The 71,702-nt window shown below is 33.6% G+C and overlaps 6 protein-coding genes across 7 annotated transcripts; 3 read left to right on the top strand and 3 right to left on the bottom strand.

The window, feature by feature from the left end:
* The first annotated feature begins 6,875 nt into the window (after positions 1-6,875).
* On the top strand, positions 6,876-9,475 carry LOC145640804 (thioredoxin-like 4, chloroplastic). Its single transcript, XM_081692038.1, has 4 exons — positions 6,876-7,033; positions 7,508-8,146; positions 8,298-8,351; positions 8,964-9,475. The coding sequence occupies exons 2-4, from the start codon at positions 7,673-7,675 to the stop codon at positions 9,093-9,095; spliced, it is 660 nt and encodes a 219-aa protein (XP_081548164.1). The 5' UTR covers positions 6,876-7,033; positions 7,508-7,672; the 3' UTR covers positions 9,096-9,475.
* A 5,958-nt stretch (positions 9,476-15,433) lies between these two features.
* Positions 15,434-20,686, top strand: LOC145640803 (uncharacterized). Its single transcript, XM_081692037.1, has 12 exons — positions 15,434-15,619; positions 16,928-17,147; positions 17,261-17,461; positions 17,743-17,813; positions 17,916-18,075; positions 18,280-18,873; positions 19,024-19,404; positions 19,515-19,590; positions 19,682-19,745; positions 19,897-20,032; positions 20,275-20,388; positions 20,502-20,686. Exons 1-12 carry the CDS (start codon positions 15,510-15,512, stop codon positions 20,565-20,567), a joined length of 2,193 nt encoding a protein of 730 aa, XP_081548163.1. The 5' UTR covers positions 15,434-15,509; the 3' UTR covers positions 20,568-20,686.
* Positions 20,687-21,532: 846 nt separating this feature from the next.
* On the top strand, positions 21,533-32,450 carry LOC145638830 (uncharacterized). Its single transcript, XM_081689872.1, has 12 exons — positions 21,533-21,900; positions 22,079-22,298; positions 23,354-23,554; positions 23,659-23,729; positions 28,337-28,499; positions 28,690-29,283; positions 30,297-30,677; positions 30,840-30,915; positions 31,000-31,063; positions 31,579-31,714; positions 31,884-31,997; positions 32,081-32,450. The coding sequence occupies exons 1-12, from the start codon at positions 21,554-21,556 to the stop codon at positions 32,144-32,146; spliced, it is 2,433 nt and encodes an 810-aa protein (XP_081545998.1). The 5' UTR covers positions 21,533-21,553; the 3' UTR covers positions 32,147-32,450.
* A 1,957-nt stretch (positions 32,451-34,407) lies between these two features.
* On the bottom strand, positions 34,408-44,809 carry LOC145638828 (uncharacterized). 2 transcript variants are annotated; one of them, XM_081689871.1, is made up of 15 exons: positions 44,530-44,809; positions 43,502-43,845; positions 43,244-43,364; positions 42,932-43,053; positions 42,510-42,594; positions 41,810-41,878; positions 38,982-39,050; positions 38,802-38,879; positions 38,607-38,726; positions 38,419-38,493; positions 37,965-38,045; positions 36,209-36,282; positions 36,059-36,119; positions 35,742-35,797; positions 34,408-34,873 (listed from the first exon to the last, which is right to left on the bottom strand). In XM_081689871.1, exons 1-15 carry the CDS (start codon positions 44,623-44,625, stop codon positions 34,789-34,791), a joined length of 1,536 nt encoding a protein of 511 aa, XP_081545997.1. In that variant the 5' UTR covers positions 44,626-44,809; the 3' UTR covers positions 34,408-34,788. The 2 variants fall into 2 exon arrangements, with proteins under 2 accessions (XP_081545997.1, XP_081545996.1); XM_081689870.1 differs by having other exon boundaries at positions 38,802-38,882; positions 44,530-44,808.
* A 7,512-nt stretch (positions 44,810-52,321) lies between these two features.
* Positions 52,322-53,362, bottom strand: LOC145638827 (calmodulin-like protein 30). Its single transcript, XM_081689869.1, has one exon. The coding sequence runs from the start codon at positions 53,013-53,015 to the stop codon at positions 52,461-52,463; it is 555 nt and encodes a 184-aa protein (XP_081545995.1). The 5' UTR covers positions 53,016-53,362; the 3' UTR covers positions 52,322-52,460.
* A 152-nt stretch (positions 53,363-53,514) lies between these two features.
* On the bottom strand, positions 53,515-70,002 carry LOC145638826 (enoyl-CoA hydratase 2, peroxisomal-like). The gene is made up of 12 exons (XM_081689868.1): positions 69,893-70,002; positions 69,733-69,803; positions 67,047-67,069; positions 61,837-61,942; positions 60,736-60,806; positions 58,874-58,946; positions 57,797-57,836; positions 56,788-56,860; positions 56,253-56,403; positions 55,955-56,025; positions 53,935-54,108; positions 53,515-53,853 (listed from the first exon to the last, which is right to left on the bottom strand). The coding sequence occupies exons 2-12, from the start codon at positions 69,772-69,774 to the stop codon at positions 53,766-53,768; spliced, it is 912 nt and encodes a 303-aa protein (XP_081545994.1). The 5' UTR covers positions 69,775-69,803; positions 69,893-70,002; the 3' UTR covers positions 53,515-53,765.
* Between the last annotated feature and the right edge of the window lie 1,700 nt (positions 70,003-71,702).

The following is a 71,702-nucleotide window of genomic DNA, read 5'->3' as shown; positions in this document are numbered from 1 at the left end:
GATAACCTACACAATATAAACTCTATCATATAAACTTCCATAAATCTATCTTAGAATATCACTAAGATATATTATTATCCTAAATATAACATCATAAGATCTATATGGAAAATATATCACAATAATATATTTTCCTATTCCTAACATAAACTATAGAGAGTACCATTATACAACTTTATTGTTGCACAATTATGAGGTATATAAGCAATTAAAGAAAACGTAGTAATTAAGAATATAAACATCAAAATATACAAACAATTAGTACAAGCACAGTTAAATTGACAATGCGAAATGACAAATAGATTTTTTTTTTCTTATTGTTTTAGTTTTAAATTAACTTTATTTTAACTTTTGTTATATGACATTTATAAGACGCGCACCAAAAACTCTCAAATTCTCTATCCCACACCATCTTCTTAAATACCCACCCAAACTGACCCTACTTTCTTCTTCCCCGTCTCCCTCTCTTCCCTCTTTCTCTTTCTCTATCTTAAATCTTTCTTTCTCCCTCATCCATGGAAGCAACTCTTAATCATCATTCCTCGCTTTTTCACGGGGGTTTCGCAAAGGACGACTTTACAGAGAAATCTTTGGCATTCTGTCCACCTCCTATAGAAAAGGGGGACTCTTGTATAACTTAGGAGGTGGGCATCCTGCCAATAGAGCTCTGTTTGGCTTTCCTTTGTAAAACCTTCTTGATCTTTCTTCCTTATTTTGCTGCTTTGATTTCTCTCAACTAGGTATCTTTTTTCTTAATTTTTATTTTTAATTATAAATTTGATGTCAAAAGTAAAACTGTTGGACTTTTATTTACTGTTGTGTTAATCCAACTCCACTAATTTAGTGGTTGACTTTTTATTGCAAGTTTGGTTTCTTGTGAAATATCAGATTCCCTTCAGTTTTTTTTTTCTTCATAGTTTTGATTATCGTTGCAGACTTGCAGTGTAATTACTAACTCATACTTTGAAACCCTAATTATTTCTTTGTATTTTATAAACAAAAATATATTTTAGGGTTATGAAGTAATCCATGTTTTTGTATTTTTTACATTTATCTTTAACTACTAATATGTAGAGGAAATTTGTATTACTACACCTTCACATTTTTTTGATTGATGATTCACCTAACGAGTTCTTAAGAGTTCAAGTGAGCTAATTAAAAATTAGTAACCAATATTAATTAAGTTATGGTTAAACAAAAATCCCTTCATCTTCCTTCAAAAAAAAAAAAAAAATCCCTTCATCTGTTCTCCTGTCTTGATTTATATGTTCTCCGGTTGTCTTGATTTAGTTGTCACGTTACTAGCTAGGCCGGTTTACGGTTTCGACACGACAATAAATTTAGGACAGATCTAGGGAGGGGGAGAGTAGTACTATGTTTCATAAAGTCAGCTATATTTATTTTTATGAGCTGTGAATTATACAAGTAATTATTTGGAGGGTATCCTCTTGAATGAGAAAATGATAAGTATGGTAATGGTATTAAAAGCTGTATTTGCCTGCCTCTTGAATATTCATGGTCCTGCTAATCCATTTATCTGCAGTTTGGTAATAAGAGTTTTGGAATGAGGGTCCCAAACCTGAATTATAGTTTTTTCATACCAAAAAAATTAAAATAAAAGGTGGTTTGATTTTATATACACAATACTTGGGATTGTATGTTAAATTATTTGTTACTGGTATTATCGACATTTCTAGCTATATATTGGTATATGGTTCATAAGAAATGCTTCATAATTTTAAACATTCAATTTAACATTAATATTATGATCAACTATTTATTGTTATAGTTATATACTCGTACTTTGAATTCTAACATAATGTTGGTATTACAAGTTACGGAGTAATTTTTGGTCTCATTTTTATTTTGTATCGATTCATTTTCGACCATTTATCTTTGGATAAAAGTTGTGTAAATTAAACAAGATTTGATCTAGGTCAATTTGAATTTTACTTGGGAAATTAGACTATCAGCCAAAGTGGTTGGACATCTTTGGTCTACCTTAAAATCATCATGAAATTAAACATAATTTGATGAAGGTATGAATATGACTTTTATACATATGTTTGAGGTGACAATATATACTCTTTTTTTTTTTTGGAAGGCGAGTAGACAATTTATACTCTCTAATGTCAAAATTTTATTGTCTTCTCGTTAGCACTTTTACAACATCGACATAGAATATGATGAAAGGTGAATACATTTTTCACTCACCTTTTTTGATGAGAGATGATGAACTGTTTCAAAAAGTTATTGCTAGAATTTGAGTGTTCAAATAGTAATCTTGTAACTTTAATTCTATTTTTTTTTCCTCTTTAATTAATTTATTTTTGCGTTAAACTCTTAATCACTTATAGAGTTGTAGACATACAGAGTATGTTCACATTTATTGAACTGAGCTGAAATGAATATTTATGAAAGAATTAAGGGAATTAGGAGCTGAAGTAGAATAGTCCCATACTCCATTCATTGCAATTATGATATGGGCTTTAATTTCACTTCGTATTACTTTTCAATTTGTTGTACTAGTATATGATTCAATACTAGTACGAAGTATAATATGTACTCGTACTTGTATGTATGTTTTTAAATACGTTGTTTTATACGGAGTATTACGGAGTACATACAATCTATGACACTGCGCAACTGCTTTTTAGCTGGTGGTACGATATAGCTGTAATACTTCACTTGATAGACCTTGTTTGGTTGACATCATAAAATAGGCCTTATTTGATTGACATCATAACATAAAATGAGGAAATTAAAATTTTATAGAAATTAATTGACAAAATAAATAGTTGTTTGGTTGAAAAAAAAAAAAAAATAGAAATTAGAAGTATTTAGCGAGTACTGTACTGAAGTTTAATTTGTTTTTATTTATGAAGAGGGTGGGCTTTACAATGTCCTAGAAATTTCATGAAGTGTAATTAAATTAAAGTTGAACCCACAATAAGAATGAAAAATTCGTATGAGTTTTATGATGATGTTTGTTGATAACAAGAAAAATATTTGGATGTGATTTGAAGTTTGTAAGAGAAAGATAGTGAAAGAGAGAGAATATGAAGGGACCCTGCAATTGCATGCTGCTGCCAATTAAATAGGGTTTGAAAGCGCTGCAAATATGTTTGTCTACGCACTCTCCATCCCTTAATTTTTTTTTTTATTATTTATTTACTCCGTATTTTTTTTAATAGAGTAGAGAGTGGTGATTTCATTGAATAATAATAGTCATTCAATACTTACAATCATTGCTTAAGAGATTTAAATTATCAATACAAGAATTTAACACCCCTAAACTAATGACATCGCTTCTGAATTACTCCTGGATAATTTTAGACGTCTCTGCATCATTCTTGACGGAGCTCAGTGATAAATTTTGATTGGTCATCAAGATCTGCAAATTTGCAAAACGAATCTTCTAATTTGCAATCCTATACCAACAGACCCGCAATTCTATAAATTTGCAAGACGAATCTTCAAAATTTGTATCCCTGCACACACACTAAAAACACATAAACAAACAATACTAAATCCTACCTAGAGGCACTGACTGAATCGTATGTGGAGGGACTGATTATAATCAACATACTGTTCTTGATCTTTATTGACTTAAAATATTAAATCAAAAAAGAATTTGGGGATTACCATCGATAAAAATCGATAGCAACCCCTAAGATTTCTTATGGTGGCTAGATTTGAAGGAAGAGAATAGGTAGAATTTTAAGGTTTTTGACCTCTTGTATTTTATACTACCTCCGTTACAGGTTATGTGCAACGATTAGACATTTTTCCTCTCTGCTTTATGTCAAATCGTTGCACATAACCTGTAATGGAGGTAGTATTTGTTATTTCATTACTTGACATTACTAATTAATAGAAATACATAATCATATGTAGGGCTTACTTAAATTTGTTTAAATGTTTGTTATTACTGTATCATACTCGGTAATTTTTTTATTATGAATTTACGCGCATAGGCCTTTCACATAAATATAAATAAGTACGATTTAAGGTGTGAAATGAAGATTAAAAAGTCGAATCATGTAAGGGTTGTAAGTATATTATTAAGATCTTGCTGACAAGCATCTAAAGAGCGTTAAGTACGAAGTATATATTATTAAGATCTTGCTGACAAGCATCTAGAGGGCGTTAAATTTGAAATGTATATCAATATCACGTATCAATTGGTGTAATTAATGGAGTATTTGTTAATATTTACGCTTTTAGTTACGTTTAATAGCTTTTGCCATATTAGTGTATTACTATCATCTACCGAGTAGTAACAAAAAATAAATTACCACTCCAACTTAGATATAAGGTGGGGTTCATGATTGAATCACGGGTTTTGAGGTATTTTGGTCAATATTTATTGCTTCCACCTTTCCTTCCTTTTAATTTCCTTTTCTCTATTTTCTTCATAAAGTTTATGTTTATACTCGCTCATTATTACCTTCTCTTTGTTTCGAAAGTTATTGCCCATATTTTTACTACTTAGGTCAATGAGTTTATATGCTTTTTGTTATTTTTGTTTAGCTCTTTCTGCTACCTTTTTCCTTCTAAAGTTAAACCCTGGCTTAAAGTGGCCTATGTAATGTTGAATGCAGTATGAATGTATGATTTCAAAGGACTTGTTGTAGAGTTTATTTTATTTATTAGGATCAATAATGCGCACCCCCTCCTTTTACAAGTGATTTTTTTAAGACTGAGGTTGTGAATGGATTGTTTCAATTGGATTCAGATTTGATGGATATTTGATGGATTATTAAATGTTGTGTATAATTAGGGACTTTTGGGTTTTGGTCAAAGTATTGAGTACGGTTCTAGGTCTTGTAATTACGGAATATTATATTTTTAAACAGTTATAGGTATTGCATAACTTGCTACAATTAAGATTCTTAATTCATGTAACATTTTTTTTTCAAGCATTTCTTAAACAAAAACAACGAATTATGACTATATTGGCTCATTTAATAAGTGACATAAATGTGGTAATACCTTAATAATTTAATGTGAATAATTTTGTACGTGAATTTGTAACAAACAATATCCATTCACATGGTAATGAATTAATAAGGATATATAGGTCAATATTATCTATTTGGAAGTTGAAGTTTGGGGTTAAGATAGTATCACTATGAACTTGACTGTGTTACTTATTTTTTAGGATGTCCATTTGGTTCACTAGAGCTTATGGCCTGTTTTGATTTACTGACCTGAGTTGAACTGAAATGAATTGAATTGATTGGAGTTGAACTGATTGGAGCTGAACTGAATTGTTTATGAGAGAAGAAAATTAGGAATTGAACTGAACTGATTGGATCTGAACTTAATAGAACTGAAATTAAGCTGAAGAGAACAAACCCTTAGTTCCAACTACATCAGGATCCGACCAGGTCGCACACCTGACTTATGGTGGGTGAGTCTCCCAACAAGAATTTCTGCATATGGTGAGACTCGAATTTGAGACCTCCCTTAAACTATATCAAGTTACTTATCACTTGAACCAACTTTTGTTGAATTAACGGTGTAACTTTGCTAGTGAAATAAAACTTCAATTCTTTCTGCTATTGTTACTTATAATCGGTTATCAAATGGTCTATGCCTAGACGAGTATGAGGTGAAGCATTTAATGCATTAGCATCTTTCAAATTTCTGATAGAGTTCAATCAATGGGGGATGTATGAAAAACCTTTCTGATATTCTACAAAGTGTCAGTGTGTAGAAGTCTGTGTGTATTACATGTCAAGTTTGGGCACCTTTTTGGTGTGAAAGTAAATGCAAATCATACACTTTGGTTAGGTCGAGGATATGCTCAACAATGAGCACTTTGTGCAACTTTCATTTTGTGAACGAAGGGCCCTTGATTGGGCATGCTAACTCATTCTATTACGTTACATTCTTACAACCCAATTTATTTGAATATGGTATCTTGGCCCAATTCCCATCCACCAAGTGAACTACTAAGATGGGTTGGGTTCAATCGAGATCTTGTTGGCTTGGGATTTGTTAACTTCGCCTTACAAAAATAAGATATAAATTTCGAGTTTTTTTTTTACATGATCTACTTTGACTTTATATATTTACGTTCTCTTCTTAACCGTCTTTCATGATTTATATGCATTGAAAAATTGGCATGTGAGATCTTAGTCTGATTTAGTCAATTTGACGCTAGTTTTTAGTAGCTTGTAATGGTTTGGTCAGATTAAACCATTGCATAATACATAGTAAAATAATTGAGTGTTTGACAATATAATGGCTGGGTGCTTGGGTAGTTTTTAGTAGTGGTGATATATTTTTCAGCATCAAAGCCAAAATTTCTAATTTATCGAATACTCATATACAATAATACGAGTATATAATAATTAGTCAACAACTATTTTATTGAATAATCATATTTAATCATGTATTTTCACAACTAACAGTACAGTTTGTTGATGACTATGGAGTAACAACTACTTGCACAACTATTATATACTATCACGACTATATTTTGTTGAATATTGTCTATATGTTTGTGTTTTTTTTTTTTTTAAAAACAAAAGGGGCAAGATTAATGGGACTAGGATTGTTAATGAGCCGAGCCGAGCCTGAATACTAATAGGCTTGGCTCGAGCCTTGAAAATTGAGCTCGGCTCGAGCTCAAGTGCTAAAAGATGGAGCTCGGCTTGTGGCTTGAAATCAGGCTCGTTATAAGATCGATTTTGAAACTAAGCTCATTTAGGCCCATAAATACATAACTTATGTCGCATAACATACCCAACTACCCAAGTATAAAAATAATTCGAGCCGCTTGCGAACTTTTCAAGCCACATACGAACTCGAATTGAGCCCTGCCGAGCCGAGCTAACAACCCTAGATGGGACATTGGACCAAAGTGAAAATGAAGAAAAAGAAAGTCAATAAGAGAGAAATGGATAAGGCGATATCTATATACCCTTTGAACTTTGATTTGTTGCTGATCACTCGTTACAAACTCTATCTCGTGCGCGGGAACCACCATTCTAATCCAACCATTACACTGCCCTGCTTTAAGGTATTTTCCTTTATTTTTTTATAATAATTTTTTAAAAATTTTAATTTTAATGATGTATGTAATGTTACTTGTATAAGTGATCGCAAATTGTATTGAATGAATTACTTGTACAGGATTTAAAGTGTTTTATTTTATGAGAAAATCCAAATCTAATACGAAGTATACAAATGAAACAAAATCAGAATATCTATCTTGAATTACTTGATTTATTCTCATTTTGAATAGAAATAAAACATACCCATTTGAAAATAATCTGAATTTCTGCTAAGAATTTTCAATTTCACCTATTAAGTTGCTTTTTATTTTAGTGATGAATACTGTATATGTTTTTCAATTGTATGTAGCTTTTTAATTTCTAGTTTACGGATTATAGAAGATAAATTTTTGGTTCATTTAGCTGACCCCATTAGTGGGTTTTGTTATGTTTAAGGTTACTCACATCTGATGCACAGAATGAATGGCATCATTTTGCAGATCATTAGTTGAAGGTCGTCTTTTGAAAGAATGCATCGGGTTGTTCTGATTGTAGCTCGGTTACATGCATCATAATTGTATCGATTTGAGGAACTTATTATTTGAAATGTTATTGTAAACACATCATTAGTATTAGCAACTTATAATTGCCAATATTCTTAGACAATGCCAACAGTAGGATCCATATTGGGTCTGTGTAACAATTCTTGTACATATAGATCACCAATTCATTTGAGGAACTACTGTAACGAGCAATTCGATTTCAGAACTTCCTCAATATTTGTGTCTAGGCCTAGAAACCCAGCTATTTTTAATGGGTTTGTAGGTGTGGTTTCCGTGATCAATGGCTCGAGTATTAAGCAGCAATCATTGAAGTCTGTCACTGATGAAAATCAAGATGTTATACCCGATGAAGAAGAAGACGAAGAAGATCTGTGCCCTGTTGAGTGTGTCAGAGAATTCTATACTGATGAAGAGTTCTTGAGAATTTTAGAGAAGGCCAAGAAGAAGAGTACTTTGGTTGTGGTGGACTTTTATCGTACTTCTTGTGGCAGCTGCAAGTACATCGAGCAAGGCTTTTCTAAACTCTGCAAAGCTTCTGGTGATGATGATGTTCCTGTCATATTCTTAAAGCATAATGTGAGCACTCAGTTCACTATTTTGTTTTGATATTTCAATATTTCATTATTTAGTTGTCCTTATTTAGTCTTCTGCTATCACTTTCTATCAAAGGAGATTTTAGTGGCTGATTACTTGATTTGAGTCTGTATCTATGCTGCCATGTATTCAGGTGTTAGACGAATATGATGAGCAATCAGAAGTTGCTGAACGACTTAGAATCAAGGTGAATAACTGGCTCCCTTTACTCTCTGCTTGCATCTTTCAGCTTGATCATGCATATATCTCATTCTGATCTCAATAAGTTTTTAATAAGGATTAGGTTCAGTACAAAGTAAAGTCACTTTTTACACACGATGCATTTGTTACAGTCTGCTCATAGAGTTGTACTACTGTTGTCGCTATCTCTGTCTATAGGGCGAGACTGCCTGCATCTGAAGTTCTTGAATTAAAGACGGCATGATTGCATAATTGATAAACCTTTTTACAGATGTAGACAACAAATCCTCTAGTCCCTCATAAGTTCAACCAATCAGCAGTCTATTTTATCAGACAAACTCTCTAGTTTGCCACATGCTTAACAATCAATATGGTGGGATTTTCCCTGTATAAGCCTTATTGTTTTCACTGATACAAGTTTCATTAGTCCTTGTTCGAACTTCTTTGAACTAAAGTCATGAGTTGAACTCTAGTTGCCCCATTGGAACTTATTGCTTCTTACTGAGATTTATCGTTCCTGAAACTTAACTCTATATGGTGAAGAGAACAAATCCTTACACGTACACCTAGCCAGTTACCCCAGACAATTTAATGATAGAATGGTTCTTTTCAAATGCAGACAGTGCCACTATTCCACTTCTACAAAAACGGGGTTCTGCTGGAAGCGTTTCCTACCAGAGACAAAGAGAGGATCACAGAGGCAATTTATAAGTATTCATCATCTCCTGCACCTCAAGAGAGTACAAACTAGTCCCTTCAAATGCTGTATTTCTGTCTATACACATTATTGGTGATACAGATTGGCTAGCTGATGTTTGGAGTGAATGTATAAATTACCGATTTAGAAATCTTTGATTGGCAATATAGAGAGACATATGCTCATAGCCTGGGACATTGAATTACAGGGAAGCTGTCTTGACCCTTCCCCTTCTTTTTCCTTTCCAAATTAGTTATTCATACACTCATACTTAGGAGACTATGTTGTGATAATTTGTTTGAATAATGTTGTTACCAGTGTTAGTTTTTTAAAAATTTTTGTCCAAAGAAGTTTCTAGAAAACTTTTGAAGCATGTACTGTTAAGGGAATTCTTTAACGAACGGAACTCTGCTTGAAATGCAGCTGTTACCAAACCTAGCTTGCTTGTTTAGCACTTGGCCCTGTTTATATTGGCGTAGACAGGCTGACTGCCTCAGTATACAAAGTATTGTTTTATTCGATGAATATAAGCTCGGCACCTTTGAGCCAACCTAGATTTCAACTCGACCTTGGAGGCTTGTGTCTTTACACCTTTATATAAGAGACCTTGAAAGGTAAGATACTATCTACATTCTGAAGGGTGAAAAAGGTTTGGATCCCATAAAAGGGTTAAAAATTGCAGGGTTTGGAGAGTAATTGACATTCTACACCTTGGTATGTAAATTAACGTTGTTATGCTTAGAATAAGGTGGAAATGAGTACTGCATATAACGTTGCCTTACTGTTATTAGCTTTTCGCGAAACATTGAAACAATACACTTGTTTGGAATGCAGGGAGGTTATATAGTTACTGATTAGGGAGATACAAAATGCCAGAGCATAAGTTACCGAAGTCATGTTATATAGACAAGTAAGGTAAAATTCATCCGTTCTTCGTAGGCATAGAACTTCATTTGATAGGCTGCAAGGCCGAAGTAATAGAAAGACAAGAAGCCGGTCAATGTGACATCCTTCAGAGCTCTGTATCTAACATAAAATCTGCAATTGTACATCTTATCAAAATGGAGATTACAACTCTGAATCTCTGATGATGCTCGTTCTCGTTCAGGGCAACAGCTTCTTGTTTTCCAGATTCAGACCTTTACTGAAAAAAAGTGTTGCTTTTTTGTAACATAATAATCTGCTGATCCGAGGCCCTAACATTATCGCGATTTTCCAATGTCCCAAGCTCTCTTTTTCTGTTAACGAGTAACATGGAATCAGTTGAATCCTCTGAGTAGAAATAGTTTGTTAGGAAGATTAACCAAGTATTATGAACATATATATATATACACTACACTGTTCGTCAAAGTAAAACAAAAAAAAAAAAAAATGTACCTTTTCTATTATCAAAGTTATTTAATTGCATATAATTTGTGTGTAAAAACACTTAAATATATATACACTCGGATGCATAATAGACTTACCTAGTCATGCCTTTTGCCGTGGAGAAGGACATGAACATGAAGCTAAAATAGAAAAATGTCGTCGCCTTTGATGCATCTATTTTAAGTTCCTTGTTCATATACTTCTCCACAGCAACTTAAGCCGTGACTTCAGTAAAGGATCCTCTCCAATGCATAGGAAGGTTAGATTACAAGAGGGAGGAGGAAAATATAGATTGGGTCGACCTCCCCTTATAATTTCCTCCTACCTCTTATAATCAAGTATGCAATACCATCCCATATACTGGACAAGAACCAAAACCGATTTCTTTTTATCGACCAATCACCTTTTTTATAAAGACAAAAATTAAAAAGAAAGAGATAAATTGTCGAAACTAAATACTATTTTCCACTTCTCACAATGCACAACATAGTGCCCTTGATGAAAAAAAAAAAAAAAATTGCCAAAAAAATTTAGGAAATTTTTGAAACTTTATAAAGTAAAATATTCCAAAACTTGGAATTATGCTTCTTGGAATGAATATTGAATTAATTAGAAGAATACGTTGAGGTTGAGCAATATATACGGATATACCTCATAAAGAGGAAATATAAAGGATTAAAGGGTACCTACCAAAAAAAACAAATGGCAACATACTTTTCATAAAATGACCACATATTTACACCATTTTTTATGTAGCTAATAATTTACCAAAAATAACAGTCATCAAAGTAATAAGAACTAGTAGCATAATTATAATATGCGTAGATTCCTAGTACAAACTCTTGACATTTTCATATCATCGTTACAACATCTTACGGAGTACTCTAATATTTTTCTAAAAAAAGTTGCTAAGGAGTTATATGCAGACAACCTTTGAACTTTTGAAGTGAAGTAGAAATTAGTTCATGTTGATAACTTGATAAGCTATCATCTAGTTAATTACACTTTTGACTTATTTAATGAAGATAAAATGCCAAAGTGATATTTAAAAAAAAAAAAAAGGGAAAACTTCATAAACCTTTAGGCTTATTCCTTATTCATATAATTCTCTATAGCAACTTAAGTAGGTCCTTTTGGTCAAGGATCCTCATTGGAAGGTTGGATTACAAAAGAGATGAGAGAATTATATAGATGTGGATCATCGATCCACCCTTACAATTTCCTTCTACATGTCATATTCAAGTACGCAAGACAACAACATCGTCCTATGCATATGTTAGTTGAACAATTATTTCATAAATCTGGGAGTACCTACTATTCAAGTGAAGATTTTCTTACTTTTAGATATGAGTTCTGACCATGACTTATCCAACTTGTCTAGATACATTGATTGTATCTAACGCTAATTGCTAATAAATTCATTTTGACATATGCAGAAGAAATGTTTTTGTTTCTTTAACTGTTGTTATGTTATCACCCAAACTGTCGTCTATGATGCTACGATTACATTTTAAAAGAGTTGACTTGACTTGACTTTATCATCCTACTAATAACTAATTGAAGTACTCATATTTGTTTGTCGAGACTTATAAAATTGACATGTTCCCTTTAGTGCTAACCTCCCATGTTGTCATTGATCTATACTTACACATGATGTTACTACTACAAACATTATTGTAATATAGTTGTGGACTTGTGGTAAATTTACCCCAAAAAATTGACCCTATCGAACCAACACCTCACATTGGTTAAGCCTGTCCAACTTTATAGATCAACGTCTAAGATTAGAGAGGAGGTGAAGGAGTCACTCCAATCCCAAACAAATGTAGTTAATAGGATTTAAGTTTATAAAATGAGTTCTCCGCCAAACAAGCTGGGTTAGTAACACAATAAATTACATGCCCAAACAAAGCCCAAAAGCTAATACTCCAAGGCCCTATATACTAATATACAGTCAATGAATATCCCAATACATTGTCACATGCTCAACTACTACGTATTATAAAAGACTTTGCTATGATCGGGTCAATGACTGAAGCATCTACTAATGTCAACTGATGGATCCAATCTTAAATTTTTGGATCTATTATTGATTAAATTAGCAAGGGTTATCAACTTATAATTATTAAATTACGTTGGATATTGACTTTGAACGTTATAAAAAGGTTGATAGAAGCAACAAATCCAAAATAATACGGTTAAGTAGTACTAAACTATAGAATAATAGAATAGATAGTAACAAAAATGAAGTCCAAAAAATATGTAGAGGTTCTCTTGCTTACAATTGGTAGCCTTGTGATAGTTTTCACTGCATCAACAACCGGTGAAAATGCTAATGATTTTCCAATTTCGAATATCATGCTTGAATCAGACACAACCCTAGTAGGAGAGGCACTCGACGACGGGTGTAAAGTTGTCCACGAGTTTTGCAACAAGGATGAAGATTGTTGCCCAAATTCTGAATGTGTTTGGAGTTTGCTCTATAGCACTTGTTCGTGGTGCCCTGGAGCTGGAAAGAGTTGTGGATTTTTCACGGGCTACTTCCCGTGTTGCCGCGGCTTCACGTGTGATAGCTGGTGGTGGGGTACATGTCATTAGTGTTGGATTAGTGCTTCAATTTTTTTTTGATTTTAGAGAGCCACAAATCCAGAGGTGAGAATCGATCCCAAGATTTCAATTGGGAAGAAAGCTCTAATCACTTGAGCTATCTCTCACTCTCTAGTACTTTAAATTACGGTTTTTAATGAAAGACAGTATTCTGTACTTCCTTTTAGGTACTAGTTTTGCATTTATTAAGTGTGGTAATGAAGTAATTGGAGAATGAATAATGCCATTACTTTTTTTTTTTGAAAGAACATGCTCCCTCCGTCTTTAAATTACATTCTTGGTTTCTATTTGGGGTATTTCAAAATTACATTCATCCTTTTTATTTTTAGTATTTTTTTTTCCAAATATCCCAAATCAACTCTCTTTTTCTATTGTATATTTAATGCTTTCTCACTCTATCATTTTTCTCAAGTTTGTACTTCCCATAACTAACCTAATGAATATGATTGAATCTTAATTTTCAATTAAAAGCATGTTATTGGTCCTTTTTTTTTTTTTTTTATTTTTTTTTATGCAAAGGATTGATGACATGATCTACATCATTAATCATTCATCTATCTTTGTTTTATTCAAAAACATCATTTAATGTTTTGTATTTACCATTGAAATATTTCATATATTATTGTTATTTGTCTTATTCTTTCCACCTTAATTCCCGTTTAATTTTACAAACAAGAATGTAATTTAGGGACGGAGGGAGTAATTCATGTTGTTAGTGGTTGCTTATTTGTAGAAAGATTTAGTTGATTTCCTATTAGTCTCATAAGTACTTAGGGCCTGTTCTCTTACGTTGAAATTCAGTTCAGTTCAGTTCAGTTCAGCTCCTAATTTCCTTCTCTTATAAAATATTCATTTCAGTTCAGTTCAGTTCAGCTCAGCTCAGTTCAGTTCAGTTCAGCTGAGTTCAGTCAATGAGAACAGACCCTTATTATGGTATAGAAGCTAGAAGGTAATTGGTTCAAATTCTAAGATTAGCAAATCAAATGAAGTGTACACCAATGAAAATTCAAATAATTAAGGAATTAAGGTTGTGGAATTGTAGAAATGGGGAAAACCCTTCTTTCAAAAAAAAAAAAAGAAAGAAAAAGGGGGGGGGGGGGGGGGAGGGGACAACCGAAGCAGTAGTTAAAGGGGATGACATTAATGTTCCGTTAATTAATTTAATCAAACAAATTAATCAAAGCCAAAAAAAAAAAAAAGTTAATCAAGCAATCATGATTGATGTGTCTTTGACTCTTTTCTATCAATAATACAAATTAAGAAAGTTAATTATGTACATTAAAAGAATTATCATCGGAGTATGAAGTACGAAGTATTAACTATGTAACTAAGGCTAGCTATGTTTAGTTCGCGAACATAAAAAGAAAAATCATAGTGAGTGTTATTTAAATACCTTATTTTAGATCGGAACTTTTTTTTTTTGCGCTAAAGGTGTTTTTACTTTTGAGTAGAAATTCTAATCATGACTTCTCCAACTTGTCCAGATGCATTGAATGTAGCTAGATGCTATTTGTCGTTAGATTCATTTTAACATGTGTTGTTAATGTGTCATATGTGTTGTCCTAAGTTTGTTTGTTTGACAATATGGGAAATTGAAATTCTAATGACTTTTGGTTTTCCAATGGTAATTTACTTCTGATGTTTTATTGGACGTGACTACGTGAGAATCCAGGAGTGAAAATTCATTTGAAGTCTCACTTCCTCCATATTTGCTCATTTTTCCCCCTCCTCCAAACAACATTACAACATCCACCTTATCAATTATCGTAAATTACCAATTCACCTTCACCTATTTTATGTTGTTAACCAAACAATACCTTAAAATTAACATGTTCCCTTCAATGCTAATCTGTCACTAATCTACTTTTACATGATTTTACCACCATAAACATTATAAATAGTTGTGGATAAATTTATGCACAAAAAGTTCCCTTCAAATAATCAAAGGGGAAGAAAAAATAATTCATACTTGTATTTGATAAATCAAATCATTCGATTTTTTTCGATTTCGTTTAAAGAGAAATTAACACGTTGAGTTTTGACTATTGAGTAATACATACTCCATAATTCATAAATGGAAAACCAAAGTAGTTAATTTGTTTACCAATAAAAATGGCAACAGTATACAATAAAATGACAACATCCTTACACCATTATTTAATGCTCCCAATGACTTAAACCACTAAAACTTCTAATTTTGCCTCTTTAAAATGCCAGGAACTAGGAATCCTGAGAAGATACCTAAAATAAAATCAAACATTTTCATAACATTGTTACAACATCATATTCTAAAGTTTAATTATTTTAAATAAAGTTGCCTAACTAATACTCCAAGTTTCCAACTGTTCCACCTTTTATTTCTTTCAAGTCATTCTGGCGACATCCTATATTCTATTTCCTCCTTTTAATCTATTTTTAAGGGCTGCAAAATTGCACTAAATTTCATTTCTTCTAAGACAATATAATTTCTGGGTTATAACATTGCAACAAGAAATGGGATCGTTATCTACTATAGATGCACCATTGAAGTATCCCAAAGCACGACGTGATGAGTCTCTTATAGATTACTACCATGGTACTCCTATTTCCGATCCCTATAGATGGTACGTAATACTTTATTCAATACGTATATATAGCCCTTACATGAAAGACTAGCTTTTTGTTTTGTCATGTGACATATTATAAGTAGTTGTACTAGCCCTACTAGTCTACTAGATAATACACCACATCAATCCGATTTGGTTTTTTAAAATTTTTTTATAGTATATGATTTGAAAAAAGTTGGATATTAATATTAATTTTCAATAATGTTAATTTATGTTTAAAAATTCAATATTTCCGCGTTTATATTTCTTAAATATTCATTTGTTAGTTTATTTTGTGTTTTGGTTGAATGGTATACGTTTGTTTAATAAATTGTTCGTTAGATTATGAAGTTGTAAAAGATGATGTCGTGGTCAACCAACTAGGGTGTGGACTTGTGGTTCCGTAATTGAAAAAATAAGTTATCCTTAAGGTGAGAATACTTTAGCAAACTCAATCAAGACTCTATCTTAGGGTCATATTCAACTAGTCTATACTTCATATATAATTATTATTATGTACTTCTTAATTTCGTATAAGATATGGTAGGTCCCTGGCCTTCTCCTTAATGTATAAGATGGATGGTATGGATACATGGTGTAACCGGGTAGGTATAAATAAAACAATTTTAAATTATCGACTTAGGATTTCGGTTGACTTATCTCTACATAGTTACATAGTACAAGCGGATACAATTTAGGAGAATAATTGACTAATAAGTAACCATAAACAAAGTTGTGATACCTTTATAATAGTGGGAAAATAACTTAATGTGGATACTTATTTGTTTTATTGTTGACTTGTTGTATGTCTTTAACAACTTAGTTTTTCACATAGTTTACACTTATTATACCGTGATTTATTTTGTGTATGTGGTGACAAGACCAAAAGTACAAAACTAAGTGAATAGAGGAAATATTAGTGATGGAGGAGAAAGATTTATGTTGATGACTACACGGAATAATCAAATTTGGTTCATGTTAGCCGACCCCACTTTTGGGATTAAGGCTTTGATTGATTGATTGTACAAACTAGCTTTTATAATCAAGCAAAGCTTGGTGGAGTTGGTGAGTTGGTAGGGAACTCACTATGTGACTTTAAGGTCACGAGTTCGAGCCCCACCAACTTCAAAATACTTGGGAGTAGGAGGGTTCCCTTACCTCTCCCCTCTACTCTCAAGCGATGACCTGCGGAGCTAGCTGGCTAAACCTGTGACTCTGTGAGAGGTGTCGGCTCAATAGAGTCCTTCTTCTAACCTTTAAAAAAAAAAATCTAGCTTTTATACGTTAAGTATGACTAATGTGCTTGGTTTAACAACTATAATCAAGGTTGGAAGATCCAGATTCAGAAGAAACTAAAGAGTTTGTGAAGAGTCAAGTGGAACTCACAGAATCTCTGCTTAAAACATGTGAAACAAGGGAGAAGATTAAGGAAAGATTAAAGGAGGTTTTCGAGTTTGAGAGGTTTCAAGTGCCTTTCAAACGCGGTGACAAGTACTTCTACTTCCACAACAAAGGTCTTCAGCCCCAAGATGTGCTCTATGTTCAGGTTTTAGGAATCATATTTTTAATCCCGTCCAAAATTAATAGTCACGTACACTATTTATTACTAATGATAAGCTTTCGTCTTTTCATGTGTACTAATTCTCAACTGATTGACAGGATAGTTTGGACTGTGAGCCAAGAGTGTTGCTTGACCCAAATGAGCTTAGTAAGGATGGAACCGTGTCTCTCCACATTTGTGCAGTAAGCGAGAATGCTCAGTACTTGGCATATGGCCTAAGCACTAGCGGGAGTGATTGGATTACCATAAAGGTTATGAGTGTCGCGGATCAAGCTACTCTACCTGATACTATAAGATGGGTTAGTATTAGTCTAGTTACATGTAACATGTTCGAGAGTTATAAATTTCAGACAAAAAATCAAATTCAAGTTACATTACTGAAACACTGATGATTTGTTTTTGGGAAATTCCCTGTTTCTCATGGGGGCATTTTCGTGAATACATCAACCACTTTTTCATTATTGTGGGCTCCACAGTTGAATAAAGTTGTTACTTTAACACCATGAGAAACCGGGACATCCTCTTTGTTTTTTTGCAAGAAATCTTACTACTATGTTTTTGTTAATGTTATTTTTGGCAGGTCAAATTCAGTGGTCTTGCTTGGACTCATGATAATAAAGGATTTTTCTACAGTCGATATCCTGCCCCTAAGTAAGCCATTTTGTTCATCATGAACAAGCATCAAATTCTGATATTAAACATAAATTATCAATAAGTTGCTCCAATAGTCATTATTATGTACTTTTTATGCAGAGGAGAGTGCACAGGTTGTGGCACTGAAACGAATATAAATCTGAATCACGAACTATATTATCATGTTCTTGGTATGGATCAGTCCGAAGATATTCTATGCTGGAAGGATCCTGAGCATCCTAGATACAGATTTTACCCTCGTGTAACTGATGATGGAAAGGTAACGACAAATTACTAATATTTGGGACTATTATTAAACTATGTGTGCCTGTCAAAATATTAGTAGAATGTCTGTAATATCGACATGTCTACTTCCTAGAATTATTCTGTATGTAACTATTACATATGTTTTGGGTTCTTTTTTCTGAGTTCCTTACGACGGCCTTAATTGGTTTTTAAGATAATAATCTAATGTGTTTTGCAGTATCTTCTTCTGCAAATTGAGGAAAATTGTGAAGAAGTGAACAAACTCTACTATCTAAATCTTTCTTCCCTACTACATGATGGCCTAAGAAGTGTACATGAAACTAATGGCTTGCTTCCTTTTACAAGACTCGTTGATGACTTAGATGCACTTTATCACTATGTTGCTAATGATGATATCAAGTTTACTTTCAAAACAAACAAGAATGCTCCGAGATGCAAGCTAGTACGTGTTGATCTTAATGAACCGGATGTTTGGATTGATGTCCTTCCAGAATCTGAAAAGGATGTACTTGTATCAACTGAGGTTGCTAATAAAAACCAACTTATTGTGTGTTATCTGAGAGATGTGAAGCATGTACTCGAGATCAGGGACCTTCAGACAGGGGCTTTCTTGCATCATTTACCTATAGACATTGGCACTGTTAGAATTAGTGCTAGGCGGAATGATAGAACCGTGTTTATATCATTTACTAGTTTCCTTACCTTTAACATAACATATCATTGTGACTTAGCAACAGAAGTTCTAGAAATGAAGATATTTCGAGAAATTTCTGTTCCCAATTTTGATCGCGCTGACTATAAGATTGATCAGGTAAGTAGATGTGACACCAACTTAATTATATACACTATTGACTATTGTGAAGTTTGTTTGTATTTCTTTTAGTTATATCACTCATATGCCTTTAGTGATAAATAATGCCGCCAATCTGCTACTGAATTATCTGTCTGCAATCGTTCTCAGGTTTTTGCTTCCAGCAAGGATGGCACAAAGATACCAATGTTTATAGTGGCTAGAAAGGATGTAGTTTTAGATAAATCGAATCCATGTTTACTATATGCCTATGGTGGATTTAATGTTAGTGTAACACCGGGTTTTAGTGTCATCCGTACCATTCTTCTTAAACACTTAGGTGCAATCTTCTGCATTGCAAATATTCGTGGTGGTGGGGAGTATGGTGAAGAGTGGCATAGGGAAGGCACCTTAGAAAAAAAACAGAACTGTTTCGATGACTTCATCTCTGCTGCAGAGTTTCTTGTCTCAAATGGTTATACACAACCTTCCAAGTTGTGCATCGAAGGTAGAAGCAATGGCGGTCTCTTAATTGGTGCTTGCATAAATCAGGTACTCCATTCTTTCCTAAAAGTCTATCTTATTTCCTATGAAGTGATATGTGAAATTAGGAGTAATAAGACTAATTACCAATTTTTTTTTTTTTCTTATGAATGTGGCAGAGGCCAGATCTTTTTGGTTGTGCTTTGGCTCATGTTGGTGTCATGGACATGCTTCGATTTCACAAATTTACTATTGGTTAGTTTTTAATCCACCATTGTTAATTGAGAAGTCGATACACTTGAATTCCTTAAATATGTTAATGCTGATCAATGGTCCATGTTTATAGGTCATGCATGGACTGCAGATTTTGGTTGTTCAGATAAAGAGGAGGAGTTTAATTCGCTAATTAAGTGAGTTATCAACCATCTTAATTTTAGCGTTGTAATAACTAACTAGAATTGGATTGATTAATCATCTTGATTATAGTACTGTAATAACTTTGTTTATATTAAGTACGAAGTTAAGTTTTTGACACTTCTGATTGAAATGAATACGCCACAGATATTCACCACTTCATAACGTTAGAAGACCATGGGAAAACTCTTCAGGCCGGTACATACAGTATCCAGCAACAATGCTACTGACTGCTGATCATGATGACCGTGTTGTCCCGTTGCACTCACTTAAGTTGTTAGCAGTAAGTATGCTCGCTTATATTAACTTGTAGTATACTAGTATACCTATTAATTCAATTAATACCTCTGCTTTAAAGAGTTTCTCAATACTAGCTAGCCATTTTCTTCTTGTTTGTGCCGAGTGATTTTCTTGCTAGCATGCAATTATTTCACATACCTAGATCAAAATTATAGAAATTAAAGCTTTTTTCTAAACTGTGGTTTGAACTGTATGTTCTTATTCGTTCTCTTGTTGATAATGCAGACTATGCAATATACACTTTGTACAAGCTTGACAAGGAGTCCACAGATTAATCCAATAGTAGGGCGGATCGAATGCAAGGCTGGTCATGGATGTGGACGTCCAATACATAAAGAGGTACGCGCACCAAGCCACCAAATTGTATAAAAATTCCTCTTTAAATCCATGATAAACATTGAAACTATCATGTTCATGATACACAAACGACGACTGATTCATGTCTATTGCAGATTGATGAGGCTGCTGATAGGTATAGTTTTATGGCTAAGATGGTGGATGCTTCATGGATTGACTAGTAATATGGTCCTCAACATCATCATCATCAATTGTTGTATCGAGTTTTCTTACCTTATGATGTATTATAATGAGAGTAATATATGCTATCTTTATTTTAAGGACATATTGTCCTAAGCTACTTGACATCTCATATACGCTATGTTGCTTGGACTCTTCATTTCACCTCACGTACCCATGTCAGACCCTCGACACTCAAACATGGGTATGACACCAGACACTTCACTTTTAGTTCGAAATCATGAAAATTTTCACAAAATAGCTGAATCAGACGCTTGGATACGTACTTGTGTCGGATATGAGTACCCGAGTCCAAGTAACATAGCATATACGTGGAGCAAATTTAAACACAAATCTCAGAATTTTGTACATTAGTAGTGATTAACATGTACTGTACCTCATTGTGAAAGAATATGAATGAAAAGTTGTTAACTTGGCTATTTCAATCTATGGTATAATTTTCATTCTACGTACTTCCATGCGTAGTTTCAATTACTAATACATCAAATTATCAATATGTAAAAATATAAATTGAGATGAATATAACTTGACTTCATATGATCTGTAGTCAAGTAAAATGTATCAAATCTCAATAGTACGTACAAATTAAAAATCAAACCGTTACAAACTGAATTAAATCGATGATGTACTTCGTGTCTACGTTACTGCGTATGCATTAGAAATTCCTCTAACACAAATACTTATATGTAGCTAGTTCTACACAGTGTGACCAGTCATCATGGAGGTTACTTTGTTAGAGTTATAAAAATTACATCATCAGTGTTATAGAGACTACTCGATCAATAGTTTATGAGATAGTATGTAATTTTACAAGCGGCAATATAGTATGATCAGCTGCACATAAGACTTGTTGTTCCTCTAATCCATCGACAAGATGACAGAACACAGCCACACAAAAATGGGTCGTTAAACTGGTCCGTAGTACTAGTAGAGTACCTAACGAATCACTTTCCTTTCGAACGTAAAAATGTTGGCTAAGAAGCCCATAATCGGATATTCCAATTTTCAATTGTGCGGAAAATTCCTCCTCTTCCCTCGCTCCTCCTCCTCGTTCACCTTTCCACTTCATCCATCTTCTTCTTCTTCTTCTTCAGTTTCAGTATCCAATCACAAATTCAACTCTAACCATTTCTCTACTCAACCTCGAAAACTCCATCCTCCTCATTTTCTCTCTCCTCTCACCTCTTCATCCTCCTCAACCTTCTCTTCAATGGCGTCCGCTTTCCAGAAACCCTTGCATTATCCACTCTCTCGCCGTGATGATTCCGTCGTCGACGATTACTTCGGCGTCAAAATCGCCGATCCTTATCGATGGTTAGCATTTCGATTTTCTTCTGCGATTCTATATTTTCCTTGATTTCTGTTTGAATTTGGTTGAGTTTTTAGTGAATTTAGGTTTTTGTATTGGATGATTATTGTTGATGACATTTTTAATTTAAGTAATATTTCGATAATTTATTGTTTGAATTTTGATTTGTTTTGGATGATTTAGGCTTGAAGATCCGGATTCTGAAGAAACGAAAGAGTTTGTTGAGAATCAAGTGAAGCTAACTGATTCTGTGCTTGGAGAATGTGAAACCAGAGATAAGCTTAAGGAAAAGATGACCGAGCTTTTCGATTATCCGCGGTTTTATCCGCCATTTAAGCGTTGTGATAAGTTTTTCTACTTCCATAACTCTGGCCTTCAACCGCAAAGTGTGCTTTATGTTCAGGTTTGTAGTGTTTGAGTTCAATATCTTTTTCCTCGAGGTTTGCATGTGATGATATATAATTATGTTATATAGTGTAAGATGTGGTGTTTATTTTTACTGAATTGATGATTGAGTGTTGGTATTTCTACTTCAATTGTGTTGCTTTTAATCAAATTCAGATTCAGATTAGTTAATTTGGTTGTCTTCTGGAGATTCTAGGGAAACGATTTCTGTTTAGATTTTATAGCAGAAGGATTTGGAACAACAAGTATATAGTGAGATTGTCATTGCAAAGATGATGGTGGACACTGTGGGTGGCGTGTAGAATTCTTATAAATTGGATGAAATAGTTCAAGCTAAATTCAAATGATGAGGTGAGACGTGAGTGTATGGGGCGTAGTAATAAGATAAAATCAGTAAGGATAACATAGTTAGAGATGAATTCACTCTAAGGAAGAAGTACAAGTGATTCTAGATTAATATTGGAAAGAATTTAAACATGCTATATATTCGGGAAGAGGAGAGGGAGAAACCTGTGTTTTTTATTGCTTGAAAAAATCTCTGAGAGCCAAGGTCTTTTGATAGCAACACAAGGACATATTTGTTATGAATTCTCAGCTCGTCAGCTCAGTGTAAATAGAATAATATTTGCTGATTTTGTACCAAGTTTTGTGAATGATATGCTATTCTAGTTAATTGACCAATATCGTGCATTGTTAATTAAGGAAAGTATGCTATGATATGCTATTCTAGTCGGCTGAAGTGTTGAACAATTCCTTGCATAGTTGACCAGTACTAGAACTTATTGCTTGTAAACTACGTGTTGTGTACAAAGAACTTCCTTACAACACTTATTTAAGGATTTTAAGCTACTTTAGGTAGCAACATAACACAACTGTTGATTTTTATTATGCCCTAAGCTGATTTGGTCTCTGCATTTTGGAAATGATTTAACACAGATGTAATTGATAGTTTAGATGGAATTATTGCTTGCTTGTTAGTGCAGTGGTTCTGAATTGAGTCTCTCTTCTATCTAGCTAGCTGACGTTACATAATTGTTTTATCGTTTCTACCAGGATAGTCTAGATGGAAAGCCAGAGGTGCTGCTTGATCCTAATCAGCTCAGTGATGATGGAACAGTGGCTTTGAACACTTATTCTGTGAGTGAGGATGCCAAATATTTTGCATATGGTTTGAGTGCAAGTGGAAGTGATTGGGTAACAATCAAAGTAATGAGAATTGAAGATAAAAGGGTTGAACCTGACACTCTATCCTGGGTCAGTATATATCATATTTTTCTGATTTGTTGATAAGAATGTCTTTCTTTACAAGCAATTGTTATGCTTACTTAACTTTTTTTATTTTTTTTTATGTACTACAGGTTAAGTTTAGTGGTATTACCTGGACACATGACAATAAAGGATTCTTCTATAGTCGCTATCCACCGCCCAAGTAAGTTGTCATTTCATTTGAAAGTTTGGTATTGAGTACGTCTGACCCATACAAAATTCCAGTTTTTGTGTCTATAGTATAATGTCTGATGGTTATCAGTTTGAAACTATTTTTTTTTTTGGTTTGTTTGTTAAATCATGCTAATCTTGGCTGAGATTAAGTCACAGTCATCACAAACTAATTTAATCGAAAGAATTTCGTTGACCCTATTGTAAGAGAATTTTAAGGGTCTTAGTTTTCCACATTTACCTATAAATTTGACTATACTAATTTCATTAAATTGGGATGTTCAAATAAAGTTGTTGAATTTCCTTTACAATTAAATTTCTCAAAATGCCCCTACCTATTTTAAGCAATGGGCTATGTTACAATAATGCTTTATTTCATCTCAAAAACTTAAGCATTGCTAAGATTATTTGAACATTTGGCATTTCATTTTGGACCTAAATATATGGGAATTTCCTTGCTGGGAAATTTCTTAAGGTGGCCCAATGATTTTGTGAAACACTAAAATTAACCTTGTTTTGTTGTAGAATATGTTTTTTTATATATTCACCTAGTGACCTTACATAATTGCAAATAACTATATTTTCTTAAATCCTAAGTTCATAAAGAGTTTCAAAATCCTACATTGTGAATAACCCACAGAGAAACATCCTATTTCTAGAATATTCCTAACCTCTTCTAATGGAGGGTTTTACACAAATACACACTAGCTTTCGAGATTGTTCCCACCTCAAATAGAACCATATATACAAGGAGGATTTACACACTTCCATTCTAGCATGTACACGATTGTTTTAGACATACACAAGAACACCTCAGGGCTTCAAAAGCACTAACTGCCATGTTGTCCACAAACTTGTACTTCAGGACCTTGTCTTGAAAATTCAGCATCACTATCATCGTTTACCAAAAATGCGATGGACCTCCAATTTTGAGGCCATTTGAAGCTCATTTGGCTCACTAAATGGCTTATTATTATGTTACCATTAAATGGAGGTTCATTGGGAATAGAAAGCTAAACCAAAATAAAGCTTTTAAGGGGGATTGCAGCTCATAGGACCCCCCCTAGGCCATGATACTGCCCTTGTGACCAACTACTTATTTGATGCCCCATGCATTATGGGAGATGTCCTGTGACATCTTGCTTCCCTTCCACCTGCAATTATCATTATTAACCCTGTCACAGTTGGCTGCTGCCTTATCTCACTTTCCTTTGAACCCTTTCTTTGCACCCCTTCTCCTAGCTTGTAACCCCCTTGAACTACCACTTCCTCTCTCCTCAACGTAACCTCTTCACGCATCTCCATTCAGCTCACTGCCCACTTTGGTAAATTTTTTTGCATACGAACTTCAAGTTGACTGTCATGTGTGCGACACAGCCATGCAGCATAACAGTAAAAGCATTACGTTAATGTAGTTAAATTCCTTTGTTTGGTTAGGATATATTGGAATTCTATTCTACAGTAAAATTTAAAAACAACACTAAAAGAACTAGAAAGAGAAAAAGGAAAGGAGATTTTGGAAACTAAAAGGAAATACAATACTAGTATGATTAAGGGGAGATGATGTAATTGAGATAGGGTAAAGGAGAAATGATGTATGGTAAGTTCTGGGTATATGGAGTTAGAGACTGAAAAGTGACGGGAAAGAGTTTGTCTTATTAGGTGGGAGGGATTGGTGATTGCTAGTTGCAGAAGGATGGTGATGGTGGTACAAGGGTCTAGGAAATAAGATATTGAAAGGCTAGATTGTGAGAGTAAGAGAGTTGAGCGTGGTTGCTCTCCTAGTGGGAACGAGAGAATCAAAACAGGATATGGAGTCAAGAGAGTTCAAACGACCTTCTTCTAAGGGAATCCCTGTCTCTGATTCTATTCCAATTCGTGGGCAGTATGTTAGATAAGATGGACTAAAGTTTCTTTTATATGAAGCACACCCTATCTAACGGTGTAAGCATTCAGGTCATTTTAGTAAAAATTTGTATCCTTCAGGATAGCCCAGGCAGTTATAAAACACAAGGTCAATTTGAACATTTTGCTGCACTCATGGATAAGGAATTAAGGATTAGGTCTCCGATCTTTAATATATGTGCGTAACAGTTGGAGACCACCTATGTTTGACAAAACTACCTTGGTAACATAGGTTATGTGGGAATGATCCAATCATTCAGAGGATCATCTGGTAATATTTTGGCATGTTCTTCATTAGGATAGGTTGGACTATGCTATTGTTGTCTACTGAAATTTTTCGAGATTGTTCCCACCTCTAAAGGATTCATCTATACAAGGAGGTCTTTACATATCTCTATGTTACTCGGACATGGCAATTTTACCGTCATACCTGGGTTGGTAGTATTGAATCCGTTCCGGATATGCCACTTGGCTATTGGGTACAGCCGTTAAATTTCAGAAATTCAGACTATACTTTTGCGATTTCACTGCTTCAAGCTCTTGGAGCTTCAAAAATGGCGGAGAAGAGGTTGGAAAGTCATGGGGTCAAACACTCAAACATATTCAACAATATAGAGGAGAGAGAGAGAAATAAAAAATGAATGGCTGGAGTCTTATTTTGGACCCACACTTCAACTATTCAGCAATATAGAGTATAGAGAAATAAATACAGTTTTGAATGGCTGGAGAATTATTTTGGACACACACTCCATTTTCTCTTTTGAAAAAGATTTTAATTTATGCTTTTTAAAGTACTCATATAGTAGATAAGAGTATTTTATATATTTTTTTTTCATTAAATTTGGCCATACATCTTTAGATTAGGAGTAGTAGTACTACATCATACATTTTGATAGTCTATTTTTAAATAAAACTTGTTAACATTTTTATGGGAACTTGCCATGGCTATCTGTTTTTTTTTAATTATTATTATTAATAATTTTTTTTATAGCCATAGCCGTACCCGAGTCCAAAGTTGAGACGGTGCCCCCGTGTCCTAAATTTTTGAAAATGGCGTATTGGACACTCAGATATGTACCAATATCGAATACCCATATCCATGTCAATGTAACATAGTACATACTTCCATCCTAGCATGTATAAGATCGTTCTAGACATACACTAGAACACCTTAGGGCTTCCAAAGCACTAACTTCCATGTGGTCCACAAACTTGTTTTTAGGACCTTGTCTCAGAATCCAACATAACCCATGTATTCCTTAACCCAATGTACGATGGACCTCGAATTTCGAGTCCCATTGGAGCTCTTTTGGTCCGCTAAATGTCCCATTATTATGTTATCGTCAAATGGGGGTTCATTGGAAATAGAAAGCTAAACCAAAATAAAGCTTTTAAGGGGGAGTGCTGCTCCCAGCAGCTCATGAGCATCCCCTAGGTCATGATACTGCCCTCCTGACCAATGACCCATTTGATGCCCCATGTAATCATGTATTATGGGAGACTACCTGTGACATCCTGCTTCCTTACCACCTGCAATTATCATTGTTAACCCTGTCACAATTGGCTGCTGCCCAAGGGTGCATATCTATGTTTCATTTATTTTGAAACCTTTTGCGCCCCTTATCCTAGCTTGTAACCCCTTAAAACCGCCACTTCCTCTCTCCTCAACCTAATCCCTTCACACCTCTCCATTCAGCTCAATGCCCACTTTGGTAAATATTTTTGTATAACTTCAAAATAATGACTGTCACGCTATCATAGGCACAGCCATGTAGCATACGATAAAAACATTATGTTAATGAAGTTCAGATTCCTTTGTTTGGTTAAGGTATATTGGAATTCTATTCTACATTAACTTTAAAAATAACACAAAAGGAACTGGAAAGTTCAAAAAAAAAAAAAAAAAAAAAAAAGAAAAAGAACTATTGGAAATTAAAGGGAAAATAATACTAGTATTTTTCAGAGAAGATGATGAGATAGAGATAGGGTAAAGGAGAAATGATAAATGCTAATTTCTTGGTATTTGGAGTTTGATACTAAAAAAAGAGGGGAACGGGCTCGTCTTAGGTGGGAGGGATTGGTTATTGCTAGTTGCAAGGATGGTGATGGTGGTACGAGGGTTTAGAAAATAGAATAGTGAAAGGCGACATTGCAAGACTAAGCGAGTGGAGTGTGGCTGCTTTCCTAGTTGGAACGAGAGAGAATCAAAACAGGATATGGAGTCAAGGGAGTACGAACAACCTTCTCCTAAGGCAATCCCTGCCTATGGTCCTATTCCAATTCGCGGTTAGTGCGTTAGATAAGATTGATTAAAGTTTCTTATATATGAAACACACTGTTTAACGGCGTAATCATTCAGGTCATTGTAGCAAAAATTTGTGACCTTAAGGATAGCCCAGGCAGTCGCAAGAATACAAGGTCAATTTGAACATTTTACTACACTCATGGATTAGGATTAGGTCCCTAGAAAATTTCCCTCTACTATATTCTTGTAGCATAGGTTATGTCGGAATGATCCAATTGTTACGGAGGATCTTCTAGTAGTATTTTGGCATGCTCTTCATTAGGAGAGGTTGGACTATGCTACTGTTGTATTCCCAAAGTTTGAAGCTGTATATTATAATTTGTTTGTTTCTTTTATGCTCATGTAGCTAGGAGCCTAGGAAATATCTGAAACTTGGATTTCTGGTGCAGTGAAGGAAAAACATCAGATGCTGGAACTGAAACAAATTCTAACCTTAATCAAGAGCTGTATTATCATGTTCTTGGCACTGATCAGTCTGAGGATGTTTTGTGTTGGAGAGACCCTGAAAACCCAAAACACTCATTTGGGGCCGAGGTAACAGATGATGGAAAGGTAATTGCTGTTCTGTGACAACTTGTCTCTATTTTTATAATTATTTTTAGTGCTGCAGTTTGCTAAAAACTTGAAACGATAGGTATTTTCTCATTTGTATACCAATATTGCTTTTTTTTTTTTTTTTTTTTTTTTTTTTTTTTTTTGGGGAAAGCTTTTGACCATGACCTTTTTTGTCTGTATGTTTCAGTATCTTCTTTTATATACTTCAGAGAGCTGTGAAGTGGTGAATAAAGTGTACTACTTAGATTTGACAACACTCCCTAATGGGATTGAAGGTTTCCGTGGGGGAAAAGAGTTGCTTCCTTTTACAAAGCTCATTGATACATTTGATGCGGCTTATGACGCTGTTGCTAATGATGATACGGCATTTATTTTTCGAACTAATAAGGATGCTCCAAGATATAAGTTAGTTCGTGTTGATTTGAAAGCCCCAGGAATATGGACTGATGTTATTCCACAGTCTGAGAAGGATGTGCTTGAATCAGCCTATGCTGTCAATGGAAATCATCTTCTTGTCTGTTACTTGAATGACGTGAAACATGTTCTTGAGATTAGAGACCTTGAAACAGGCTCTCTGTTGCATCACTTACCCCTTGATATTGGGTCAGTTGATGATATCTCTGCAAGGAGAAAAGACAGTGTGGTGTTTTTTAGGTTTACAAGCTTCTTGTCTCCAGGCATAATTTACCAGTGTGACTTAAAATCTGATGTACCAGAATTGAAGATCTTTAAAGAAATTGTTGTCCCTAAATTTGATCGTGATGAGTTTCAGGTTGATCAGGTACATGCTTTTACTCCTATCGTCTTTGCATTATTAGTGATGTGAATGTTTGCTATTATCTGTATCTTCTTTTGCTGTGCTTCTTTGGCTCATGAGTCATGACTTTGACATTTAGACTTAGTTTTGATGTGAATCTTCCAATATTGGAGTTTATGTACATATTTCGTATGTTTTACAGTTTACTGACAATAGAGTATGTATACCTTGATGCTAAATTCTCGATTTATATATCTGTCTAAATCCGTTGTGATATATGATTGAAGAGTTTCTGGAATTATAGCTTGAAACATATTATATCTTAACACTTTCAAAATGACTCTAGTCATTAGGTCTCTAATATGTGTAATGCAATTGCTAAATCTATTGCTGTTTGTTTTACTTTGTAAAACTTCCTCCATATCTTATAAGTTGCCACATTTCCTTAGTCACGTTTGCTAATGCACAAATTTAATCATTAATCTATAAAGATTGAATTGCAAAATTTATCAGAAGTTGATATTTTGAAACTAAATATTGAGACGAATCTTACAAGACTCCACATGACTATATTTTCCATTATGTATAAATGACAAGATACAATCAAAAGGGATTAGGTGAATAGTGCTAAATTCAAAATGTGTCAACTATGTGTAAATCACAAAGTATTATTGATCTTTTGTACCGATTTGTCCTTGTTCTGTTCGCAGATTATTTTCAAATTGAACTTTATTATTAGATGTACAGATTGTCTAATCTCTGTATGTAGTTTGTTTAATATTTTTGAAGTATACTTTAAATCTTACGTGTTCAAATACATGAAAAGCAAATGACTTTTCAGAATTGAATGCTAATTATGTCATTGTTTCTGTCTGTTTAATGGTTTGTCTTGTTTTCTGTCAACCTGTATCCTCTCTCAACGCAAGCTTCTTGTTCCTTCCAGTCTTCCACCCTCCCTCTTTTTGGACGTGAGTCATTTGTCTAGGCGCACATGTTTCTATTTTACTCTTATCAGCTTCTTTCTCATCTGCTTTCAGGTTTTTGTTACCAGTAAAGATGGCACCAAGATACCAATGTTCATAGTTTCAAGAAAGGGAATTGTTTTGGATGGTTCACACCCATGCTTATTATATGGTTATGGTGGATTTAACATTAGCATCACGCCATCCTTTGGTGTCAGTCGCATTGTTCTCTTAAAAAATCTTGGTGCTATTTTTTGCATTGCTAATATCCGGGGTGGTGGTGAATATGGAGAAGAATGGCACAAGGCAGGATCCCTTGCAAAGAAGCAGAACTGCTTTGATGATTTCATTTCTGCTGCTGAGTTTCTTGTTTCTAATGGTTATACCCAGCCAAAAAAGTTGTGTATAGAAGGTGGAAGTAATGGTGGGCTTCTTGTCGGTGCTTGTATTAATCAGGTATCTGCTAGCACACCACCCCCCCCCCCCCCCCCCCCCCCTCTTTCCCCAAACAACACACACTTTTTTTTTTTGTTTGGGTATTTTCTTAATAATACTTTTTCAACTTCTCCCATGCTGTTGTTAACCCACTGTATTCTACTGTAATAATTGTGAATGTAGAGACCTGACATCTTTGGCTGTGCTCTGGCTCATGTTGGTGTCATGGACATGCTCCGATTTCACAAATTTACCATTGGTGAGTGAATTTTGCTGTATTCCGTTATAAAAGTGGTTCTTTGTTACGATTGATACACTTTGCTGATACTTGAGCTATTTCCAGGTCATGCTTGGACATCAGATTATGGTTGCTCTGATAAAGAAGAGGAATTCCACTGGCTTATAAAGTAAGTAGTATCATGTCTTCAAGAGTGAGTGTCAACTGTCAAGCGTATAGATATAGTGCTCTGGTTTTGAAAATTTTCAAATATACACAATACAAAATTATTATTTGAATAAAATTTTACATGAACTTTAAGGCTTTTCATGTGATTTATTCACTGAAAAATATGTGGCAAGGTCTGTCCGACATGGCAAGCATGCAAGGTGATTCTGAGTGTAATATTGTATTAGGCATTGATTTTATTGGCAGAGTACTTAATATGAAGTATATTAATTCTTTAGGTGAGACTCAACGTCTTTTTTGGCATAGTACTTTGATTTCATTTTGATAGATCTGCCATTTGTTAGTCCATGCAGTCTGTTAATGACCAGAAGGAGAAAATGATTGTTAATAGAAGCAGATGAGTGTGATGACATTTGGACTTTTGGTGGTTCAGCCTATAGATGTCATATTACAACTCAGATCCCATTCATCTATTTTTAGTTTCCTACACTGAGCAGAGCGCATTTTTTCTTACAGGTATTCACCTCTACACAATGTTAGGAGACCATGGGAGCAATCATCTGATAAAACTGCACAGTACCCCTCTACCATGTTATTGACAGCTGATCATGATGATCGTGTGGTGCCTTTGCACTCGCTGAAGTTGCTGGCTGTAAGTTCTCATGAACTATTACTTGCAACTATTATTACATGAATGTGAACATTAGTGCATTAACTTATTCACATTACCACTCTGCAATGTCTGCGTGATTTTTCTTATGGCCAAGTAAATGCACAACGCCTTTCCTTTCCTTGAAAGATTTCATTGTATGTACTTGCAGACAATGCAGCATGTTCTTTGCACAAGCTTGGAAGATAGCCCTCAAAAGAACCCAATTATTGGTAGAATTGAGTGCAAGGCTGGTCATGGAGCAGGACGCCCAACACAAAAAATGGTTGGTATCATATAGTATGTTTTCATGTCAAATATATTGGGTGTGACTTTATTGGCTAACCTATGATTTGTTACCTTTTGTAGATTGATGAGGCAGCAGATCGTTATGGCTTTATGGCTAAGATGGTAAATGCATCGTGGATTGATTAAAGAATTGCTACATGAAAATGGAGTAATTCCGGGTCGAATCTTTTACTTTTTGATTCCTCTATCATGGATAGGAGGAAGACCTCTATTCTTTTGCAATGAAGCATTTATCTCACTTTCTATAGTCGTTCTTGGGGTCTTGGGTAGTAGATCATTTTATTCAATGATTAGCGCTGTTTAATGTAGTTGCTATTTAAGGTAGTGATTGATGTTGAATAGCTTTGATTAATAAACACTTTATCTTGGAAGTCATAAAAGAAATTTTTTTTTTTAAAAATAAAATAAAATAAAACGTTGCCAAACTAAAGATTCATGTCCATAAGATGTGAGTCCATGTGACTATGTTATATGCTAGCCGCCATAGCCCTACTACAACTCTCCTTTATTCGAGCTTGAGACTGGCAGTGAATGCCACAATGCGATACTCACAATTTTTAGCCTATCAATGTTTTATGATTTGTATTGTTTTTCTTTGTTAAATCTTTATCAAACCTTATGTTTTCAACTAAAATGTTTTTACCACTCTTTCAAAACTTGGAAATTTTGCAAAAATCCACCTTTTATAAGCAATTTTTTTACAAGAAACCACCTTATAATTTTTTTTTTGCAATGACATGCCTTAATTAATTTTTTTTTTTTGTAAATCAATACCTTTATGCCGGAAAATACCTCATTTTCCGGCGTTGGCTACCCCAATCTACCCACGAAACCACCTCTCTCCCCAGCCCCACCCACGAAACCACCTCCCAAGCCCCACCCATAAAACCACCCTTTTATGGCGTTGACCACCATAAACACACCCCCTTTACGGCGTTGACCACCCTAAATACACCCCTTTAACGACGTTTACCACCCTAAACCCTCCTCTATAGCCCTAGCCACCCTTCTCCCATCCACTGTTAGTTTCGTGGGTGCGAATGGCGTAGTCAACGCCAGAAAATAGGGTTTAACTCTATTTTCCGGCATAAAGGTATGGTTTTGCTAAAAAAAAAAATTGATTAAGGTGTGTCTTTGCAAAAAAAAAAAAATTATAAGGTGGTTTCTTACAAAAAAATGCTTATAAAAAAAGTTTTTTTGCAAAATTTCCTTAAAATTTTCTTGAATTTTATTCTTGATTTTCTTTTAAAACTCTCTAATTTTTCTTAAATGCTCTTTCGACTCACAATTTTTAGCCCACCAATGTTTTATGATTTGTATTGTTTTCCTTTGTTAAACCTTTCTCAAACCTTATACTTTCAACTTAAACATTTTAACCACTCTTTAAAAACTTTTTTGAATTTTGTTCTTGATTTTCTTTTAAAATTTTCTAATTTTTCTTAAATACTCTTTCGTTTACTTTACTCGCCTTTTTTCAAACACTTTTAAATGATGGTTTTGTTATGTCCGTTTATTTATGTTGTGTGATTCCTTATTACGATTTATGTTAGCTAACCCCAAATCATTTTGAGACTAAAACATTGTTGTTGTATTGCAAGATTAAAGATATGTTAAATTTAACTTACTAAATTGAACTTATTGATATTTACTGAAGAACTAGATTTAGAACAGAGCGAGGTAAATCAAAATCTTGTGGTAAATAAAATGTCTGACTTTTTACCCTTTTTTTCTATCTTTTTTCTAATAAAGGATGGGAGTGAGGAAGTGCAATTAATTCAACGGAAATTATCATTAGTACACCCCAGGTTTGGGCTTTTATCAATGATACACCTACTTAAGTTTTAACTATCAGTGGTACACCTGTAGATTCAACTAATTAGCTATAATAAGAATTTCGTTAACTATAACTGCAATTTTGACCAATTTTAACTCCCTTCTTTTTTCCCCTCCTTAATTTCCCTCTTCTTATGTAAGGTAACCTACCCACCTTTGTCATTATATAAACGGAGCCTCCTCATTTGCTCTGATTTTATGTAGCTTTGATCTTCTTTTTCTTCTCCATTTATATAGTGACAGAGGTGGATGGGTGGGTTACTTTAAATATAGGAGGGAAATTAAGGTGGGTAAAAAAAAAAGGAGGGAGTTAAAATTGGTCAAAATTGTACGTCATTAACCTATAATATTAATGTTTAATTAACGGAAAGCTTACTGTAGATAATTTGTTGAAAATATAGGTGTACCACTGATAATTAAAAGTTAAGCAGGTGTATCATTGATAAAAGTCCAAACTTGGGGTGTACCAATGATAATTTCCCTTAATTCAAAGTAGTGCACTGTACCTCTTTTGCTTCCAAGATTGCACCATCAATAAATTTAAAGGAAAAGAATAAGACGCAAAATTGATTGATAATATAACATGCAATTACGCATATGATTCTGATACAAGATTATCAATTATGAGTATGTGATCAAGAAGGGCTATCTTGAACACATGCATTTCATACGAACAGAGACCCTTTGAATCAGATACTGTATTATCAATTGCAGAATCTATTCTCCACTCTATATCGTCAATAACAGATTGAAAAAAAAAGTTTTTTTTTTAAAAAATAAAAAAAACAAAAAAAACTGCACCCTGAGTCACCCTAACCCCCAAAATTTCTCTGCCAACTAAAAATTATTAATCGGTCTGACTGCCTTACTGGTCACCATTGGTTGTGGAAGTACTTAAGATGATGAGTTTGTTCCAAATATTGAAAACCATATCTTCATTTAGTCAGGAAACAGTCCATCTTCACATCTGTTACATCAAGCTGGAGAATCTCTGCTCTACAACCCAGAATCGAACCAAGGCTACAGCAGAAGAGTAAAACACATTGTAACACAAATCTGAGGCATTGAAACAAAGGTCTAACTCAAGTGAAAGAAAATGACTGTCGGTCTGTCAGGTTATCCAGTTTGGGAGTAAATAATACTCCATTGTATCACAATATAAAAAAAAATGTAAAGAACAATTTACTTCATTGTGTATAATCGATCATATTCTTAGATGGCTTTGATCAGCCTTCAAGAAATTATATGATGGCCCAAAATCACAGTTTTCTTTTTTCCCAATTGATAATAACTTAATAACACACACGTAGAAACTTGTTTCTCCGACAAGGTTGTTATTATACGTCTTTTCTTCTTTACTGGCCCAATGCTAACATGCCACTTTAGTCTAATCCAGGATCATTTCTGTGTCTCTTCCCCAGTTCATATCTTCCATCACCTTTTTTCCCAATCACTGACCCCCCACCCCCTCTTCCTTGTCCTCATGTAGTGTGTGTGTTGTAGATTCCTAGACCAAGTTAGAAAATTTGGTGCAGGGAAAAAAGGTGGATAAAGTAAGAGGAGAACTAAAATGATTGAAGGTGTAAGAGAAAGGTGAATAAAGTTATAGAGAGGAGAAAGGTGGATGAAGCAGATTAAGAAGTAAAGAAACCAAAATTGGCATAAGTGGGTTACAAAAAATGATAAGAGGACGAACAAAAATATGGAGAGAGTATCTAGCAAGGTATTAGGTATTAGGATTTCCCCTAATCTCGGCTCTACCAAGCAAACAATTATTTTTAAACTGGACTGAAAAGGAATCCGACAGTTGACATATTCATCTAAACGAAGACGAGAAAACTATACATAAAGTAAGTTAAAAAAAATGGGAAGACAATTATCAGCATACCTTGGATAAGTGCGCCCAAGGTCTCCATGGACAAATTCCTTGATGTATGTTCCAGCCTACAATTAAGACTTTGCATTACTTTTTTCCAAAAAATAGTTCAGAAGGCTGATAACCTTTTACTTGGACAGCAATTTTCAGACATATTTGTTTACTCTTGCACCATACCCTAGTTTGAAGTGTGCAAAAGTGATCCACCACTCTTAAAAAATGATTAAAAAAAAAAATTAAAAGGAAAGGATTTACCCTTTATGACTCCCAGATCAAAGAATCAAAAAATTGATTGTTCAAATAAGTCAATGAATAGCTATGGGAAGTACCTGTGTGCAGAGATGGAGGAGGAAATACTGGGTACTTCCGGACATCTTCTCAATATTTATCCTGTCATTAAAAAGTTTAGTATGAAAAGAGGAGAAGATATTCAGGATGAGAAAAAACACCAAGAAACCAAGTTGAGTCAGGAGTTTTACGAATGAATTATCTTTTCACGTTCTAGAGGACTTCGACGATGAAGTACCCTCACTGGGGTTCTCTGTGATAATTTCTATTCAATAAGAAAACGGAGAAATTATAATAAGTAGTACAGTTACCACCAAAGACCAGTCACAATGTTCAGGCAAATTAAGAATGAATATAGCAATAACTCCCAAAATAATGACCGACATATAATAGGCATTTTCATCCATGATACCCATAAAAAAGTAAGCCACTTATATATAATTCAGTACAAAAAGCAGGATGAAAATACACTCTCTGTATCATAAATCAGTTATATGCATACGCAACAAGTCCCATATGAGGCAACCTCCTATGCTTGCGTGCCCGTGCCTTACTAATGATTGTATTTGTGGTGCAGGTTAGGGTCATTGCGTGTTATATCCTCTATTTATTAGCTTGTTGCACACATGGGGAAGGCAGGATTTTAAGCGCTGCATGGGAAATCAGTGCGCGTCCTATGATATTTGGGGTTTCAGAGCCTTCTCAACATCGTTCAAATAGGGAGGTTCCATTCACCATCAAGGAGACCATCAAGGAGGTCCACCATTCTCAACTGTGGTGCAAGGGAGTCGCCACGACCTGGCATGGATATAAAAGGCTGTCAGAGTTGGGAGTGCTTGGCGGCGTGGATGTTGCGTCAGCCATAGGGGTAGGTGAGCGAGCTTAATGGGGAGGGGTATGTTCATAATAATACATGGACGGAACCAATTCAAGGGGGACATGTTGAGCAATCAGGGAAAGGACGATGTGTAGAAACACGAACAAGCGGCAACAAGTAGGGTTTTGAAGAGGAGTCACGTTGTGGTGCTAAGGGGACCCAAATGTGCTAGCATTTGGCTAAATCATTGGGCAAGCATGTTGGATACATGTCACTTGTGTTTACGAGAGCGGCCAAGTGACGTGTTGTCGTTGGAAAGCAACGTGGAGCTAACCTCAAAGCGCCACAACGAGGGTGTTGTGGCTTAGATGGGGGAGCTTGTCACGTGTTGATAGTTTCCCCGATGCCCCGTCACAGCAAGTCCCATATGAGGCAATCTCATACCTAACTGATGCATGTGTTTTTGGTACAGGTTAGTGCCATTGCATGTTGTTTCCTTTATTTATTAGCTTGTTGTGCATATGGGGAAGTCTAGGATCTAGCAACAGAAATGGGGGTATTTGCATTGGTCTCGTCATCTCGTGACAAGGCGCTTGCTCATAAAGTTTATAATAGATGAGTTATGGCCATTCAAATGTGTGGAAACATATACATAGCATTCTATCTAAGTGGAAGAAAACTTTGACAGGTAAACCTCCAATCATTATCCAAAAGCGTACTTTTCGGAGCAGCTACTTTTCCAAAACAATTTTCCTGAATAATAGTGTGGATGATGGATTTAAAAGGAAGTGGAGGAAATGAGGGATAGTTGATCTATTTTCCAGTGTATGAATATGGGATGAGGAAGTGAGAGGAATTGAATTTGAAAGATTCATTTTCCATAGCCTTTTAATAAACGAAAATCCTTATACTATTGGATGGGAAGGAGAATGCAAGCCCACTCATTCCCTCCCCTCACCTCCATTATTGCTAACCAAAGACATTGTAATTGATTTTCCAATGAATTAGTAGCTCACTTATACATAATTATGAAGCAACTGTAAATGATGTGACATGCCGATAACAACCAACTATGTCAAAATAATTAAAAAAAAAAAGGTGAGGTGATATAATATTCAACAGAAACTCACCAAATCTTTAAGTAAAGATAAAGTTACCAAGTCTTTATCCTCAAGTTGACGAGAAATCCACACTAGGGCTGTATATTGCTTCTGCATAAAAGAAATAGTATCGAAACATTTTTACGGAGTCAAAGTAAAATAGGGAAATGACAAAGATTATAGAAAGTGAGAAATAAAGCACAGAAAACTCGGGTACGTGGGTGGGATTCCCAACTTTAGGGAAAAAATAGAGACAAAACTTGCCAAAGATGTACTAATATGTTGCAATAAATAGGGACATCCCAAAGAGGAATAGATTGCAATTTACTCCCTACATCTCTACATGTTCCTACTTTGACCTTTTTTGTAAGATATTATCCATCAAAGTGGGAACAACAAAAAGAGATGGAGGGAGTATAAGGGACGGAAGGAGTAACAAAAAACTTAAATTTAAATATATATAATTGGTTTAACTGAGGATAACCTGCTTCTCTGCTTCACCTTCACGCATTAGGGTCCAAACTTGTTCATCAACAACTTTAAGGTTTTTTACCTTCACCTAAGTAACAAATGAGATATACTCAAAGGTCTCAAACAGAACCAAAAGAAGTCTATACCCAAAAATGATATAGAGGATATGAAAGCATTACAAGAAGCTTGGTCCTCTCTTACCAATTTTCCTTTCAAACTATTAATTTTCATTTCCATCTCTTTTAGTGACAATTCTGATGGCAACATTCGGGGATTTTGAATTTCAAGTAAGAAAGGACGTCCGGAGCCCAACATTCGAACCTGAAATTTGCAAGAGTAAATAAAAATAATAATTCATAAAGTTACATCAAACACAAGAACTCACATGCTCAGTACATCTATGTCTTCTCTGCCAGCAGCATGAAACTTGTAATTATCGCCCCTACACAACGGAAGAATGCTATTTCCCACAATCTCCTAGAAATTTCAGAAAGGCTTTCAGAGATCAGCTGTCAACTCTTCACAGGGAAAAAAAAGTTAACATTTCATATAGCCAAATAGCCATCCAGGTAGTACCTCAACAGATGCTTCTCCCATTCTTTCATCATCAATAATCCATCGTGACTGACTCACATTTCTAGAGTACTGCAATAAAATGTATAAAGCATGAATCCCACGCCAATCTAAGGAAGTCCAGGTATCTAAGCTGCTTCTTCTACATAACTATGAGCTCACAGATAGACTTTAAAACCAATATTACATGATAATATTATAACCAATGATTGGATGCCATAGCTTTCACGATTATATATTGAACACCATAATTTTATGTGCACATGAGGGCTGAAGCAAAAAGTAGGCATGACATATTCTGCTTAAAATAGGATCTAGTGAGAAAGGTGAGAAGCAATTAGATACATAAAGTATTTTAACCAAAAAAAAAAAAAACATCAAGTATTATGGATAAATCACATAAACATGACAGATTCATCATAAAAGTATTACTCCCTCCATTTCAATATGATAGTCTCATATGGAATCAATCAAATAAAATAAGAAAAAAAGAAAATTTGGAATCTAACATCAAAGTAAAAAACAATTAATAAATAGTTTTATCTAGTTTAAATTTTTTTTGATTTTTTTTAAAAAAATCGTCAACTATAATTGCATGATTCAAGGAAATAATTTCTTTACTTAGAGTCATGTCATCAATTCACAATCATTTAATTTAACTAATCAAAATTTAATACAGTATATATAAAATAGGAAATAGAAACTAAGTTAAAAGTGGAATACATTCAATATGGGTAGATCTTTTTGAAACGCCCAAAATAGTATATGGGACTAACAAACTAAACCGGAGGGAGTATAAAGTAATTACTGCAAATACATTGAGGCATTATTGAAACTACATCAAATAACCATTAAAAATACATCAAATACACGACTTAGGTACATCAAGATTGTGAAAAGATATTTCAACCAAACTGAACAATAAATAACAGAAAACATATAAAGCTTGCTCTGTATGTAATCCAATACCTAGACTCAATGAATAAATGACTAGTTTAATTTAATGTGTGAAAGACTATTTAACAAAAATAATTAAAGAGCTTATCGGAAAATATCAAAGCTAGAGATTTGTCGTGACAATTACAATTAATGCCAAGAAAAATGAGATTCATTGATGTCGGAGGAAAAGGAGCTAAGGGATCCACAACCAATTTATCAGCAGTGGAAGTGTTGTCGTCAAGTTCATCACTGCTGTCGAGCTGATGGTGGTCATGAGAACTTTAAGTTGATGTAGGGAAGAAAAAAAAGGAGGAAAAAAAAACACCAGAGGAGGTTAAGAGAATGGCCAAAGGAGTAAAGGAGGAAAAAAAAATGTGGAGATGCTTTAAATCTTGACAATAAGATCTAAGGCATATATATAAGGTTAGGATCCAATGAGAAGAAGGATAAATGTGTAAAAAAATCACTCACTATACATATATTTTCAACTGATGTACAGGTAACATTTGAAACATATACTGATATACACATCGAATTAAAATCGTTGCACATCAATATAATATCTCTCTCTCTCGCTCGCTCTCTCTCAAATCATATTCTAAAACCCAAAGATCGCATGCATAAATACGAATCATAAATTCGATTATAAATATTTGATGTGCGCTTTCAGTGCTACCTTCAACCTCTTGCTTGGAAATTAGAGACAAATATTGCTACTCTATTGTTAATCCATAAGCGCAGATTGAATCTCCACGAATGGTAGTTCGCAAATAACAAAGATATACGTATTTACCTTGCTTTGGGTGGGGGGTGGGGGGTGGGGGTAGGAGTAGGACAGAAATATTACGTTCAATTTGTTGTGGAAAAATTTTACTGTACCTCTCACTCTTATCCCTAGATATATTATCTTATTATTTATCTAGGGCTTGGTGTGTTTGCATCAATCCGTCACTTATTGTGTGACCTTATAGGATTCAAAAATTAGTAGTCTTTCTAGTTCACAAATCATAATTGTTCAGGTCTCTAGTAAGACATTGACCACCTAAAATACAGTATTAATTATCTCCTCAATGAACCTTGTTATATTTAGTAATTGCATTGAGGACATCCACTTGTCTGAGAAAAAGTGTGCAATCTTCAAATATAACAAACAGCATTAAAAGGATAATAAGTTTAGACCTTTTGGAGGTCATAATGTCTTGCCAGAGACTAATTATGATATGCAGACTAATAAGGCCCAGTGCTAATTAATCGGATCCTATGAGGTCACACAATAAAGTGACCGAACAAAGCAAACACACCATGGGCTTAGTGGATCAACAATAGAGGAGCAACGTTTGAGGCTCTAATCTCCAAGCAAGAGTTTGAAGGTAGCATTGGAATAATGCATCAAAGATTGTATTTCTAATTCATTCCATCATATAATTTATGCATGTGATCCGTTTAGGTGTTAAGAATATGATTCTAGAAATTCCATTAAACGCACCTAAAACCCTAAGCAAGAAAAAACAGCCTTGGTGGATTGCATAAAAAGTAATTCGTCAAGACAATAGCATCGAAATTATCATATTCACACCAAAATTAGGCTAATGAGTGTCATCTGCTATGCCTAATTGGGTAATCTTGTAGCCTTAATATTAATTGTAGAGACATATGGTAATAAGACTGACTTATCTCAAAATATCTAAATGATTACACAGATTATCTAGCCGGTGAAGAATCCAATAAATGCTGTTTTCATTTGCTTTGGTTTAGGCTGTATTTTTGAAGCCAACTTAAGCAAGGCATTATGTATATGAAGAAATAAAACCAAAGAAACCAAAATAAAAAATAAAAAAAATATCAGATGCTATATTTTTAATGATACCAAAGAAAACATATTAGTATTATACCTTTAAGTATCTACCTCCAATATAGATAGGTGAACTGGAACAAAGAACCTCCAAGCTGCAAGCTGATATCTAAGGTTAAAAAAAAACAAGTTATTTTCCTAAATTCTGAACATAAACTAGGCCATTGAAATAATTGTCTATGATACACATACACTAGGTCTAACAAGAGACAGGTACACCCACGCACAAAATTTCAAAGTCTCATGCACCTTCTAGAACAGTCATAATTTTTCCTTCTATAAAATTTGGGTATGAGTTTACCTATCTCAAGGTACCACCACAGACTGGAAACCCAGGTATACAAAAGATATTGTAAGCATAACAGCTCAGACAGTAAGACAATGTTAAACTTAAAGGTAATGCATGATGTCAACTTCAGATTTTAAGTCCTAGAAAAGCATTGTTTACAGTTGTAAGTCCAATAAAAGCTGGCAGCAATTTTGTAATAATGCTTTTCCTTGTGAATCTGCTACATTGATTGGATATTGGTCATACGACAAAAGAAAACGAAAGGCTGAGCTCAAGTAATTAATGTGTTATGCCTTAAGTGAGACACATGCTACAACAAGCAGGAAAAGTAACATAAAACAAGTCCATTCTGGAAGAGACTGAATACAAGAACTTTGAACATCTTTTTTATTGAATACCAAGCAACATACACATATATCATCAAGTAAGAATACTAAAGAAAAAAACTCACCTTCTCTGATGGTCTGAAGGGTTTTGCTTCTAGCAAATTTTTTGCACATTGCTTCAAATCGAAATCATTCTCAGTAGGTTCAGACCTTCCTGTTCCAACAAACAGACTATTTCAATAGTGAAGGCACAAGTGATCACCGAGTATTCCATGAAAACAATAGCAATGACGATAAACATTTGGTTTATATGCAGCAAATTATGCCATTCAGCAAATTTTAATGTGATCTTCAGTGTTCAATCTTCAAAGGCCTAGGCAAACAACAACAACAACACACGCACGCGCGCACACATACACACAAATTAAAAAAAAAAAAAAAAAAAAAAAAAAAAAAAAAAAAAAAAAAACCTCCAAGCTTCATTCTCACCTTGACAGCTCAAAAGGTAACCACTTTTAGAGACAGATGAAATGAGTAGAAAAGGAACTTGCCTGTTTTCCGCTTCTTGCTGCCTTGGTTATTTTCTTTTCCATTATCAGTCTTTATTGGCAATTCTGAAGATGTATAAGTCAGCCGAACACGGAAAGAGCTTGACCCAGATTTGACACCCTGTGCAACCTCACAGCTTAAACATAGCAACCTTGGTAGAGAAATATATATTTCTTTTGATGTTCTTTTATTAAACTGGCATGAATATCAAATCACAATTTTGGCTACAAAGATACAAATTTTAAAGACATAACTAAGTACACAATGCTTCAAATTACACAAGTTCTCCAAACAGAGCAGTCCTACTTACCAACAACGTTTCAAGAGGCTCTATTATAGATAGCTTCAGAGAATCCTTGACTGAAATGGCTTCAGACTGGAGTGTTTCTTCAAACCATTCCTCAGAACTGTACTTCTGTTTCATAGATAGCCTACACATCAATAAAAACAACTAAATCACATAATCTGAAAGGTTTATGCATAAGATCATAAATGAAAGTGAAGAGCCAGTTTCATTTAGAAACCATATAATGATGAAATGTCAACTAGAGCCAGTTAGACCGATAACCTGACAGCATTTTCGTTCTCCACGATTATTGGTGGTATAGAGACTTCAAGAGAAAAGCTATCTGCTTGATGACCTTCCTTTTTCACCAGTTCGTAGATTAATGCAGCAAAGTCATTGGCACAACCCCTGTTCACCAATGCTTGTTTCTCATCCACACAAACGTACTGCAGAATCCCAAAACAAACACTGCAAATACCATCCTCATTGGCAGACTCTTTCAACACAGGGTCATCAGAGCTAGGTTGATGTGCAACAACTTCTGACAATATAGTAGAGATCCGGGAATAGTGGGTGTAAATTGGTCCATATTTCCCAAATAATCGAAGGATACACTGCGGACAGACCTGCAAATACCGCCATATATCACTAATTTATTATAGGCAAATACATGACATATTCAGATATGTAGGACATAGAAATTTGAAGGTCCAAAAATCATTAAAATTGGAAGAAAAAGCGCGCTTAAATAAAATCTTCTCCCCCTAAATACCAATGTGACATCAAAAAAGATGCCAATCTATCACTAACCCAGAGTCACCTAGTTCGCGTTTAGTCAATAATGTACACGGGAACTCAATTTGCTGACACATATTTAGCCTAACACTACACCAATCAATTCAATAATGCAATACTCTTGTATAATGTATACTAATATCCAAACAAATTTCATCAAATTATAATTAAATAGAATATTTCTAATGTGAGAACAAAAAATCGATTGCAGTACACCAATCACTTCAATAATGCAATACTCATGTATAATGTAAACTAGTGTCCAATCAAATTTCATCAAATTATAAATTATAATTAAATAGACTAATTCCAAAATAAAATAATGTCAGAACATAAAATCAATTACACTATGAAGTATCTTCAACAATCACTGTTTTTCTATATTCTCCTCAAAAATTAAGTTTTTAACATAAAAAATTGATATAATTAATTAATGATTAGTGAAAGTGAACTGTTGAAATAATACAGCTAAATCAATTCAAGGAATTCATATTAAAGAGAAGAAAAATTCGTACTCGGAGGGTTAGGAGATAATTCACTGCCGCCGGGGGCAGCGAGCGCAAGACATCGTCGATCAGGCGGAGCTCTTCGTCAGCGTTGTTGAGCGCCATTGATGGAGAAGAGAAAAACGGAGGAGAGAGAAAATCAGTTTGATTGCAATGGCGGCAGGAAGTCTCCAACCAGAGAAAACACCCGCCCAATTGCCCAAAGGAGGAGGAAGTCGGGTGATTTTTTTTTTTTTTCCTTATTTTTGTTAAAGGTTTATCGATAGGAAGTCTTTTAATCAGTGAAAAGGAGAATTAAAAATGGGATGAGTAAATTGTAGTATTGCACCAGCAACATGGCTTATATAGCCGAGAGCTTTACATATAATACCATACAAGTTCACAAGTTTTCATATTTTTTTTAAGGCAATAATGTTCTTTTTTTCTAGTCTGATTTGATATGAATTATTCTACAATCTAATTTGAATTTTATCTTGTCTAATGCGCTTATGTGATAAAATTTGTAGATACATTATGGAACAGGTTTTTCCATATTAACTAGCAATAATTTATACTCTATTCATCCATAAAAATTTGTTGATACATTATGGAACAGGTTTTTCCATTAACTAGCAATAATTTATACTCTATTCATCCATAAAAAATGTAATTTTAATGTACAATAAAAAATACTTCACTAAAAACAAAAAAGACTCATATTACTCTTTATACCCCTTTACAATATTGGTTGAACATTGGGTGTGGGTACACGCACCCTAGTGTTTGTGCGCCAAGTGTTTGGCTGGTGGTGCTGTGGTTGGTGGGTGCAGTGGAGGGGGAAATTACGGGGAAGTGAGGAACGAATTGAAGGAGAAGGAGTGAGGGGATTTGTGGCGGTTTGTTCCCATTTTCACGTGACTGAGAAAGTGAGGAAGAGGGAAAGAGGAGAGAGAATGAAATGAAAATAATGTATGAGCTTATTTTGGGTTGTTGGCTTATACATTTTGAGTGAAAATTTTACCATACACCCAAGTGTAGGGTGTTCTGCCTACAACCCCCCCCCCCCATGAAGCTACATTGTATTGTAGCTAGTTAGGGTGCTAGGGTGTTCTACCTACACCCCCCTTAAATTTAACAACCTGATTTTTTTTCTTTTTTCTTCCGTTGTTAGTTTTCTTTTTTATTTTCTTCCCTTTTTTTTTTAATTTCTTTTCTTTACTTATCATTTATTTATCATATGCACTTCTGTTAGTGATATAATAATAGATTAATGTTCAATTTTAAAGTGATAAATGATCATTTGTGTATATAGTTTTGTTTTTGATAATATTATATTTTAAAATTTGATCACGTGCAGTTTTGTTATTAAATATTTTTATTTTTTGAAAGCTTAAATATTTTATATATTTGTAATTGATCATTTTAAAAATTGTTCAAGTTCACTTACCATAATTGTTTATGAAGTAGAAAAAAAGGATGGTATAGTTTAAGAAGAAGCAACTAATTAAGTCTGAAATTTAGGGCAAAGAATTTAAATCTCAAGCAGAAGCTTATGAAATATATATCGAATATGATTTTAAGAAAGATTTATAATTGACAATTATTTAAAATGGTAATGCTCAATCACAACTATAAGTTATTATGAACATTTAGGTTTTTTATTTTATTTTATTTTTTTCTATTTTTTTTGAGGAAGAACATTTAGTTTTTTGTTAATGAACAAATTTCTTTTGTGGCATGACCATTGTATATATAGTAGGCACTAGCCGAAACCGGATTGTTTCCTTCATTCTTAATAAAATCAAAGCTAAGTGAATTTGTATATCATCAAATATGATCATTATATATATACACTATCTAGATGTTTTGTTTATGAACATCTTGTTTTTCTAATATGATCATTATATATATACACTATCTAGACGTTTTGTTTATGAACATCTTGTTTTTCTAATATGATCATTATATATGTACTATCAAGATGTTTGCTTTTAAAGGATGTGATTTATATTAATACTCAATCAGAGAAAAGAAATGGTTTATTTCTTTCTTAATAAAATCAAAATACATTATATTGTATATCACCAAAGATTAGATATTAAAATATAAAATACAATTCCATACGTATAATCAAATAAAATAAACTTCCTTCTCGATTCAAATTCAGAGAATTCAAGCATGTGTTATTGTTTCATATTGCTTAGTGACTCCACGCCTTCTTGATTTTCTTAGTTCTGCCGCCTTTCTTTTTTCCTTGCTATTATGTGGTTTAACTCATTATATCCATTGTTCATTGTTTAACTAATAGACAAAAACATATAAGTTACTGTTTTAGACTTGAGTAAGAATAAGTATTAGAATGAACCAATTTTCATATGAATATGAACATGCATGAGTACAACGTACAATTGACATGATTGATATGGAAATGAACATATGTCAATATAAATGAATATATATATAAATGAATTGAACATATATTAGTGTGGAAATGACCATCTAGTGATATGGAAATGAACAACTATTAATACATAAATGAACATATTTACGTAATTCAACCTGGAAATGAACATATTTACGTAATTTAACATAGAAATGAACAAATATTAATACGTAAATGAACATGTTTACATAATTAACATGGAAATGAACAACATATAATTGAACATTTATTAGTGTGAAAATGACCATGAAAGGTAATGATTGAAGAACATGAAATATATATATATACATGAATAAACTCTTGAAGCTATCAATATTTGATTTACCATACATCTACATAAGAAATGACATATATTGAAATTCAAAATTGAAATGAACATGAAATATTTGAAGAAAACGATTAAAATATGAATTTTTATCAAAATTCTAAAAATCATATATTAATATGTGAAATTGTGAATGACCGTATACTTTATGTGATTGAACATCCACCAAAACAATAATGAACTTTCATCAAAATAATTTTCCACTCCAAACTATGAAAAGGGAATAAACATTACTACATAAATGACTATGTTATAATATATAAATGAACATGTATATTAATCATTTATTAAAATGTGAATGGTTGCATACTAATATATAAATGAACATCTAACAAAATTGAAATGAGCATTCATAAAAAAATAAACACTATGAATTCTCTGAAATTGTTTCCTTTGCCCTGCAAAAAAATTAAAGAATATATTGATTTAATTTACTAGTTTTATAATAAAAATTACTAAAACTACAGTATAATAATTACGTTGATATACATTTTTTCAAGGTTGATGTCACGATTATCATCCCAAAATATATAGCAACAAAAAAATTAGTAAAATCTAGGGCTTATACTTTTTTTTTTCGTTCCAAATTCAAATAAAATAACTTACTCTTTCGAATTTCGCCTTGTGTTGTTGAATTTCATAGTGATTGAACAAATTTTGCGATAATCTTGTAAAAATTTTACAGTTAAAGCTTTTGATAAAAGAGAAAATGTAACACTCCCAAATTACTCTCTAATATTAAGAATAATAATCCAACTTTAGGGAGTAACATGGGAGTATTACCGCCACATGATTACTTAAAGCTTAATAGAGTTTTGCAGCGGAAAATAGTACTTAACTTTCATTAATAATAATAGTTTGATACACTTTCAAAGTAACTACACCACTAATACTATGTTTACTAAGTTAAACTAGGTGATCACCGCCCAACGTTTCCAATGCAGCAAATAGTTCACGTTGTCCGATCGCCACTACCTATCTACTCATCAAAGTGATAAGTAGGGCCAAGCCAAAACAAAACGTACAAATACGTATTAGCCAAAATGCTATGTACATACAAATGCTAGACATGTAAAATCAATTTAATTAATTAAACATGCTTTCGAAGAGATTTAACTTTAATAAATCATAATTTATCCAAACCATTCACGAATCGAAATTCATGTATAAAAACTTGTTAAAAGAACCAATTTCCGAAATAAACAACTTTCCAAGGACAATTTCGACAGGATGGATCAGTCCATATTTTCATAAATCATTTTCCCATCTAAGTGTGCACACCCCTAATCTAGTAACTCCTTTACATAGTGCTATCAAGGGGAAATACTAGGTCATACAAAGTCCATAGTCTTCAACTTACTCAGCATAGTGGGAGTTAAAAATCCAAAGATCCAAGAAGTAAATCCTGTTAAATAAACTTTCCAATATCCTATACTCGGGATAATTTAAACAATAAAACTTCCTTTGTAGAACATCTTGAATATCGGTACAAGTTTATAATCAACCATATGAAATATTTAAACATTTGAGATCAAACACTTAAAACATGTTTCATCGAAATATATTTCACAATCATTTAAACATAATTCGAAATCACTTAACATGTAAATCACATTGCATATAAAAGTCACTTTTTAAAAGATTTAGCCACGTGTACGTACCTTGATTCTTGCAAACAAGCACGAGGTTCTTAATTACAAACTTGAAATCCCTACTACAATAAACACAAGGTCCTAATAAAAAACTCTTCGACCCATAAACACGAGTACATAAAATGTGGACCATTGACTTAGTTGTGCACGAGCAATTAGTTTAACTCTTATAATACTATTTATACTTTCAAAGTTTAAGAAATCTTTTTAATGTTAAGAGGTCAAGTTAGTCATAATAATAATAATAATAATAATAATAATAATAATAATAATAATAATAATAATAATAATAATAAGAGTAGTGCATATATAGATGTATGTAGTATGTATGTAGCTACAATATGTGGTGTAGGAGTGATGATAATAATAATAGTAGTAATAACAACATAATAAATAGTAGTAGTAGTATGAATAGTAAGGTAGTACTCCATCCGTTTTTAAATACTTGCTCCACTGTCCATTTACGGCCGTTTTTAAATACTTGCTCCATTTCCTTATTTGGAAAGCTTTTACAATATTTAATCAGTTTCTCTCACCTAGTGGTCCCAACATATATTCTCTCTCCTCTAACTCTCTCAACTACTTTTGCTTTCTATAATTTTTTATTCTTCCACCAATCTCATTACCTTCATATTTTATTACTTTCTCTATTTTTTCCTAAAACTCCGCACATGGAGAAATGGAGCAAGTATTTAAAAATGGAGAGAGTAATTGATAACGATTATTATAAGATAACAATGAAGATAAGGATTGGAAGGATTTATATGTAGTAGTATCATATTTGTAGTTGTAGTAGCGGGTCATCAACAACAATAGTTATAATAATAATAATAATATGATACATAAATTTATAAAATAGGAGTATGTAGTACGTAAGGTAGTAGTAGCATATAGTTGGAATAAAATCATCAACCACAACAATAATAATACTAATAATATTAATATTAATAATAATCACGCATTGTAGTAGTACTTAAATTAGAGGTAGTAACTAGTTATTAGTATTAAAACTAGTGGAGATTAAGCTAAAAGATGAAATAATTAAGGAAAAAGTAATGAGTGGATGGTGTCACATTTGGTGGTCGGGGGCTGCCGATAGTGGGTGGCCAGCTGGCGGCAAGTGGTGCTCGTGGTGGAGTTCACTATCACTATATGAAAGCTTAGAGAAGGTGAATATAGAGAAGGAAAGGGAAGGGAGGAGAAGATGGTATGGTCACAATGGCCTCCATCCATGGCTATATATAGCCCCAACTCAAGCACTACTCCAACCGATTTCATAAATGCTGCCAACCCAATTAATGAAGCCAACTTAATAAATGTTGTTGGCCTAATAAATGCAGCTGGCCTAATAAATGCTGCTGACCCAATAAATGCAGTCGACCTAATAAATGTTGTGAATATGAGTAGTATTAATATAAGGGTTGACTTTGATTACAGAAGGATGAATAATTTGGTACTTGTTAGTTTGACTCGGAAGCAAAATACTGGAGGTTGAAATTCCGACAACTTTGAGTTGACTCATATAATTATAAAGCGTAATAAAATTATATCTTTGTAAAATCATATATGGACTTAAATAGATATTTTTGTATAATAAAATATTTCGGAAAAATCCATAATTAATAATTAGTAAATAGCTTAAAAATACGGGGTATTACAGAAAATGGCAAAGAATTGGGTGTAGAGAGAAAAATTAAAGAGATGAGTGAGGAGAGAGAAAATGATTGTTGTTGATTTTTTTTTATTATATAATATGTGGGGTAGGGGGATTAATTAAATAAGTTACTGCAAATGAAGATTAGAGGTTAGTGGGTGGGGCCGTGGGGGGGGGGGGGGAGTTAGATCAAACGACGTTTTGTACGGGGGTGTAGGTAGATGACTCTACACTAGGGTGTAGGATTCACCAATTGCATTTTGAGTTGTTGGCTTATAAATTCTTGGTTGTTGGCTAATACATTTTGGGTTCTTGGCTGATACATTATTCATATCAGTCATTCAAATGAACATATCGGTCAATTGATGTCTGATATCAGTCAACATCAAAACTATATGAGACGTTAATAAAAAAAATGTATCGGCCAACGAAAGATAGATATCAGCCAACAACATGTACTTATCAGCCAACCAAAGGAACATATCATCCAACGAATAAAACATATCAGCTAACAAAAATGATGAAATCAGCAAACAAAGGCAACAAGTAAGCCAACAAAATAAAACATATAAGCCAACAATTAAAATATACCTATCACCCAACAAATAAATATATCAGCCAACTAAAAAAACATATAAGCCAAATGATGTCTGATATCAGCCAACAAAAGGGAAAAAAAAAAAAAAAAAAAAACATATCAGCCAATAAAAGGAATATATTAGCCAGCACAAAAATCGTATCAGCCAGCAAATGAAATATATTTGCCAACACATAAAACATGTAAGCCAATAAGTAAAATTTATAAGCCCAGCCAGCCGCACGGAAATTTGCATGTGGATGTTCGCATGCAATAACTTCTCTTAGTTGAATAAAATAAAAACTATGCAAAAACCATATATCACCAAAAAAAAAAAAAAATTTAAAAAAAATTTTAAAAAAATTGTCATCTAAATATCGCATATGTTGTGACTTGTAAGATAGAGGTAATATTATTAGTGGTGGTTACTTCAGTTCAATTATTGACCTAAGGAATTGTTTCACACTTTTTATAGTTTGTATATTGAACATACTCCAATGGATTCATCATGATGATTAAAAATTATGCTTCGTGATATTTAATTATTGACTTTACACTTCTCTTTCTCATAATTGGCTCCTACACTGCAAATAAGGGATTAGGTTTTAAAATAAGTATAATACCTTCAATTTGAATATAGAAAGCATATCCCTACACACACACACACACACACAAAGAGCACACAACAAAAAAAAAAAAAAAGAAAAAGAAAAAGAGAGCACACAACAAAAAAAAAAAGAAAAAAAAGAGAGAGAGAGAGAGCAAACACTTCATATATGCCAATACGATAACAACAAAAACAAAGCGTTAATCCCAAAATGATTTGGGGTCAGGTAACTTGAATTGTCATAAGAAATCGTACGATATAAGGAAAGAGACATACTCCCTCCATTTTTTTAAGTGCCCAATTGGGGATTTTGATAAAACCCCAAAAGGTGAGCTTAATTAATTAAATCACCAGAAGCAATAGCCCAATTGGGGATTTTGGACTATTCGCTAAACAAAATTTGATTCTTGTTTGTGGTTTTTAGAATCGTCTCAATGAGTGAATAATTAATATTTAAAGTTTTGCATCGACATGCGTGTCATGTTACTATAAGACACTTAAAAATATGAAGGGAGTAACAAGATAATTAGATAGCATATATGCCAATCTTAAAAAGATAAAATCTTTAGAATTCAAATAAACATATAATAAGTCTTCTTAAATGTTAATGAAGTACATTTACATTCACAATATGACATCAAATTAATAAAAACTTAAGTAGGACAAATTTGAAAACATTCTTTAATGTCATCTTGGAAATTGTCTAATAACGAGTCATATTACGAGTCATCATAGCTATAAACTCATTCATATTTATGAAGCCATCACCATCCGTATCAGCTGCTTTTACCATATTCTTGCAATCTGCGAGTGTACATCTCTCTCCTAGCCTCTTTAGCATTTCATGCACCTCCTCTGCACTTATCTTCCCATCTTCATCCAAATCAAACACGCGAAACGCATTCCTTATGTCCATAGTCCTTACACCACCTCCATCTTTGTGCAATGCCATAAACTCTTTGAAGTCAATGTACCCATCTTTGTTTGAGTCGGCTACCTGAAATATCTTACCGACTTCTCTCACCACACTTTCATCCTTCCCCATGGCTCGGAGTATGGCCTTGTACTCTTCTTGCGATATCTTCCCATCTTTGTTTTTGTCAAATCTATCAAACACCTGACGCATTTCATCCGTGCTTGGCAGGAAGATTGGTAAGATGTTAGAGTACTGCTTATTGCTGAAGGAAAATAAACGCTTAGAGTTCTTTGAGAACTTGCTTCTACCATACTGAAAATCGAGGAATTTCACAGAAGACATGATTTTGAAGTACGAAGGATGGAAGATAGAATCAGACTAACGATGTCCTTTATAATACAAACTTTCAAGAAGTATGGCGGTCAAAATATTCTGATGCTAAAGACTGTAGACAAGAATAATACATAAACATTCATGCACCTGAATTATGTATATATAGGAATATAAGATGCTATTCCATGCTTCTATATTCCTTAAAAAGTTGAAAGCTACCAGGGAATAGAGAACATCAAATGGGGTGGACAAGAGATAGTTGAAGAAACAGGAATCGTCAACCCAGAAAAAGATGGAGCAATGAAGCAAAGAATATAATCATCAGCATAATTCAAGAAAATTTTCCAGTTATGCCATTCCCACATGCTTCATCTAGGGTGTTCCTTTACAACAAGTTATAAATCTTTTTTTTAAAAATAAAATAAAATAAATTAAATAAATAAATCAGAAGATTCGACTTGATCATCAATCAACAGAAAATATTCTCTGAACAATCAATCCGAAAAAAAAAAAAAATAATTAAATTTATGTTCCCATAGAACCAATATTACCAATACATGTACGTATTAGGTTTACAACATAATTGAATTACAGATTTTGATGATGAAAACAACGGAAAGAACACCCTTTATTGTTATTTCACTAAACAAATGCTTAACGACCAAGTTCAATCGAACCTTTATTACCTGAAAGTAGCACAACCTCTGTACAGCAATATAAAGACAATACAGTGATACTGTTTGATATATAGTTGATGATTCACAAATGCGAAGGTAAAAGATTAAGATCAACATGACCAGAAAGCACCACTTTGTTTCTCTCCTTCACGTTTACCTGATATATAACCCTGCTCATTCAAGTAAATAATCAGAAAACTAGACCCATATACACCAGTTTTATACCACTTTAAGTTAAGTTGCAATCATACCTCAAACCCTCAAGCCACATTTCTGTGATCAAAGTTTCACCAGGGAAGACATGCAGAAGAAACCGACCTGATAAACTCTTGACCATGTCTGAGTTCCCTTTGCAAATGCATTTAATAATAGCTCTGATTGCATAACCAAGACTGCAGAGTCCATGCAATATAGGACGTGGAAACCTGTGCAATATAGACAATGTACACATCAAACACATAATATTATAACAGAGAAATTTACGTCAGCAGCAAGCTGAACACCCCTCCTCCAACACGCGCACACGCATGCACGATTGCACGCACACTCACACACACACAGTACTTTTCTGGTCTGAAGGGGGAAATATGAGAAGGAAAAGGGAAGAACAAGGCGTGTGTAGAGTACATCAAAACTAAATACTTCCTCAGCTTCATTTAGTTGACAGCTTGACACATTTTCTTTAGATATGTTTGCCAATGCATAATTTCAAGTATTAATATCTTCAATTATTAATAAGCAAAAATTATCAAAATAATAGATATTTAGAAAATAGATTTTGAGACTAATCTAACTAGACCCACATGACTATGTTTTTTGATTTTTAAACAATAAATTGCAAAAAAAAAAAAAAAAAAAAAAAAAAGAAAAAAAAAAAAAAGGTTAAAGTAACTTATGTGAATAGTGCTTTAACGTCAAAATGTGTCAACGAAAAAGATATGGAGGAAGTAGATTACAACTTAATACGGTGTAAAAACGAAAAGAATTCTTGAGCCTTAAAGATTAGATGAGTGGAGCCAGCAGACCAATGCACCTAGTGTGATTAGATATTTACATGAGATGAATTTTTAGAAATTGTCTAACAGAGTACTGGAGTACAAACATTCAAATTGAATCAGTATTCACTTTTTCACTTCCATGGCATGAGATGACAGTCTTATCTAAAAGGCCAGGAATATAATGGTGTATGAGATCAAAAAACAGATTTGAAGCACATTCCGAAACCATATAGAGCATTAGAGCGTGCAAGCAATCACTATGAAATGATATCACTCATAATAATTTTCTTTTTTACAAGATCCACCATCTGAAGATGATTCATTTAGCTGTAAAAGTAACTTCCACTAAGTGTGAATATGTCGACATAACATTCACAAGTGAGGCAGTAAAACATAGAAGAGAAGGTTTTGTGTAGAACGGACTCACGTGAGACCGGGCTCAGCAACAAAAATCGATAATATTGTCTTATTCGTGATAAAAATTATCTTATTCCCGATAAAAATTATCTTATTCTTAAATAAAATAGTCTTATTTCTGATAAAAATTATCTTATTCCTGACTAATAATTTCTAATTCCACACAAATATTTAACCAATTAATATTAATCTAATACCTTGACAATAAACATCTAATACCTTGCCCATCAGATTCACACCACCTATTGTCAGTATTCTATTCATCCCCTTGTTCTCCAGTGATGTTTGTATGTGTTGATGTGGATTTGACTCTGTTCTATTCTGGGGTAGAAGGCGGCTAATAGACCGAAACAGCAATGGCCCACGAAATCGTCTTTGAAATTGTCACCGCCAACACAAGACACCATTGAAATTGAGGTTGCTGAAGTTCTATATGGGCTGATAAAGCAATCTCAAGCCCCATAGTAGCAAGACGGTGGGATGATAAATGATTTAGCTAAATTGGATTCTAGATCTGTTCATGATTCTAAATCAATGGAATTTGTGATGAATTCTCCCTCTTTTACGGACCAAATTGATGGAATTTGTGATGAATTTCTCCCAAAATCGAAACAGGAGAGAGATAATGAAAGTTCCGAAGGTACGCGAATGAATCGGCCCAAAAGTCGAGGATGAAGAAGCAGCAGCATTGTTCTCAAATCCGAACTCACGTTAGTCCGTTCTACACAAAAGTTTTGCCAACATACAAACCAAACATCCATCTTACCCCTTCCTCACTTAAATGATTTAGGGATAGACATGAATGACATATGACTAGTCACATATACAAATGAAATTATCATCAAGAAAACCATACCCCGCCGTCTCTGCAACCATAGGATCAGAATGCAATGGATTATAATCTCCAGAGAGTCTGTATAGCAATGCCTGCATACCAGCATTGAGGAATATTAGCAATTGTTGTTAATTAATTCAAATTCTATAGAGATTTCATTATCTTAAGTAAGATAAACACCACATGAGTTACATGTACACGTCAAACAAAGATAAGTAAGTGTATTAACATTTTATAAGATGGCTTCAGAATATATAAGTGAAACAGGACATGATCAATAAGTCATGTGATTTACAAAGAATCAACTAGAAGAACAAACCTGAGATGGTCGAGTAACATCCTCAAATGATGCAAAAGGTTGACTTTTGGGGATCTTAATGGCAGGAAGCTGGGTCCCTGAATAATTTGTGAAAGTATAGGGTGGAGAAGACCTTGAAAAACCACCAGCACCTCTAAAATAGATTGTGCTCCTGAACAGTAGAAATTTTAAACCTAGTCATTCATGTAAAAGAAGATTGACATGTACTCCCTCCGTATTTTGTTTAAGTGCCCTAGTTTGACTTTGGCACTATTCACATGCCGTACGCTTTAAGCCTTTAACCAATGTTTGTGCTTTGTATGTAAAATAAAATATAATCAATAAGTACTTGTTAGAATCATCTCAACGCATAATTTCCAAATATCAACTTTTTATAATTAATACTTATGGATAATTAAAAATATCATTAGTCAAAGTCGTGCATTGGCAAGTGTGCTGGTCAAAGTGGGGCACTTTTAAAAAAAAAAAAAAAAAAAAAAAAAAAAAAAAAAAAAAACCAATAAACAGAGGGAGTACCATTTAATAAAGCACTAACCTGTTCATGCAAAGTGGTTCCTTAGAATCTTCATCAAAGCTTGTCATTTCTATTTCCAGGATAGCTGCTTTACCTGCAAAAAAACAAAGTGCTGCACAGTAAATCAGCTTATCTAAGTGAAATTCATTTTAGCAGTAAGCTTTGTAAAAATCATCTTCTGTGAGCTGCCCTTTTTTTTTCGTCACCCAAAATTGCTTGCTTGCTATTAAATTAATCTCACTCTTTTGTGGAATTAACACTGATCTGAAATTATTTATATTTGCATCAAAATCACCAAACAAGATCAACATTCATAGAATACCAGGTATCCGTATCTAACTAAGTCGAATTCTTCAACGAAACAAACTTCTCTCTACTTGACATTTATATACTCCCTCCGTCCCTTAATACAATGCCTCTTTTGAACATTTATTCCTCACATAATAAAGAGAAAGAGGCATTGTATTAAGGGACGGAGGGAGTACTTCGAACTTGACTGCACATTGTCACATAACTATTACAAACTTTTATTGAAAAACCGCCTAAAAGCATATATTTATGTAGTAAATCGCTTAAATCCTAAACTTTTGGGTGTTAGAATTTGATTTATTAATTAAGTTTACTTGATAATTAAGCGTTTTAGCATTACAATAGCACTACTCTGTAATAATTTAATAGAATTTGATGCTTAGGGAGTTTCAATCTAAAAAAATTAACGTTTGTTATGAGTCAAGGGGTATTTGGTGCATATGTTTACAAATCTCTGGGGTACACGTTACATTTGAAAGTTTTTAGAGGTACATAGTGCATTTTTCTAAACCTTAGGGATACACAGAACAATTTCCCTTTTTCACCTTATTTCTGAAGATATATAAATACAATTTTGAAAATTAAATCCCAAGATTTTGACTAATAACACTTAACTTCAAATACAAGTTCTCTTGATTTGCAAACCAAAATCAACTAAAGCTCTAGATGCCACTTTGTAACTGTGGATTTTTAGAAATAATGTTCACAAAGGATTTCAAACCTTTATCATGCAACCCAGCAACTCTTGTCGTGTTTCGTATCTGCATAACAAAATAATAGCGAAATTAGCAGCTGCTGCAACTAAACATTCTGAGAACTAAAGAAAGATGTTAATCTTGAGTTCCAAGGACTTGATTTACTGGAGGCGAAATGGAGGGGAAAAGTCAATGCAACAAGATACAGTCCCTAAAAATTTTAGCACATAATACAAATGCATTACAAGGATCCTCGGCCTCAGTTGAGAAACAGGAATTAAATAAATAATGTGATCATCAAGATGGTATCTTTGAGAGTTATACAGACTAGTTTTGGATGGCACTTCTGATGAGAGGCCTTTGTATGTGTGAGAGAGAAAAAAAAAATGAGAGGACTTGACTACATTGTCCAAAAATAAGTATATAGGACACCAAGTGTAAGCAGTATAATCATTTAATGCAGCTAAAGAAACCTTATACAACATAAAATGTCTAGCCTAAAGAGTATTTTTAAAGCTTGGCATGCTATTCTGAACAGCTTACATAACAATTCAGTAAAATGTCTCTAGTGATGGGCAGTGTATGTTACGTGATGGGGCTGCAGAGTCAACTGTACATCGATTCTCTGCTATGGTGAACATTGTTTAAAGCTGTTAGAGTGCTAGGTCAGTTCTGAGGTTTCAAAAGGAGTTGCAAATCTTGCAATGAGCTGCAAAGACTTGCAAACAAAAGCAACTAAATCAGAAGCCAAAAGGCTTGTTCTTTGAAGGATCAGTTAGCTTGGCAGATCAGAAGGTATTTGCTGGAGCTCTAGTTGACAATGGCATTTTGTTTAGAAATGAAATGTTGAAGGTTTCTTGTAGAAGTTCAGCTGAAATAATGCAGTTGTTTCTGTCGTGATCTGAGGTTCCTGCACATGAAGGGTCTGTCCTTCAACCCTTCCAAGAAGGTGGGGAGTAGGTGACACCGTGACAGTGATACTGATGCAAATTTTGGAAACTAAGCCAAATTGCATGATGTGTTATGGTGTTAGTACTACCTCTCATTGGTAAGTATAAAGCGTATTTGGCCAAAAAAAAAAAAAAAAAAAAAAAAACCCTTACACAACTGTTCGATGGAAGTGGCCTGTAAATTTCTATGTATTGTTGTCCATGCAGGAGAAGTCGTGGATCATACCTGAAATGGATCATAAAATACAAAAACTCAATTCGGCTTTCGTCATAACTAAATTTTGAATTGGTGAAATCTTTACCCCTTCTGTTTCTCTTTTATAAGGCATTTAATAATAACAATAACAATAACAATAATAAATAAATAAATAAATAAAGTTGATTAGAAGTCATTCTAAAATGTTATTATAACATTTGGCGCCATCTTGTTACATCAATGTAAAAAATAGATTCATTGTACGATTGCCACGGATTTTTAATACGCTTAAAAGCTGTCAACATACACATATCATGAACATTTGCTTTAACTTATCGTCAACAATTTAACTATCCTAGATGTATCATGCACATGTAGTCCTTTTAGAGTTCCAACGTAAATGTATTGTATTAAACCTAACATGCATGGTCATTAATCTCATAATAATATAAAGATTTTATGACATAATAAGAAAAAGGCACTAAAGTTGTTGTCACACAACCATTTAAGCAGGATTTCAAAATATTATCTCTATAATGTAAGCCAAGAGCTGCACAAATGGAGTCCACATGAAAGGTCAATTTTGTCTCTCATTATTTCACCAAAATTTTCATCTTACAATACCAACTTCCCTTTAAAAAGTAAGTGTCAATTTATTTCGTGCACAAAGTCAAAGATATGCAATCAATAAAACAAACTCATGCTAATATGAGAATTTAAAAGATTATCAATACCACAAATGCAAAAGGCCCTTTTCATGCATGCATTAGATGAATAGAAACGGAAGGAGTATAACCCGCAAATGGATCACAAATTGACCAACAACAATACAATAACAAATATACACTTCCTCCGTTCCAAATTGGTTGACACGTAATCCCTTTTGGAAGCTTTTTTAATCGACTCATTTCAATTTTGGTATTTTTGTAAGGTTAAATGTCAAATTTACCTGACTAGTGACTACTCTTCTCTATAGTCTCTCTCCTCTCCTCCCTCAAACAAGCCACCACCATGGGATTTTCTCACTATATCTACCAACACCCAAATTTTTCTCTCCTCCATCCAACCACCACTATTGTCAGTGTTCTCTCTCCTCCCTCCAACAACCAGTGCTAGCTCTCTCTGTTGTTCTCGTTGCCTACTTCTAACTCCACCTCCATTGCCAAATTCTTTACTCTTTCACCAACATACCCTCGCCACCTAGTCTTTCCTCCCTTTCTTCCTTTCTCTCTCTAACCTATGTATATAAGTTTTCCATCTCCAGTTCCTCTTTCAATTTTATGGATCTCTTCCTTAATATTCTTTCTTGTTGGCGTGAATCCAATGGTGGAGAAGCAATAATGGTGAGTTGCAACGAGTGCCGTGTTTGAAATAGAAGATAAGGGTTTTGATGTTGTAACTAAATTGAATAGAGGATGATGGTTGATGTTTCAGCAAGAGGCAATGTGTGAAAGTGTTGAGGGCCTGATGGCATGCATGGTTGAAGGCAGTTGACGACTTGACGGGTGTGGACCGGTAATAGTGATGGAGACAATAAGGAAAGCAAGAAGATAGGGTTAAGTTAAGGAAGGTGAGGGTTGTGCCATGGTGGTGACTGCCTGACTGGTAATCTGTTGATGAAGGAGAAGGGTAGGTGGGTTAGAGGCAAGGGTGGGTAATTATGTAAGGGTATTTTTGTACTTTACTTCACACTCACCCTTCTTAATTTGTGTACCTAAATGAAGTGTGTCAATTAATATGAAACAGAGGAAGTATGTCTCCCTGGTTATGAGGTATAATTAAAACATATGACGTAAATTAAAAAGAACAAAACACTCACTCCATTCCTGGAATATTGAAAAGATTAGTATCAGCACTTAAAGATAATATAGCTGCAAAAGTAGGCAAGACCTGCACGATTGTCAATAAAGAAATTCAATGTTACTGCATGTGTTTCTATTTATCAGCTGCAATTTAATAGTTACAGAAAATATGATCTCGATTAACCAAAGAAACAAGTCAAATCAATGAAACAAGATTTCTACCCTCAATCACTACACCACTCCCAAAAATTATTTATAAAAAAAAAAAAAAAAAAAAAAAAAAAAAAAAAAAAAAAAAAAAATCAGCGACATTTATAACCGAAAAAATGAGAAAAAAGTTACTCATTGGAAGCCAACAGAACACTGTTACTGAAGTGGAACAATCACTAGTACAAGAAACAAATTTCTTGTAGGAGCTCATTTTGCTTGAAGGATTGAATTTTTCACATTATACTACTACTTCAATCCTACTTTAGTTTCTCGCAAAATTATTAATTACCTTCCCTAACAAAATACAAATTTTTGTAATGTGCATATCAATTGGGATTAGGGGAAGAACCGAAGAAGGAAAGAGCTTGATGTAATAAGTTACTGATACAGAAAGAAGGTTATAATTATAATTTAAGAAACAGAAACATAGAAAGGGGAACACTTGTTTTTTAGAATAGCTTTACTTTCTTCATCCGTCCTAGCATCAACAGAAATCTTTGCAACCACAAGATATCAATTGAATTTGAAATCACATCATCAAAAGCCCCAAAAAGGCGAGTGCCTTGTGCATTAGGTTGTTGAATCTGTATCTTCACTCTTTAAAGAGGAAATGATACTCTTTAGGCAAATCCTGTCTTGTGAAAAATCACTCCAAATTAATCAGATTTGCCTTGACATTTTGACAGTATGTTATGCAGCAAAAAAATCTGATTTATAGCCGTATAGGCTGTATATGCCTAAGAAAGCATATTATTGGAAAAAATAATTCTAGGAAGTTCAACTATAATCCTATATTCTTATATCATTAACTAAAAATGAAATACCTGATAATAAACATTGAAAAAGGTAGCAACAACTAGTGAAATAAATCGAACAAAAGTCATGCAGGAAAAAGGAATTATCAGTACCTTGATGAATTGTTGACCATCACCATGGTAAACATACTTCAGTTCATTGGCATCAACTGCGTTAGTCCCACATGCTCCGACACCAAGTGCATATAAAGCTGCATCTCTGTATTCAAAGAAACATTCCAACTACTGTGAAATGGAAGCCAAAAGACATATTCTGTAATACATCAACCCAGAACACCCATTGTGCACACCTACAGTAGAAGAAAGCAGCAACAAACCACAAGCAACCCACAACAACAACAAGCACAAGACAACTAAATCAGAGCAGAGTTACTTTTTAGTGGCTCTATTTTGGCAGCTAATGGAAGAAGACAAAAGTAATTGTTATTAGCAACTAAGGCTTAAGTCACATGTGTAGTATGGTAGCAAGTTAAATAGCAAGAAATAGGGAGAAAAACATTCATTCAGAAAGTTGTATTAGTTTAGCCATAGTAGCTTAGTTGTAACCTTCAAAGCCTTTTAGCTATATCAATTAACAGTCAACCTTCTTCTTTACCTTTCATCTACTTTCTTATCTAAATTACCAACTTGAGTACGCAGCCCGTTGCATATTCAACATACTTAAAGCATATGCCACTCTTATACTAAGATGGAGAATAATAATCTTTTTTATCTAGATAGAAAATAAGTAATGCTAATTAGTTATAAGTGAGAATACTCCAATTTTAAGAAGACTCACACAGCTTTAAGAAAGACTAATGCAAACATCTTATGTGTAATCATGGCAAATACAACTTTAAACTAGGCCATATAATATACTATGAAAAATGGAAATAAATAATTCCACCTTTACTCGGTCTTCCCAAAACAATCCCACCTTTTGATTATTCCAAATCAAGACATAGATCTTCTTTTAACAATCCCTAATCGGTTTTCTTAGATTGGTAATCTGTTAGAGGAAGTAACTTGATACGTGTCATTTTTTAATTAAGTTTTATTTATTTAATTATTTGTATTATTATTAACAACCCCTTCCCTTCACTCCTCTTGCCGTTTCACCTCCATCACACCTCTGTCACACCACCATTGCCAATTTGCCACTGCCATCACTACCTTCTCCCTCCTTTTCACCCTCATCATAATATCACCGCCATCGTCTCAATCCTCATCCCTTTTTCTCTTAACCCTCGCGCTCATAGAAACCTCTTTGCGAAAATTGTCAAAAATTAAGCATATGGGGGTCGGGTTGATCTAGATTTACGACCATACTCAAATTTGACCTCCATTACCTTAATTTTGTAACAAAATACCAGGTTTAATTGGCTATGGTGGAACCAACGAATTTTATTTTTTTTCGGGGTGTCGGATTCATGGGTGGGAAGGGTGTGTGGGGATGGTTATGGTTGTTCAAGGGTTTCGGGGTGAGTAAAATTTCGCGGTGACAAGAATGGAGCTAGGGGTTTTCAGTTCACTCTTTGATCTTTTATATAACGCCAATTTCTCTTCTTCCATAGATGCTTCAGCTTATGAGCAATATTAACAATGGAAGTTGTTCTGAGAAGATAGAGATGGGATTGAGGGATAAAAGAGGAGCTGATTAGGTTTTGCAATTTTTTTATGGTGGTGGGCATGGTGGGAGGAGAGACTTAGAGAAAAAAAAAAAAAAAACTTATTTAACATGTAGGTGAAAGGGATTGTTAAAAGAAGATCCCTATCAAAGGTGGGATTGTTTTGGAATGATCGAAAGGTGGAATTGTTTAGGGAAGAACGAGCGTGGGATTATTTATTTCCATTTTTCCTGAAATATAATGTGACGCAAACACACAATAGTTGAATCTTTACTGCCCATCTCCTTAGAAAACTACCTGGTTGAGCGGTTCCCTGTCGTTCCCTTTCTAAAACTACAGAAATAACACTAGAAAGAGATATTACTCATCCCCACAAAGACAACCTTATAAATTGTCTGTCTTGAAAATTCCAGTCATCCATTTACAACAACCAATGGTTTGCCAAAGGCAAAAGATGAGCTATAATGGGACCTTAAGAGACCAAGACCAGCCTTTGAGAAACATTCAATCCACTAAACAAGCTCAACCCAACATATAAAAAAAATAGAAAGGAAAAGTATGCAGAGTTGTGTTGTGTCATGTGTGTAGTCTCACAAAAAGGACCAATAATTAGTACTTGGCCTAAAATTGACTACTTGCTTTGGAAACTAAATAAATTTGAAAACAAAAAATTCCACGCACAAACAAATTCCCAAGAATCCAATAAGAAAAGTTTTAAAATAAAAAATTATTTTTAAAAAAAAATCCCAAAGAAATTAGGGCACTATTTTTTTAGTAAGTTTTAGTCATTTTGCCTTTCTTTCTTGCAAAACAAAAGTTATAAAGTCTACAGACATTAAGCAATTGATTATAAAGTTTACAATATTTTAAATTTGATACTCCCTCAGTCCCTCCCTCCCATATTGTTTTTCCCATTTTTCATTTTGTGACACCCAAAATAATCTTCCCATTTTTTCCCCTTTTTTAGGACACTATCAAAAGACCAAATTTCCTTTTCTTTTTATTTTTTTTTTATTTTTTAATTCACTCAACTACCTATGGAATTAAGGCTTATGTGATTGAGGTTTTGATTGATTGATTCACTCAACTCACTATGATACCCTTATATTTTCTCTAAATATATGTGTAAGCACTCATGTAAATGTACTCTTTGCTTTTTCATGCACTTATTATTTGTGCCCCACTCACATTTAGTGTATTTTTCTCTATTTTTAATGCACTCCATGTACTTCCTCCTCCCCTTTCTTGATTCCCGTGAAATTTTCAGTGGGAAAAACAATATGGGACGGAGGGAGTATATTTTAATTTCCATAGAAATAGTAATTGTATAGATATAATAAATTTAACTTTAAGTGATTAGAAGTAATAATATAGCCCCTGTAAGATAGAGTTCTAGCTTCATCCCTAAAAGAATGTCGGCAACCTTTTCATCTCAAAAAATATCTAAAGCACCTGCAAATGCTCCATATGAGACCATAAACAAACCCAATTAACCGCCATGATAGCAACTTGTATTCTAAGAATCTGACACCAATGTACAATATCAAAACAATAAAGCTTCCAAACTCCTCACCACCAAAACATGGAGTGGACATAAGGAAAAAGACACTTATTGGGTTTGCATCAGCAGTGTTTACTGTCGATTTTATCCAAACATGCAGCCCGGATAAATACCTAGTAAATACCTGAATCAAATAATCATAATTTTGAAAAAAACTCAGTCCAAGATCTGCTTAAACATTACAATCTACTATACGATACATTAAAGGTGGAGTGAGGATATGAGTTCCAATAAGCTTTCCTCTGTGAGCTAGGTTAGAAAAGACATAATATTGAGGGAAACTACAGAAAAAAGACTAAAAGATGAAGAATGATATGCCTACCCAAAGTAAAACAATCCCTATCCGCATCAAGAAGCTTCAAATTTTTTCCATCACTAGGTCCCAAAGGGAGTCTATTTCTCTCAGCAAACAAGATGCCAAAATTAGTGAGTTACATATAGATCCTAAACCTAGCAGGAAGCGAGATAGATATCAGGTCACAGACCTAAAAACTTAGAAAAATGACACAAAATAAGAAAATAAGATACCTAATTGATCCCACTTATCAAGGACAACCTTATATTGATCTTGATGCCTAAAACCGCTAAACACCCTGAAGAGAAGTAAAAATCCTTATTCATGAAAAGCTATTCCACTAGAAAATCCTCTTACTTGTAAGTAATTTTAAGAGGGATCCAATATGCAGACCAAGCCTACATACAATATTCTTGTTACACCATATCCTGATAGCAATTACTCTCCCTTTTATAGCATTTTTGACCCAAGCCTGTCCAAACATTGCCCACAGAGTCAACCATCAATAATTTTCTAGCATATCCAAAAGAATTTGATTGCTCAGAAGCACAGGTAAATAATCCATAGTTACTACATTGGTATCCACTCAACATAGCAGACTCATGGTGATCCAGCATGACAAGACTTAGATTAACATGACACAGGAAACAAAAGACTCAAAACTAATCTCGACACAGCTACCATTGGCTTCAAGACCAACAGTGAAGACTAACTTCCTACAAGAACCATCCAAAGAAATTATTTCAGTGGAAATATGGTTGTAGCTTTTATTACTATGTGCACAAGATAAGAATCCATTTGCCACTCTTAAACATTTCCACCCACTCCAGAATCCAGATCATCCTTGGGCCATAGTCTTCTATAATTCTTAGTCCTCCAACATTTTTCCAAAAGTCTGAACAGAGAAGCAAATTTCTTTTTTTTTTTTTTTTTTTTGAATCCATAAATAATTAGATCTCACAAAAACACAAACAGCATCACGAGTGGTAAAGTGAGCTAACTAATAAATCTTCAACACAAGTAGAATTCCATCTTATCATCTGTGAATACCAACAGATTAACACGCAGATCGAGGAAAGAGAAAAGTAACTTTTTAACAGATAGATTGTAACAGAAGGGTAAAAGTTAATGAGCATTCGAGAGGCTCAATTCTATCCCAAACAACCAGATAACTCTCTGATTGTATCCCCTCTCTGCATCTTATCCTTTAAGTTATACTACAGCAAATTCCACAATCCACACAATCTATCAAATCCCTGATTATACTCCTAATTATTTTCTACCAAATCCCCTGGTTTTTCTCCAAATCATTCTCTATCAAATGATTCAAATCCCTGGTTTATTCCCAGCTTTCCCTGATTTGCCCTTATAAGTACGCCTTGCATATGTCAACCTGACAGTGGCCTTAGGCAGGTTGCAGGTACATAACACCATCACAATGTAGAAAAGAAATTATCTAAAATGAGGCAATCCATCAAACCAAAAAAAAACTTGTTTTGTACTCCCTCTGCTCCTAAATACCATCATTCTTACATGGATCTGTTAAAGTTTGATTGTGGATTCGTGGATAGTAGGAGACTATCATAAAAGGCAATAACTTTCAACAATTCATTGACAATGCCAACTCCCTTCGGATTCCACAGCTAATTTACTACACACTAGAAAGAATGAACTCGGGATGGAAGCATGTTAACTCTGTTGATAATAAGTTCTTTTTTTATTTATCTAAAAATATTAGTTTTTGGTCTACAATTCTGTGAAAGGATAATTTCTCGACACATGAAAAAATTTGACAGAATAAGGAACAAAGAGAAAATAGGGGCATAAAAGTTAAAAGTACCTCTCAGAATACTGATATTTCGTCTGCAAGCAGCAGCAGCATTAGTCACATGTATCATCAATTCAGAACAAAATGACAAGTCAGACAACATAAGGTAAGTAAATAATAGATAATTGAGTTGTTACATTCACCTAACAAATGGATGGTTTATATGAGTAACAACTTGTTTAATGTTTAAGTCACATAAGATAGACATCGACTACTGAATCCATGAAAGTCAAAAAGTCATGTTAAAAACATGTTGTAAATTAAAAAAAGTAAAAGATAGGTTGATACCCCCTGTAGTGCACATATAAATCGTTTCACATTGAACTATTAAAGAAGATGTGAAATATTAACCACTTCGTAAGCTTGGAAAGCTACTCTATCGATTTCCAATTGGTTTTGGAATAAAACCTCTTTTGGGCTTGTAGGTGGTAAACTCCCCTAGGTAGTCAAAACTTATTTTTAATATTATTTTAAATTTAACATGATACCATAGCCCATGTTGGCCCCTTTTAGATCTAGATCAAGGAACTGGATAAGAATTTGACTTTATTGAATGTCCAAAAAAGAGGATCATAGTTAATTATCTTTCCAGTGCGCTCTAGATTCTAAGGGCCCTCACGTGTGAAGGGGAATATTTGGATTTCCATGTTGTGCACATGCTAGTTGTCCAACATCAAAGACGAAAGGAATATATAAGCTTAAGGAACTACTCCTATCCTCATTCATATCTACTACTTTTTGGCAAAAATCTAGCATACAAGATGATATCCTGTAGTGGCAATTTGGGAAAATAGACATTGTAAATAAAGGGAATGTAATCCAACAAAGCGCTACTTGCCAACATGAGAAGAAAAATAGTCTATCTTTTCCTTAAATTTTTCACTTAGATATATTGAACACAAGTTCAAAAAGTTCTTCCATTTTACTCCCTTCAATCCTTTTTGTTCTTCTCATTTGGAATTGAAGTTCAAAAAGTTCTTTCCATTTTAGTCCCTCCAATCCTTTTTGTTCTTCTCATTTGGAATTGTGAAGTAAATTAAGAAAAGTGAATCCTATGAGTGAGAAACAATTAAAGTAATAGAATTCTAACTTCACATTAAATAGTCCTACCTTTTAAAACAAAAGAAAAATGTAAAAGGACAAGGTAATTTATGTGGTGTTAGAAAAGAGAGAATAAAGACAAAAAATCAAAATCATGCATGGGGAAATTCAATTAATGGAAAATGGTACTCTCCCCGTCCCTTAATTAGATGCTTACTATTCTTTATTATGTGAGTAATAAATGTTAGAAAAAGGCATCTAATAAAGGAACACAGGGAGTATAAAAATTGTACGAAAAGAAATAAAGTACTAACTTTTGGCACATTCACCAAATATATAAAGGAAAATTGTAGGAAATTTTTTACCATATATGGAAAGATTCCGAATAGGAAAAACATTCTCAAGCTTCTTAAATGAAAAGAACAAATAGGATAAGAGCAACTCCAATGGTTGTAGTTAGAGACTTGCTTGCAATATTAAATAATTCTTAGTTACTAGCTTGACCATTGGAGCTAGAAAATGCAATTAGCTTGGCTAAGCTAATTTGCTTGAAAAACAAAAAAAATTATCAAGATTTTTAAAAGATAGATTAAATAAAATGAAATATTAAAAGTTCATTAAGGAAGTGGGATTCTTTTAAATTGTAAGCTAATAGCTAGTCATTAAAGTTCAAAATAGCTAAAATGACAATTAGCTTAAAAGCTTATGTTGCATGCCAAACTAATTGTCTAATTAGTTTGCCATTGGAGTTAATCTAAAGGAAGTAGAATTTTCCATATACGGTTAAAAATCACTATTTAATTTTCCTTTATTTATTTAGTAATGTGCCAATATTTATTACTATTTCCCTTTTCCATAAGATATTTTTACAATTTTTCACTAATTGAATTTTCCCATGCATGATTTCAATTTTTTATTCATTCACTCTTTCCAAACACCACATTAATTACTTCCCGCATTTTTTTTTAGATACATCACTTTCCCTAATAATTAATAAATATTCTCAATCTCTATTTTGCATAGGAGTCCATAATATCAAAAGTGATGTATAAAAAAATGGAGGAAGTTTTAAAAATAGGAAGAATCCCTATTATTTTAATAATTTTCACTCATCAATATTTACTTTTCTTAAGTTACTTCCAATTTCAAATGAAAAACTAAGATATAATGAGTCTACATGATAAGATGAATCTAACAAGGTCCATCAAAATATTTTTTTTCCTTCCAAATAAGATAGCTTGATCGATATAGGTTTAGGATTAAATTATAGTTGCACCATTCCTCCCAACTCCCTCTTTCTCTCTCCTCTCCAACATTCATTCTCCATCTCCTTCATCCAACATCAATTTTATGAGATAATACCAAAATTCTTTGACTTTTCTTCTACTAACAATATCATTGAATTAAACAATTCCGGAATTAAATTAGAAACATAATTCACCAAACGCAAGAATTAGATTTGAAACTCGTCAATTATAATGCCAAAATAGAATTCCAGTAAATTCCCAAATAACGCAATTTTACGTTACTTGTATAATCAAAATAAAATCCATCGTATAAACAATAAAATTAATCATAAATTCAACACATTAACAAAGAGAAAAAATTGATTGCAACAAAATTATAAACATAAGAGTGGAATTAAGGATGAAATTACCTCAGGAAATTTGTGCGCAAGGACGAGCTCAGGATTGATCATTATATTGATACCAATTGAATAATAGAAATCTGTATAATTTGATTGGAAAATTGAATAAATTGAGAAATTATACAAGTAACTGATTGAATGATAAAACTTGGAAACGTAACGTACTTACCCAAATTAATTACGTTGAAACAGAGGTCTCTTCTCTACCTAATGACTTAACGAGTGAAGTGATAGCAGATTATATGGCGAAAGCCCAAAAGTCACACCCCCGACCCACGCTGCTGAAGCGGTCCTTTTTTTTTTTTTTGAACATAAGCGGTCCTATATCAATAATGGACATAATTTTTTAATTATATTTTTTGGGCACTTCATTCATAATTAAATTAGGCTATTAAGATTTGATGGGAGGGAACAAGGGTTGTCGGATCATGCACCGAAACCTCACCTGTTTAAGTGAAAGCGGATATCCTATCCTATATATCTATATACGAAGTATAAAGTAAAAAGGGGTTTTGGGTGATAAATTTTACTTTCCCAAAATATCCTTCTTAATTTTGTCTTTTATCTTATTTGGGAAATTAGGGACTTTAATTTAGAGGTTAATAAATTTGAAATTTGAGGGATCGAATTATTGTTTATCAATTAGGGACCAAATTAGGTTTTATTAATCTTTCAAATAAGAGTTCATAAATTTTGGTGATTTGGTTTCTGAATTTGGGATTAGGATTTATAAATTTGGGAAAATAAAATTTAGTTATTCAAATTAGGTTATAATAATTGATTCTTTTTAATCAGTATTGCTACCCTAACTTAGGCCCCGTTCTTTAGAGCTGTTCTGCTCTGCTGAAATATGCTCTACTCTGCTTCAATCTGCTCTGCTTAAAAATAACACTTAAATTAATTGTTATAATAATTAATATTTAATAATAATAATAAGAATAAATATTGAATTATTATAATAATTTATATTTAATAATAATAATAATAGAGAGTGAGGTATAGCTCAAGTAGTCAAAGCTCCCTCCCAATTCTAGGAGGTCTTAGGATCGACTCTCACCCCGCTCTTGTGGCTCTCTAAACACCAAAAAAAAAAAAAAAATATTTAATAATAAAAAAATAATAATTTATATTTAATAATAATAATAATAAATATTTAATATTTAATAATACTAAAATAACAATTAATATTTATTAATAATAATAATATTAACAATTAATATTTAATAATAATAAAATAATAAATAATATTTAATGATAATAATATTATTAACAATTAATATTTAATAATAATAATAAATAATAAATAATATTTACTTTATATCTAATAATAATAATAATAATAATAATAATAATAATAGCAGTAGCAGCAGCGTGAATAACAATAATAATAACAAGATTACAAAAATAACAACAATAACAATAATATCTGCTGAAATCTCCTCTGCTCTGCCTAGAAGCTCAAAAGAACACGACCTTAGGATAGGTTCTTACAAATAAATAAGTAAAATAAATAATTTTAAAATGAAGTTAGTTCCAAAAGTGGTATTCTAATAGGTACTCATAGGTTTTATCAAACTTTCCAAAATAAAATACAAGAAAGAAAAACCAAGGTTCAAATAAATCAGTTCAGATAAGAAAAAGTTTGAGTCTCAAACCTGAATTTCAAACAACTTAATTAATGCAATGATTATTCGAATAATTTTACGATGAAGGTCTAAGTAAAATCATGTCCAATCACATTTCACATGCTCTTTACACAATGGCCATGTTTGGTAATTGGCTTTTTAATGGTTTTTTGGTTAGCTTTTGGCTTTTGGCTTTTTTAGGTGGTTAAACAGCCAAAAAATGTGTTTGGTAATTGACTTTTTAGTCAGCGAAAAAGCTAACTTTTAAACCAAAATGAAAAAGCTGCTTTGAGTAGCTTTTTTTGTTGGCTTTTGGCTTATTGGCCCACAAATTATCTAATAAACAGCCAACAA

Source organism: Chenopodium album, chromosome 7, assembly GCF_948465745.1.
Source record: "Chenopodium album chromosome 7, dcCheAlbu1.1, whole genome shotgun sequence".
NCBI lineage: Eukaryota > Viridiplantae > Streptophyta > Magnoliopsida > Caryophyllales > Amaranthaceae > Chenopodium > Chenopodium album.
The sequence above is the reverse complement of the archived record's forward strand: the minus strand, read 5'-3'. Positions and strand labels throughout refer to the sequence as shown.

What these genes read in the sequence shown, in the direction of transcription:
- LOC145638830 (XM_081689872.1), top strand. Translation starts at nt 21,554, where the DNA reads ATGTTGGCTAAGAAGCCCATAATCGGATATTCCAATTTTCAATTGTGC. An exon ending in ATGAGTTTCAGGTTGATCAG is followed by an intron (nt 29,284 to 30,296) that starts GTACATGCTTTT and finishes ATCTGCTTTCAG; the next exon opens with GTTTTTGTTACCAGTAAAGA. An exon ending in GACGCCCAACACAAAAAATG is followed by an intron (nt 31,998 to 32,080) that starts GTTGGTATCATA and finishes TACCTTTTGTAG; the next exon opens with ATTGATGAGGCAGCAGATCG.
- LOC145638827 (XM_081689869.1), bottom strand. Translation starts at nt 53,015, where the DNA reads ATGTCTTCTGTGAAATTCCTCGATTTTCAGTATGGTAGAAGCAAGTTC.
- LOC145638826 (XM_081689868.1), bottom strand. Translation starts at nt 69,774, where the DNA reads ATGATCAATCCTGAGCTCGTCCTTGCGCACAAATTTCCTGAG. An exon ending in ATGGTCAACAATTCATCAAG is followed by an intron (nt 60,807 to 61,836) that starts GTACTGATAATT and finishes ACAATCGTGCAG; the next exon opens with GTCTTGCCTACTTTTGCAGC. An exon ending in ATGTTACTCGACCATCTCAG is followed by an intron (nt 56,026 to 56,252) that starts GTTTGTTCTTCT and finishes GCTGGTATGCAG; the next exon opens with GCATTGCTATACAGACTCTC.
- LOC145638828 (XM_081689870.1), bottom strand. Translation starts at nt 44,625, where the DNA reads ATGGCGCTCAACAACGCTGACGAAGAGCTCCGCCTGATCGACGATGTC. An exon ending in CCTTCAGACCATCAGAGAAG is followed by an intron (nt 41,879 to 42,509) that starts GTGAGTTTTTTT and finishes TTTTAACCTTAG; the next exon opens with ATATCAGCTTGCAGCTTGGA. An exon ending in CTGGCAGAGAAGACATAGAT is followed by an intron (nt 38,727 to 38,801) that starts GTACTGAGCATG and finishes TGCAAATTTCAG; the next exon opens with GTTCGAATGTTGGGCTCCGG.
- LOC145640803 (XM_081692037.1), top strand. Translation starts at nt 15,510, where the DNA reads ATGGGATCGTTATCTACTATAGATGCACCATTGAAGTATCCCAAAGCA. An exon ending in AAGATGTGCTCTATGTTCAG is followed by an intron (nt 17,148 to 17,260) that starts GTTTTAGGAATC and finishes ACTGATTGACAG; the next exon opens with GATAGTTTGGACTGTGAGCC. An exon ending in TACCTGATACTATAAGATGG is followed by an intron (nt 17,462 to 17,742) that starts GTTAGTATTAGT and finishes TATTTTTGGCAG; the next exon opens with GTCAAATTCAGTGGTCTTGC.
- LOC145640804 (XM_081692038.1), top strand. Translation starts at nt 7,673, where the DNA reads ATGCCAACAGTAGGATCCATATTGGGTCTGTGTAACAATTCTTGTACA. An exon ending in TCATATTCTTAAAGCATAAT is followed by an intron (nt 8,147 to 8,297) that starts GTGAGCACTCAG and finishes CCATGTATTCAG; the next exon opens with GTGTTAGACGAATATGATGA. An exon ending in CTGAACGACTTAGAATCAAG is followed by an intron (nt 8,352 to 8,963) that starts GTGAATAACTGG and finishes TTTCAAATGCAG; the next exon opens with ACAGTGCCACTATTCCACTT.